This window comes from Bombina bombina, chromosome 4 (assembly GCF_027579735.1).
Source record: "Bombina bombina isolate aBomBom1 chromosome 4, aBomBom1.pri, whole genome shotgun sequence".
Lineage (NCBI taxonomy): Eukaryota > Metazoa > Chordata > Amphibia > Anura > Bombinatoridae > Bombina > Bombina bombina.
In genome coordinates this window covers 1,133,731,372-1,133,803,460 of record NC_069502.1, presented here as the reverse complement: position 1 = coordinate 1,133,803,460, position 72,089 = coordinate 1,133,731,372, and positions in this window count along the sequence as shown.

The window sequence follows — 72,089 nt, the reverse complement described above, 5'->3', positions numbered from 1 at the left end:
TAATCCTCAATTCCAGGACTTAATGAATCGGGGTAATCAGCCTATAATAATAATATGTTCAATACCGGAAGTGAAAGAGTCAGTAGCCACCATCTTTATTAAGGGAATTAGAGGATTGCCATGATACATGTAAAGGCATTTTAACCTGGGAAATTACAGGAAGTAAAAGAGCCAGTGGCCACCATCTTTATTAAGGGCATTAGAGGGTTGTCATGATACATGTAATGGCAATTTAAGGCGACAAATTACACCCATCTTGCTTGGTCCTTATAGGCTATTTAAGCCATACTTTTACTAGCAGTAAACATCTTGAGAAATGCCCAGCTTTGGGGACGAAATGCGTTGATGTACATGTTATAAGTAGTCACTGCTCGAGTTTACATATAGGGTAAGCCTATTTTTAATTAAGTTTATATTCATATTAGCGTTATTGCACTATGTGATTTTTGTTTTTCACAGGTACTGCAATTTTTGGATCCTATTTGATTTCTTATTCACTTTTTTCACTTGACTCACTTTTCTCAAATTTTTGTTTTTATAAATATCATATATTTTTGATAATCAGGGGCACTTACTCTATTGTTTTAAACTAATTTTTTAATTGTTTTCAATCAAATTGTTATATGTACATAGGGTACCCTAGTTTATGTGAATGTAATAAATGTATTTTAATATTTTAATATTATTATGTTATTCTGATACTTAAAGGGACATTAACATAACAACATTAAATACATGCTAGATAGAATGATGCATTCAAAGAAAAGATTAGTCTATGACTACCATGTAGATGTATTTTTTAAAGTTTCATTAGTTGTTTAAAAAGTGACAAAATAAGTGTAAAGTTTTAGTGGCTATAAAACACTGGGAGCTGCCATGTTGTAACTTGTGTTACCTTCTCTGCTGTGGCCAATTAGGGTCAGTTATAAATAGGTTACTAGAGTGTGCAGCCAATGGTTGTGCTGGATTTAACAGTGTTCTGCACTTTCATTTCTAACAGGAACTGAAAAGCTCACAATTTCAGAATGGAATTACAGGCAAAGAGGACAAAATAAATAATGAAAGTATATTGCAGAGTTGTTTTATATATACAATTTATCATTTTATATTACCATCTCAAAGTGTTTAATGTCCCTTTAAGCCTATAGCTGACGCTCCCTCTTTCTATATCGAATTTTTTTTTAATTTCAACTTGTAATATGAGCATAAAAATAGGAGCAGTATTGATTAGGTACTTATCAAATAAACATATTTCTATTTTTACATAGAGACCTATAACTTGATGGCACTACTGGGGTACTTATTGTATTACCACTATTGCCAAAAAAAAATCAGAGTAGCTCAGACATTGCTACATTACATAATGAACTTTTCCCTAACACATGTCACACAGCAGTATATATGTATCTAAGATAGTGCTTTGACCAACAATATACATATTCAAAATATTCTAACCTTTATTTTCAAGACATGTTCTTAAAAATATTTACTAAAACTCTTTAGATATTTGAATGATGAAAGCATCTGAGTTCCAAATCTTGTATTACCCACTAAAGCCTAAACAGGGGCAATGGAAAAAAGTATAATTGTCTGAGTTAAATAACAGGAAAATCAGGGAAAATAAAAATAACAAAAAATAACTAAATTACATATACTGTATTTTATTTTTTACTACACATAATTATACATTTATGAGGAATTACATTTTAAGTTTAATCCCTCGATATATAGGGCTCCATTTAAAAAGTTTTGAATGCAGCTTTGAAATGCCTTCACAACTTCTTTGAAATTGACCCACATGTTATTATACATTGATGTACACACAATGCAGTAGTTATATCTTGTTTCCAATGACCACTTAATTCCTCATAACCTTAGAAAATTCTCATAACAAAGTAATAAGTATAAACATTACAGAATAACTGTAGAAAAGCTATATTACGGTCATTTTAGTTTCTTAGGTGGTTTATATATCCTTTAATGACAGCATATCATGGATAAGATCTACATTGTGTTGAATGTGTAAAATGTTGTACACTAAAAACCTAGGTAACCTGGGGTGTGTCCGGGCCAAGATGGTGCTTAGTTGCATGTTTAGAAGCTCCAGACTAAAGGCTACTATTATGCCGTCTTTCTTCAAAATGTGAACTCCCATTACACAAATAACTACAAGAAGGACACTCACTTCAGTAAAGCAGCTAGAGGTCCACATTGTAAAGCTCTGTTCCCACCCCCCACCCCCCGGGGTACTACAATTTCCTACGGACTGCAATATTCTCCCAACTGTATAACTATGAAGGTGTTCCATAATGCTTTAAGAGCCCAATTGAAGATTTCTAAAAAAAATATGGACCGCTAGTTCACCGACCGGAAAGAGCTATGTGCGTCATTGAAAAAACTGGCAGATACACCACCGAGTGCAAAAAAGACGAGCGGGCTGTGATAACCAACTCGTTGACACTGAAGTCTTTAGATCTGTGGCCTAAAATGATCACACCTGATACGCTGCACAGAACTTACCACATTGTAGAGTGGCCATGCATGTCACTCAAACTCCTGCCCAGTCTCAATCTAGGAACACTATCATCCCCTATTTTGCTGGACTTGTGGCAGAAGCTATGTTGCTGTTCTGGGGTAGGTTAAACCAAGGAATTTTATCATAGCAAGAGATGGGATCGATCACATTGGAAGGAACTTTGTTTGTCATAGTAAACTGAAAGAATGATGTTGCTAAACTTCTGCGCGACTGAGGATTTCATGTGGGATTTTACATCAGTGCCTGGTGTTACCTTTATTTTTTCCACCTTGGATAATAACTCTATGTAGACTGTGTTTGTGCCTGTTGTTCACTTATCTAATGATTATTAAATATATAAGTTAATATGTTTCCCATTGGAATTATGTAATCTGCTAAATTCCAGTCCTCTATCCTAACATATGTTTCCAATAGCATTATCTACACAAGATTAGCAAGTTTTTTTTTTATCTAATCTTAGTAATGACAGATAATAGTATAAGTCATAGGTTCCTGATAAACGAGAATCCTAAATGGGACATTTTCAAACTCAAACCATCTAAAGGCAGGTGTGCAGCAGAATAAGTTACTTTGTTTTTATGTCAATTATTTTCCTATTGTACAACTGCTTTCAATTTATAATACTGTTGTCTGCATGTATTTCTATGCCATATTTTGGAAATTGCACCTATCGTATGTTTAATATTCTTCAGCCGTTATACTAGCACTATTGCTTAACTTGGTACAGAGATGGACCTAGCTTACAGTAACCCCTTTAATAGTTTGACTTCTGGTGGGTGGGTGATCCGACTAGCAGCAAGACAGAGGAGCTCCATTCTTTCTCTCCTCTGGAACCCTTGGCAGTCGGTATTAGACCCCTGGCGCAATACCCTGTCTTGACAGGAGATCATAACATCCTGCCCGGCACCCCCACAGCAAGGAGCCTCCAATATTGGCTCCCCCACCGGCAAGTTAGCAGCCGGAGAAGAGCCGCGATCAGGCAAAGAGCAAGGGACAGTACAGGTTTTCATGCAACCATACACCAGGGGACAAATTAGCCTGCCCAGCACATCAGAAGCCGCATTTGGGGACCGGAACTCACTGCACAAGCAGGGTAGGAACGCAACGCGCGCACTGCTTCTCAGAGTTGTTTCTGTCTTGGATATATAAAAAAACAACTGAAATGTTTTCACTTTCTTTCCCCCCCTGTGCATGCTGAAAGCCACATTAAGCAGGGCACAGTAAAAAGTAAACAGAAGACTGCCTAACACACACACTGAGCCTGTTGGGTGAGAAGTGAAGACACAGAATAGTGCAACTTCACCTGGACTGGTCACCTCATTTCCAGGGTTGCACATGTATGGGGCACAGCACTAGTGTATGGGCATTTCTGGGGTGGCGGGAACAGCAGCACAGCAGGGAATCCTCTTAAAACTGCCAGTACAGAAGTCATTCTTTCAGGACAAAACCCACACACTGAAATTTACCTAATCAGCACTCAGATCCCATAAAGTGCTTCCCTTACATAGTTGCAAAATCTGCTGTTTATTGGCCAAATTACAACACTACTATCACAATATCAGCCACCCCGCTAAAGGTAGCAAGACACAAGCCTGAGATAATTTTGCCTCCCCCATCTTGTCACCAACTTCTAGCTGGTAGCCCTTCATAGAAATATTTCACCAGGAGTGTGGGGGAGCCACAGTTTTACTCGCACACCCTACTAGGTGAATATAGAGCGGCCACCTAGGAATCTCCTCCCCAACCACAGCTACAGTTTATTAACTCACCGCAGAGCACCAACTGCAACTATATACAGGGGGGGCACATCGAACAACAACCCCTATGAAAGTCGACAAAATACTTCAAGGTATCAGCATCCCAGGCTATACCCATCATGGCTGGTAGACAAAAGATGTCAGACAGGAGCAAGAAACATGCTGCAGAAATACACCCAGAGCCTGCTTCCCCTGTCCAGAGAGACATTAGTTCTGAACCCCCTCACGATTTACTTCAGGACCTAAAGGATTTCTTTCTACCTAAAATGGAAACATTGCATGCGGGTATGGACACTCTCACTACCGAGATCTGACAATACTCCACTAGACTGCAACAAGCAGAGCAAAGGATATCCGATGTGGAGGATTCGCAACAAACATCCACCATGGCCATACAATGCCTAGAATGCCACCACTCAATACTACAGGAAAAATTGGACGACCTTGAAAATCGTTCCCGCCGCAACAATCTAAGGATTGTGGGGGACCCAGAGTCGAACAAAAATAAAGATCTTATGGAGTTCACATCTTACACATTACCCAAATTGCTACAGATGAACCAAGAGACAATGCCGCTAGATATTAAGAGGGCACACAGAATAGGCCCAGAAATGCCACCAGCCAAACCCAACCAGAGACCAAGACAAGTCATCTTCAAGCTAGTCAGAAATCAGGAGAAGTTGGCGGTCCTCAAGGCATACAGGTCCAAACCTTATCTACTCTATGAGGGCCACAAACTCCTTATCTTTCAGGACTTCTCTGCGGATGTGGCCAGAAGGCAAAAGGAATTTGCCCCCCTCTGCTCCAAGCTACACTCCATGGGACGACAGGCCTCACTTCTCTATCCTGCTAAACTGAGACTGACGACGCCGGGAGGCCCCAAGTTCTTCCTGAACCCACAACAGCTGCAAGAGTTCATAGACGCTGAAACCCGCAATGGCGAGGGTTGAAGGAAGTACTCGGTACACATCCATTTCCTTATCCCATGCGACTTGCAGAATGGGCAACATACTTCAAAGGCTGCTACTAATGTTCAACTTAAGGACTGAGTATCTGTTTTTATATGTTTCTGTTCATATTGTTGTTGTAATTCTAGAAATATTTGCATTTGAACCCCTTTTGGGTCTACTGTTAAGCTTCTTCTCACCCCACGTGCTCTGCCTCATCTTGTCAGCCTTGGGATCTCACTCCTTACCCTCCCCGCCATATATCATGTTGTTATCTTCTTACACCTGTGCATTTTTATATCACTAGGTCGTAGGAGGAGCATCCGGATCCTGTCCAGATTGCTGACCATGGACAGCTCAGACTGTAAGTTGCTGGCACCTTAGACACACACTCCTAACCCCATTAAACGTAACTGCCAACCACATTGTGAGCCAAACAAAGGACCCACCATTTCTCATTTAATTAACCTGAGACAGTATAGGCTCAAGCTAACTACACTCACCATAAGACAGCCACCAAACTTATCTCTCACCTCTCAACACCATGGCACACCCCCTTAAAATAGTGTCCTGGAATGTGGGGGGTATTACCTCCCAGGCCAAACGTAGCACTATACTACAACAACTAATGCATCTTAATACAGACATTGCCCTCCTGCAGGAGACACACCTTACGGAAGCAGAGCATGAGAAATTAAAAAGCAGATAGGTGGGCCAGGTCTTCTATACCCCTACTTAGGGGCGCAAAAAAGGGGTTGCCATACTGGTCAGAAAGGGACTGTCAGTCCAAATCAACCCCGTCACATTAGACCCAAGGGGCAGATACATCATAGCTAGCCTACACTCAGATAACCAAACATACATCATATGTAACTTCGACGGTTCCAACCAACTAAGGCCACAATTATGGTATTCCTTACAGACCACCCTACCCTTACATGCTGACAAACCACTGTTAATAGGGGGGGGCTTCAACATAGCCCAGGATTTACCGTTAGATCGCAGGGTGGACACAAACACAAAAAGACAAGAGAAAATGTATGCTAAAAAATGAAAAAAAGGAAACAGCAATAGTGGCTGCTTTCAAAACATCCCTAAGCCTCATTGATTTATTGCGTTCATGCCACCCAACCAGGAGGGACTTTACGTGCGCTTCCAAAACACATGGGACACTTTCACGCATCGATTATTTCTTGTGCTCCAAACAGTTACACGCACAGATCATGACCATATGGCTGCAACTTAGCCCTCGGCCCCACACTCCTACCCAAGGGAACTGGAGATTCCCTAACTACCTATATCACAACATTGAGTTCAGAAAACACCTAAAAGCCCAGTGGGAAGAATACCACAACTTTAATGCCCAACATCTTAATAACCCGGGCATCTTCTGGGGTGCATCCAAGGCAGTCACAAGGGGACAAATCACTAGTTTTACCGCCCACTATAACGCTAAACGGAAAAGGGTGGAAACTGCAGAAGTAACAGCCACCTACAACCAATACCTAGTCCACCCCTCCCCCCAAAACAGAAGTAAATACTACCACAAAAAGTAACTAAGGGATGATGCCCTGTGTCAACAGGATCACCTCTTTCAAACACATAGAAAAGGCCGGTTTTACAGATTCGGAAATAAGACAGGGAGACTGTTGGCCAATATGGTAAAATTAGTCACTCCTAAATCTATAATTCCCTCTATTCAAGCACAGGGGGTATTCCATTTAGATACCAGATCAATTACAGCAGAGTTTTTAAACTTTTACTCCACACTCTACTCCGCACAGCCATGCACACAGTATGACAGGGAGTGATTCTGGGACCAGATTGACCCCCCTCCCTCAGTTCAGAAAATTTAGAACACCTTAACGCTCCAATTCATGCGTTGGAAGTCCTGAAAGCTATTAAAGCAGCCAAACTAGGCAAGGCTCCAGGCCCTGATAAGATACCAATTGAGTACTACAAGCTCTTACAAACAGAGCTAAGCCCCTTACTAGCTCAAACATTCATAGCCTACCTAAAGGGCACAGCAACCCCCCCAGCTGACTTCACAGATGCACTTATGTGCTTAATTCTGAAGCCAGATAGAGACCCGATGACCCCTGCCTCTTATAGACCGATAGCACTCTTGAACAATGAATATAAACTCTTCACAGCTATACTGGCAAACAGATTAGCTGCTGTACTAGGAACAATCATTCATAAAGATCAGATGGGATTCATGAGACATCGCTCTTCAGTCACTAACATACATAAGACCCTGGCGGTTATTGACCACTACTGGCTGGGGAAAAATCAAAACAAATCTGAAACACTCCCGGAAGCATGACTTCTCTCTGTCGACGCGGAAAAGGTATTCAATAGAGTAGAATGGGATCATTTACTGACCACCCTGAGGAAATTTGGCCTCACTGGAGATTTCCATAATCTCATACAAAAATTAAATCACAATCCATGCACCTCAATAATAGTAAACGGAGAAGTGTCCCAGCCATTCTCCCTCGAAAGGGGCACCAGACAGGGATGTCCTCTGTCACCCCTTCTGTTCAACCTAGCCATAGAACCCCTAGCCATATACATAAGAAAGACGATAGAAGCAAGAAAAGTAGGGCCCCACTCAATGCAACTATCATTATACGCTGACGACCTACTCCTATATGTAACCAACCCAGATATCGCTATACCCAATCTCGTCTCCATATTTCAACAGTTTGGAGCAATTTCAGGCTACAAAGTGAACTTGGAAAAATCGGAACTGACATACCTCACTAAACCATAACTCTCCACAGCTATACAAACTATGCTTAAGGTTACAGACGGTTGTTTTAAGTATCTGGACATTTGCCTACACGTTAATCCACACCTAATCTACAAACTGAATATCCCTCCCATGATTGCGCAGATTCATTCACTGCTGGCAGGTTGGGCTAGACTACCAAATGGAAGCATAACACAGACCTCGACGTTAGTGAGGACACTATCTCGGACAGCTTTAAGCTGGTAGCTAGTAGCACATTAGCGATGGCCTACAGAGAGATGCACCTTAAATTCATACATCTAAGCTATATTACCCCCCAGTTGAGAGCCAAATGGGTACCAGACGCACTAGACACATGCCTTAAATGCTCCTCACCTAAACCAGATACCACGCACTTGTTCTGGAGCTGCCCCAGAATAGTTCAGTACTGGAGTAAGATCCAGTACTGGTTGAAAAAGATCTGCAGCACACAACTGATCTTAACAATCCAGAATGCTTTCTTTCTTAGGGGACACACACAAAGCACTCCACAGGACCGCTTCTTGAACACCACTATTCTAATAGCTAGAAAACTGATACTGAAACAATGGATTTCTAGCAAGCCACCACACTTAACACAATTCATTAGTCTACTGTACACACAGCTGTTGATAGAGCAGGCGGATGTTAAAGGAGACCTAGAGAGAAGAATCAAAGCATTTTTTCATAAAATGGGAGCCCTATTTATTGACTATGCCTGCCAACATACGTACACAGATATTGTCCCCCTTCACCAGCAGCACGTACATTATGACAGAACGACTGAAAGGCAATTGGTTCATAGGAAATCTCAGTGACCCCTGACAATATCCACTCCCCCCCTACCCTTCCCCTCCCATACTTCCACCTTCACTATCCCATGTACGCAGGGAGACAAACTACACTCCACAAAGGGCGGACCGGGTGCCTCCTCCTCGAACTTCAGGCTTCTCACCTTTCACAGCTTCAAGAGCTAAACAAACCAGTTGTATCAGACTCGTTGCCTCCCCAGGAGACTAGTTACCAGGTTTCTTAATACCTTGTTACTTTGACGTATAATTTTGACTTTTTAAACCTACTAGGAATGTACTGTGACCCCTTTTCCATCACCCCCTCCCCTCTCACCCCTTACTCTACCCCACCCTCCTCCCTGTCCACTTATATGATCCCCCCTTAGCTTTCCCCATCCTCTTCCCCCCTTCCCACCCTGTTCCTCCCCGTCCATTCAGAAAAGTTAAAATTACCCGGGCAGGTATTAACCACATTGGGAATCCTCCCAAATCGCGCATATCACATGATGTAAGTACTACGATACCATCTCTGTGTAAACCGAATTGTTGCCAATTCATATGTATTGTTTTACTCTTCATTGTGGTGCACCCGCTTGGGTTCTCAATAAATAAAGATATTTAAAAAACCCTTTAATAGTTTATGTGCGACCCTTAAAGTAACCAGTTTGACAATATTCCTAAGTGATTCGCAAACCTCCCATAGACTAACAACCCTCTTCCAATCCAGCACAGTGGAGAAGCTTACTTGTATACCATAACATTATATAATACTAATTTGGTTTACTATATTTATGGAGATTCTTCTATCTTAATACTCATATCTGAAGTAGCCATAGACTATATTGAATGCTATAGATCAGGCTATCTATTTGACTATAACGAACCTCCCATACCAGATCCACATTATCTCATATCTCTTAACACCTCACTATTATGCTTGCATTCTTATTGCCATACTCAGATACTTATAGCTCATATACTATTAACTGTGCTTAGAGTACATTGCTTGAGTTCCTCCATAGAGTTATAGTTTTTATACTTACCCCCCCCCCCCAAATGTAGCATAACCATATGCTCATTTGATTGCACCTGTTTCTATATCTGAAGTACCCCTCTCAAATTAGATCATCAATACCATATTATTAATAGATGCCAACCCCAGCTAAACTACACTTATCTGCACTGTGTTTACCCGCTTACAATTACCCTTATGATCAGAGCCCATAAGTGGCCAACAGTGTGGCTATCATATATCTTTTGCTTCTCGCAACTAAAATACAGTCTAGAGGCTGGATAAATAGCCCCCAACATAAGCTATTTCTATTATAAAATGGAGGTTTGTAAAGCCTATATTCTGTAATTCAATGTTTTCTCATTGTATTGCTATCACATTGAATTGTTGCCAATACTATTATATGGCTATTATTGTATGCTATATTTTACAAAAAACCTCAATAAAAGACTATTACAAAAAAAACATAGGTAAACTGTCTTAATATATATATATATATATATATATATATATATATATATATATATATATATATATAGATAGATAGATAGATAGATAGATAGATAGATAGATAGATAGATAGATATAGGCAAAATGAGTCAGTTGCACTCTCACAAACACTTTTCCAAGGGCCAGGGTGCTAGAGTAGGTGAAATGTAGTAGAGTAGAAAACAGCACTCTCTGGACTTAAATTTAAACAAATAGTTTAATAGGTAACGTTTTGGGGAATGCTCCCCTTCATCAGACCCATGGGTCTGATGAAGGGGAGCATTCCCCGAAACGTTACCTATTAAATTATTTGTTTAAATTTAAGTCCAGAGAGTGCTGTTTTCTACTCTACTATATATATATATATATATATATATATATATATATATATATATATATATATATACAGGGAGTGCAGAATTATTAGGCAAATTAGTATTTTGACCACATCATCCTCTTTATGCATGTTGTCTTACTCCAAGCTGTATAGGCTCGAAAGCCTACTACCAATTAAGCATATTAGGTGATGTGCATCTCTGTAATGAGAAGGGGTGTAGTCTAATGACATCAACACCCTATATCAGGTGTGCATAATTATTAGGCAACTTCCTTTCCTTTGGCAAAATGGGTCAAAAGAAGGACTTGACAGGCTCAGAAAAGTAAAAAATAGTGAGATATCTTGCAGAGGGATGCAGCACTCTTAAAATTGCAAAGCTTCTGAAGCGTGATCATCGAACAATCAAGTGTTTCATTCAAAATAGTCAACAGGGTCGCAAGAAGCGTGTGGAAAAACCAAGGCGCAAAATAACTGCCCATGAACTGAGAAAAGTCAAGCGTGCAGCTGCCAAGATGCCACTTGCCACCAGTTTGGCCATATTTCAGAGCTGCAACATCACTGGAGTGCCCAAAAGCACAAGGTGTGCAATACTCAGAGACATGGCCAAGGTAAGAAAGGCTGAAAGACGACCACCACTGAACAAGACACACAAGCTGAAACGTCAAGACTGGGCCAAGAAATATCTCAAGACTGATTTTTCTAAGGTTTTATGGACTGATGAAATGAGAGTGAGTCTTGATGGGCCAGATGGATGGGCCCGTGGCTGGATTGGTAAAGGGCAGAGAGCTCCAGTCCGACTCAGACGCCAGCAAGGTGGAGGTGGAGTACTGGTTTGGGCTGGTATCATCAAAGATGAGCTTGTGGGGCCTTTTCTGGTTGAGGATGGAGTCAAGCTCAACTCCCAGTCCTACTGCCAGTTTCTGGAAGACACCTTCTTCAAGCAGTGGTACAGGAAGAAGTCTGCATCCTTCAAGAAAAACATGATTTTCATGCAGGACAATGCTCCATCACATGCGTCCAAGTACTCCACAGCGTGGCTGGCAAGAAAGGGTATAAAAGAAGAAAATCTAATGGCATGGCCTCCTTGTTCACCTGATCTGAACCCCATTGAGAACCTGTGGTCCATCATCAAATGTGAGATTTACAAGGAGGGAAAACAGTACACCTCTCTGAACAGTGTCTGGGAGGCTGTGGTTGCTGCTGCACGCAATGTTGATGGTGAACAGATCAAAACACTGACAGAATCCATGGATGGCAGGCTTTTGAGTGTCCTTGCAAAGAAAGGTGGCTATTTTGGTCACTGATTTGTTTTTGTTTTGTTTTTGAATGTCAGAAATGTAGATTTGTGAATGTTGAGATGTTATATTGGTTTCACTGGTAAAAAGAAATAATTGAAATGGGTATATTTTTGTTTTTTGTTAAGTTGCCTAATAATTATGCACAGTAATAGTCACCTGCACACACAGATATCCCCCTAAAATAGCCATAACTAAAAACAAACTAAAAACTACTTCCAAAACTATTCAGCTTTGATATTAATGAGTTTTTTGGGTTCATTGAGAACATGGTTGTTGTTCAATAATAAAATTAATCCTCAAAAATACAACTTGCCTAATAATTCTGCACTCCCTGTATATATATATATATATATATATATATATATATATATATATATATATATAGATAGATAGATAGATAGATAGATAGATAGATAGATAGATAGATATAATATACACAAGTGCTGTTACTGTGTTTTTTATTATACACTTGTATAATTATGTAATACTACTGTATTTAATGGTCTTTTAACCTTTCTGCCATCTCAGAGGTGGTAGAATTAAAACATCCAGATCTCTTTTGTTTGGTATGACTGACAAGACAAGCTAATTGGTTGCATGTGTGCAAGGGGACAGTCTGGATAAGTCATTTCTTATACAATAATAACTTCAAGTGGTAAGTGCCACTCATTCATTCCAACACACAGACTGAAAGGTTCTCTAACTTGATTGTCAGCAGTTTCATAAATGGGGGCCATAAACTTTAAAAATAAATTAAAAATCTGTAATTTATTTCTTCTTAATTCAAGCAAGAAACACAATTTTTAGAGTCCACTATTTAATGATGGTTAATAGCTTTAATCAACACTAAATAAATAATCTGAAAATGCTTTTGGGCCAGGCTTGAGGTAAGAACTATACTTTGGTAAGGTTCCCAATTGTTTTTGTGTCCCTATAGTAGTGTATCCCTGAGGAGGAATACAGCGGGCGATAATAATGGATGGAAGAAGAAAACTAAGGAGGCATTGTGTGGCTTGTAGTGTAAAGGTTGGGGAAGTCAGGAGTTATTTGCGGTGGAGATACTGTCATTTCAAGGATACATTTCTTGAATTCTTTTGGTAGATAGTTCCAATAGTTAAATTATTAATTAGATAAGATGGATATTGCAGTGGTTAGAGGATTAAATAACTGTTGATGTAGATACGTGTAAGGGTTTAGTAAAGTTACATTGTTGGCTTTATGGATTCACAAGAGATGAATTAGAAGCCAAGTCAGGAACAAGCCTAGACAGACACCAGGTAACTTCACTCAGTGAGGATACAGAGCAATGGTCCAGGTACAGTTCTGTAGCTCAACAGCAAATTATCAGTCCAAAATTAACAGCTCACAAGGTGGCATGCAAAAGGCAGAGTCCAAGAACAGTCAAAACCAAATAGCACCTATAGGTGCCTTTTATAACTTCATTTCCTATCTTTGGTGCACTTCTGATATCCAGGTCACACATAGTTTTGCCTTTCCTACAGGCCTTACCGTCTAAGCTATATTTAGTGCTACTGCAGCTAGGCTCCATATCACCTTTAGTGCACGCTGAGTATGGAATAGTGTTAAATCCTGTTCTAAGCCTGAAAGGTCTCCCAGGCGTAGCACCTATCTTACTGCACCACACGGTCTGCATGCCTTTTAGCACGGATTGCGGCACAGACCAAAGATCACCTTGGGGCATGACAATATGACACTTTCATGTGAATTCAATCTACATAGTGCTTAGCGTTAGCACAGGGAGGTTAAATACATGTACAATTGTACAAGACTGACAAAGCAAGCAGTTTTTGCTATTACATCTTGATTAAGATCTATAATGTTTCAAAGAATTATTACAAACTAACAAGATAGCTAGCTTATTCAAAGCAACAGACTGAAGGAACAAACATCTAATGGAGTCAAGCAAGACATTCAAAGGGTATTCCATAAAGATATATATAATGACTTTTTCTCTACATTAAACCCCTGTCTGACAATATATTTGTAGACAACTGAGGCTAGATAAAGGAATATGAAACCCAATTTTTTACTTTTATGATTCAGATGCAATTTTAAGCAACTTTCTATTTTACTCCATACTATCAATTTTTCTTTGTTCTCTTGGTATCTTTATTTGAAAAGCAGAAATGTAAGCTTTGAAGCCGGCCCATTTTTGGTTCAGCACCTGGGTAGCGCTTGCTGATTGGTGGTTATAAATTTAGTTTTCATATCCCTTTAATTCACACAATCCATGAACACACCTGTTTTATAGAGGAATTGTGATGTTCGGATAAGACTTCTAGATTTCAAGTTAAAGTTAAAAAAAAAATAGAAATGATTCAGACATTAAAATAATTAAAAAGGTTTAGAGGACTTTTCTCAACAAAAGCCCTCCATATTTACTGTTATAAGGAAAAATCTACCAAAATGTCTAACATTTGCAAATTAAAATTAAACTTTCATGATTCTGATAGAACATGTCCTTTTAAGGCAACTTAAAATTCACTTATTGTTTCTACTGAGCATGCTCAATCTATCACTGTATGTTGTTCTCTTAGTATCCTTTGTAGGAAATCATATGTACATATGCTCAACATCAACAATGATGACTAGGAATTAGCAGGTGATTGGTGGCTACACACATATATATCTTGTCATTGGTTCCACAAATTGTTTAGCTAGCTCACATTAGTGCATTACTGCTCTGGAGCAGGATTTAACTATGGGGTCTATTTATCAAGCCATAACCTGTCCGTCTGCTCTGAGGCGGCAGACAGACATCGGCGGAAATCAACCCGATCCAATACGATCGGGTTGATTGACACCCCTGCTGGCGGCCGCAAATCTGCAGGGGGCAGCATTGCACCAGCAGTTCACAAGAACTGATGGTGCAATGATAAATGCCGAAAGCGTATGCTGTCGGCATTTATCGATGTGCGGCGGACATGGTCTGTACAATGATAAATGGACCCCAATGTGTTTAATCCATTTGCAGGGATATAACTTTTTCACAACTGTAATAATATAAATATAGATAATGAAAACAGTTCTAGATTCAACAGCTTCTGGCATGGACATTGCATTGAATGTAATAATAATTAAATAATAATTATTAAAAAAAAAGTTGGTTTTGTTTTTTTTTTTAAATAAATTGAACATTTCTACCACTGGTGTTAATTGTATATGTTGCCAATTTCCCTGAAAACGCTGGTGTCACAGCTAGGAAAAATAATACTAGTCTCACTGAACTCAATTTAGAGCACAAAACTCTACTCAACATTTTCAATTATTTCAGTACATGGAAAATATTATTAGCGCAGTTTCCCCTTTAACCATTTGCACAATGCCCCCAATTCCTCCAGGAATATGATCAGTTTTCATGCACCCATTTCAGATTCAATACAATGAAGTTGTTAAAGTGCCAAGACTGACAGGTTAATTATCCTTTATAGAAAGGGGACAAATTGAACTGTGTCTTTCCATCATTTTTTGATATATCAAGACGCTCCTGTGGTGCTAAGATGGTACTCTGGTGAATAGAAGAACTAATCCACTCTGCTTTTCTTTTATGACCCTCGTCCCCCCACTGGGGCCTTCCAATATACTGCAGTTGTTCTGTTATTTATTTAATTTTTTTTTTTTTTACATTCAACAGATTAGACTTTATTATAAATTCAGTTGTATTTTTCCCTCCATATGTTGGCTGACAGCTCTCTGAAATAACTGATGGCGAAATTTAAACTCTGATGAAAATTAACCCAAGTGTTAAATGCAAACAGGAGTTGCTTGGAACAGAAGAGAGTTATCATGGCAGATGCCAAACAGTTGAAAATGCGTGTAAATTAATGGAGCCTCACTTGTGACAAGCTGTCAGGCAGTTTGATGGCTCTTGCTAGAGCTTTAGTCCCACTGAAGTTAGCCAGAGGGCAGCACGGACAAGTACTGCTTTTCAAAAGACCGCGGGATACTTGACAGTAACGTTAACTTGATCGTCTAAAGTTCATGGTCAAATAAGAGAAAATTTTGCAGTGCTTTGCACTATAAAGAGCTCAACTACAGCTGTGCTAAGAATTGAATCTTTAATCACTTTTAACCTATTACGTTCTGGAAGGTCTTGAAACTCATTATTCTGCACACTATGTCATAATTAATGTGATTAATAAAATAAATTGGATTTTCACATATAAGCTATAATAATCACATCTCAATAGCTTGTGCAATAGTGTTTATCCCGTTTAAAAAAGACTATTGAAAAGTTTGTATAGAAACAAAAGTGTTTGTCAAAGGCTTTAGTTAAACTCTAAATATGATAAGTGTGTTACAATTATAAACTTGTTTCTAGCTCAAAATAATAAGATACAGAGTGAGATTAAAGGGGCAGTCAACCCCAAAATTTTCTTTCATTATTTGGATAGAACATGCAATTTTTAACAACTTTCCAATTTACTTCTATTATCAAACTTGTTTTATTATTTTGTTATCCGTTGCTGAAGGAACAGCAATGCACTACTGGCAGCTAGCTGAACACATCTAGTTAGCCACAAGAGACAAATATGTGCAGCCACCAATCAGCAGTTAGCTCCCACTAGTGCAGGATATGTGCATATTCTTTAACCAAGAGAATTAAGCACATTTGAAAATAGAAGATAACTAAAAGTGTCAAAATGACATGCTCTATCTGAATCACGTTTAATTTTGACTTTCCTATCCCTTTAAGTGCTTGTGCAACTGTTAGTGATAGGGATACATCTTGTGAAAGACATTAAGCTCCAAAGCTATTATAATATAGTAATTTGTATATATATATATATTGTTAGAGATCCTGCACAATGTATGAAAGATATAGATATGTCAGTCAAATTTTGAACCCTCTCTACAATTTAGATGGCCACTTTTGGACCTTAGATAATTTGAGATCAATTATATCAAGAAAGAGTAGCCTGAAATAAAGGAGACCACTTGTGGGTCTTATAACAAGAACCTAACGGGTAGATTACGAGTTGTGCGTTAGTTGTGCGTTACGCCCGCTGCTATTACGAGTCTTGAAGGTTTAGGGTCACCGCACACTTCTTTCGCCTTACCGCAAAACGACTTACGTAAACTTCGTAAAGTCTTTTTTCTATGGGACTTCCATAGCGCTGGTATTACAAGTCTGTCCTGTGAGGCCAAAAAGTGAGCGGTACACCCTCTACCTCCAAGATCCCTAACGCATTAAAAAGTCAGTAGTTAAGAGTTTTATGGTACAACGCCGTAACATAAAACTCATAAAAAAGTGCTAAAAAGTACACTAACACCAATAAACTACCTATTAACCCCTAAACTGAGGCCCTCCCGCATCGCAAACACTGTAATACAATTTTTAACCCCTAATCTGCCTCTCCGGACATCACCGCAACTATAATAAACATATTAATCCCTAAACCTCCGCACACTCCCGCCTCGCAAACACTAGTTTAATATTCTTAACCCCTAATCTGCCGCCCCTAACATCGCTGCCACCTACATTATACTTATTAACCCCAGACAACGCCACCACCTACATTATACTTATGAACCCCTAATCTGCTGCTCCCAACATCGTCGACACCTACATTACATTTATTAACCCCTAATATGCGGCCCTCAATGTCGCCGCCACTATACTAAATGTATTAACCCCTAAACCTAAGTCTAACCCTAACCCTAACATCCCCTAACTTACCTACACCTTACCTACACTTATTAACCCCTAATCTCCTGCCCCCAATGTCGCCTCCACTATAATAAATATATTAACCCCTAAACCGCCGCACTCCCGCCTCGCAAACATTAGTTAAATATTATTAACCGCTAATCCGCCGTCCCTAACATCGCCGCCACCTACCTACATTTATTAACCCTTAATCTGCTGCCCCAACGTCGCCGCCACTATACTAAATGTATTAACCCCTAAACCTAAGTCTAACCCTAACCCTAACACCCCCTAACTTAAATACAATTACAATAAATCTAACTAAAAATTCCTATCATTACCTAAATAATTTCTATTTAAAACTAAATACTTACCTATAAAATAAACCCTAAGCTAGCTACAATATAACTAATAGTTACATTGTATCTAGCTTAGGGTTTATTTTTATTTTACAGGCAAGTTTGTATTTATTTTAACTAGGTAGAATAGTTACTAAATAGTTATTAACTATTTAATAACTACCTAGCTAAAATAAATACAAATTTACCTATAAAATAAAACCTAACCTAAGTTACACTAACACATAACACTACACTATAATTAAATAAATTAACTAAATTAAATACAATTACCTAAATTAAATTAGCTAAAGTACAAAAAAAAACACTAAATTACAGAAAATAATAAACAAATTACAAGATATTTAAACTAATTACACCTAATCTAATAGCCTTATCAAAATAAAAAAAGCCCCCCCAAAATAAAAAAAAACCCTAACCTAAACTACCAATAGCCCTTAAAAGGGCCTTTTGCGATGCATTGCCTCAGTAATCAGCTCTTTTACCTGTAAAAAAAAATACAAACAACCCCCCCAACAGTAAAACCCACCACCCACACAACCAACCCCCCAAATAAAATACTATCTAAAAAACTAAGCTCCCCATTGCCCTGAAAAGGGCATTTGGTTGGGCATTGCCCTTAAAAGGGCAGTTAGCTCTTTTGCGGCCCAAAGTCCCTAACCTAAAAATAAATTGGAACAGCCAATAGACTTCGGCCCGGTTGGATGAAGACTTCTGCCACTTCCTTGAGAACAGTAAGTTGATCTTCAGGGGGTTAGTGTTAGGTTTTTTTAGGGGTGTATTGGGTGGGTTTTATTTTTAGGTTAGGGACTTTTGGCCGCAAAAGAGATAACTGCCCTTTTAAGGGCAATGCCCATCCAAATGCCCTTTTCAGGGCAATGGGGAGCTTAGGTTTTTTTAGATAGTATTTTATTTGGGGGGTTGGTTGTGCTGGTGGTGGGTTTTACTGTTGGGGGATGTGTGTATTTTTTTTGCAGGTAAAAGAGCTGATTACTTTGGGGCAATGCCCCGCAAAAGGCCAATTTAAGGGCTATTGGTAGTTAAGTTTAGGCTAGGGGTTTTTTATTTTGTGGGGGCTTTTTTTATTTTGATAGGGCTATTAGATTAGGTGCAATTAGTTTAAATATCTGTAATTTGTTTATTATTTTCAGTAATTTAGTGTTTGTTTGTTTTTGTACTTTAGCTAATTTAATTTAATTTAGGTAATTGTATTTAATTTAGTAAATGTATTTAATTATAGTGTAGTGTTAGGTGTTATTGTAACTTAGGTAAGGTTTTATTTTACAGGTACTTTTGTATTTAATTTAGCTAGGTAGTTATTAAATAGTTAATAACTATTTAATAACTTTTCTACCTAGTTAAAATAAATACAAACTTGCCTGTAAAATAAAAATAAACCCTAAGCTAGCTACAATGTAACTATTAGTTATATTGTAGCTAGCTTAGGGTTTATTTTATAGGTAAGTATTTAGTTTTAAATAGGAATAATTTAGCTAATTATAGTACTTTTATTTAGATTTATTTAAATTATATTTAAGTTAGGGTATATTTAAGTTAAGGGATGTTAGGGTTCGACTTAGGTTTGGGGTTAATACATATAGTATAGTGGCGGCGACATTGGGGGTTAATAAATGTAGGTAGGTGGCGGCGATGTTAGGGACGGCAGATTAATAATATTTAACAATTTGTTGCGAGGGGGGAGTGCGGCGGTTTAGGGGTTAATATGTTTATTATAGTGGCGGCGACGTTGGGGCAGAAGATTAGGGGTTAATAAGTGTAGGTAGGTGGCGGCGACTTTGGGGGCGGCAGAGTAGGGGTTAATAAATATAATGTAGGTTTCGGCGATGTTGGGGGCAGCAGATTAGGGGTTCATAAGTATAATGTAGGGGTCAGTGATGTCGGGGGCGGCAGACTAGGGGTTAATAAGTGTAAGATTAAGGGTATTTAGACTCGGGGGTTCATGTTAGGGTGTTAGGTGTAGATATACATTTTATTTCCCCATAGGAATCAATGGGGCTGCGTTACTGAGCTTTACGCTGCTTTTTTGCAGGTGTTAGACTTTTTCTCAGTCGGCTCTCCCCGTTGATTCCTATGGGGAAATCATGCACGAGCACGTATGACCATCTCACCGCTGACTTAAGCAGCGCTGGTATTGAAGTGCGTTAAGAAGCAAAATTTTGCTCAACGCTCACTTCTTGTCTTTTAACGCCGGGTTTGTAAAAACCCGTAATACCAGTGTCTTGAGAAAGTCCGTATGAGTCGGACAAAACGTGTAGACGTGGTGGACATAGGTACAGACACCGGGTAAAGACATTCAAGTTGCAGCCACAGCCAAAGTGCTAAATTTTCAATATACACGGTTAACATCTAGGATGCTCAAGGATCGAATAAGAGAACATTTGCTTTCTCTTGAGGCAGAAATTCCTAAAACCCCTGTAGCTAAGCATTTTGCTTTACATGATGATAAATTAGCTGGTTTTAAATTTCAAGGGATTGAGGCAGTCAAACTAGGACCCAGAGGTGGGAATAGATATGCAGCACTCAGTAAGCGTGAGGTTTACTGGATTCACACTTTAAAAACTGGTGCTCCTCTTGGTATTAACAAAATTAGTGACATCAAATTGTTCATTGACAATGTATAAATCTCAAAACATTAGGGTTATAATGTTTCACATGTGAATGTTTCTTATATACTGAGAATTAGAAATTCAAAATATATCTATATTTTGGTATGGTCAAGATTATACATATTGATATAAATATTTTGTTTATGCTTGGATTCACTGGGAGCAGTCTGTTTGTGCCCCTATCAATATATTTGTACTCTTTAGCATTTAACTTTTATATGATATAATATGTATTGGGACACTTTGCGGTTTCTGCTCTCTGTGTATATCTAAATGAACTAATATATTTTATATGTGGGTTGATCATGACTGACTTAAACATTTAATAACCCCATATATTATATGTATGTTTTGATCATATTTAAGTTAGCGAATAGTCACTGGGATTTATTCTCTGAATATCTAATTTAAGGGTAACAGAATGAGCCCTTGCCCACTAGATTTTGATTGTATTATCGTTTTCAATGTGCAGATTCAGTAGTATAATTTTATAAGAAAACATAGTCTTAGTATCTTTGTATATATATATGTATTCTTTTCTTATGTATATAATTCTTTCAAGTTTATTTAATATGCATAATTTATATTATTATTTTACACATTAGTTTTGGTGTTTACTCACATTATATTTTGTTGTTGTTATATTTAACCCCTTAATGACCACAATGTACCCTGTATGTCACTGGTCGTTAAGGGTTTTTTCAGGACATAATAGCACAAGTCTAGCAAGAAGACGCTATTAATACCCTCCCTCCAGCAGGCTTTTTGGAATAGAGCAGTCTCAACGCTGGTGGCAAGATCGTGTTATAAAACAATCAAGTCCCAAAAAAAGGCCAGTGACATACAGGGTATGTCGCTGGTCCTTAAGGGGTTAATTATGCAACAGGTGTGTAGAGCTCATATCCTGTTCTTAAGGAGTCTTTACACACCTGTCAGGTAGCTCTGATGAAGTGCCCAATAGGGCAGGAAACGCGTCAGCGGTAGTCAGGTCTGTGTACTGTGCCTTTGTCTTTTTACTCACGGAGTCTTAATAAAGGTGAAGTTTTAAAACGTATCTTACCAGCCTTACTGTTCATTCAAGTATTGGGTTCTATTTTGTTTCACTGAAAGGTGTTGAAAAATCTTTGTTCACCAAAGTGCTAAAGAGACTGATTGCCGAAAAACATTACTGCCGAATGGTCAAATCTACACGCTAGCACGGGATTCAGCCGGAAGTCACATCAGCTGGGAAGTTAACGGGCTGCAGAGAGAGTATATTGTTAAAGGCGTTTTTATCACTATGATCTTGTAAGTGCAACTTGTGCTATAAGCGCTAAGGAAAACATTAAACTATTTACCCTGAGTCACGGTTGCACTCTTTTCTTCTATTTCCAGAGCACTATATATATATATATATATATATATATATATATACTGTATATATATGCAAAGAGATTATGAATTAAATCTAATGTGCCCAAGGAATATCTTTACGGGAAAAAGCTGGTGAATTCTCACTGGAACCCAATGCCACCTTAGCAACAATTTAACATAAAGCTCATACAATTTGGTGCAGTGAATAGCAGATTTGTTTCTTTAATCGTCTTTTGCCAATCTGCTTACCTATGAGTAATTCCCATCCCTCTCTTCCAATCTTTCGTAGCTTGTGACTTTACAAAAGCAGGAGAATTTCAAAATATCTGATAGTATATGGATAGCACTTTGTATAAAGGTTTGCCAGTCAACCATTTCAACCATCCCAATGTGTTAAAGCACATAAACCTTGTTTTGGAGAATCCCAAGACATTATCATGGAAACCAACCTAGACCAGGTATAGCGGTGGTAGAAAGTATTAAGTTATCCTCTCTATTAATAGTACATTTTGTATTAATTCTGTTTTTATTAAATCCTAAAACAATTTTAATTATTAATTTGTAAGAAGGCTGTAATATTTCAATAGGCTGTGCCAAAAGTCAAGATTTGCCATTTAATCAAGGCTATTGAAATAGAAAGGGGCAAAAATAATGTAGAATAAATAAATAATAATAAAATTAAGTTATCCTCTCTATTAATAGTACATTTTGTATTAATTCTGTTTTTTATTACATCATAAAACAATTGTAATTATTAATTTGTAAGAAGGCTGTAATATTTTAATAGGCTGTGCTAAAAGTCAACATTTGCCATTTAATCAAGGCTATTGAAAAATAAAGGGCCAAAAATAATGTAGAATAAATAAATACAATTGTTTAACAGTTTTTTTCATTTCTTTTTTTTTTTTAAGAGTAGCAATACTACTTCTAGAAATGCTTCAATGCAAATAATTATTTCAGTTTATTCTACCTAAAAAAACAAAAAATCCTCAATCAAGTAATGAGTCATTGTAATGGCTAAGCCTATCTGCCCAGCAGTGACTATGTGGAGAGGATGGGCATGAAGGGGTTAATAGCATTCAGCCTCTGGTTCCCTTACACATACATCTCTACAAATTGACCCCCAAAGCCTGCCTACACCACCCCAGATTAACATCACTGCCACCACCAAGAGTTTTGAAAAAGGATGTCTTAGAAACCCAATAACTCACATGACTAACAATTAGGTAACATGACTTATCTCTACAGAGTGTACATTCAGATATTAGAACCCAAAGACAGAATTTGATTATTAATATTTTTAATAACAAAAGACAAATACAGGTTACACAGTACCAAATTACAAAAACAAAAGACATACAAAAGAACAAGAATAAATGCAAAAAAACTGTTTTTCAAAATAGAATGGGACATAAACTAAACACAATACCTACACTTTGCACACATCACTAAGCTTCCAGTAGGTTTGTGGGAATTCCCTTCAGATGTTGTTCACAGTGAATTTCTGACATTTTTTTCATTTACATTCCACTACATCTCAGAGTCTCCCGTTTGTTAATTAACGCTACCCAGCCCCTCCTTGCAAGTTCTTAACCCACAGTACTAATAGATGCCAGGCACCAGGAGAAGGGGGCAGGAAGGGCAGGGGGGTCTTTAGATCAATGCATTCTATTGTAACACAGCTGTTACAAAAAGAAAGAACATTTCAGATTAACCCTGGCAATGCTTGGAAACCACATCACCTCTGCTGGGTGGCCAGTCCAGGTATTAACTACTCCTCATGAGTGTATCATGACATCTCCCCCTTTAAGATAGTGGAGAGAGGGGGTCAGCCCATGTTGTGCCCCTATGTCTACCTGAACCCTAGTCATTCCCGTTCATAATATCAGATCTCCCCATTTTGCACACTCTTATAGAATATGCACACTCTTTCCCTTATAGGATATCACACCCTCCTTGCTCTTACACTTACTCGTGAAGGGAACTAGAGCCCCCTCAGGGTGACTTAATAGGTTTACATGTCACTGTAGCTACTGGCTCCACACATTCTCCATCCAGGGCACACACAACTATGGAAGTCCCATCTCCCTCTTCCCTCCCTCTTCCTTTTCTTCCCATGTGCTGTCCCTGCAAGATGGAGGTACAGACACACCTAGGCTCCCATTCTGTCCTACCCTCTGTAACAGGACAGAGGGTACTCTGGCCCCTTCACCATCTGTGCCACTCGCTCCTACTTGCATATGCCATGCTGATTCAGACACAGAATGGCACATGCCTGCCAGCTGTTCTCCTTGTAAACTGCTTAGTTGAGCCTGGCCTCCCTCACTAAGAGTTTTACCTCAGGGCGAACCAGAGAAGAAGCCTCTTCTCCTGCCCCCCGTTAACCACACTCAGCAGGCACACCACACTCAGGCACCAGACATGTTACATTAGCCACCTTACCCTACTCCACACATTCTATCTTTTCCCGGGTATAGCAATCCTAGCTCCCAGTTTCCCTTCATTAGGTCCTGGCACTGAACACCAAATACATCTCTCTCCATCTTGGGCATGCAATACTGGTTAAAGCATAGAGGAGTATACACACTCAGTATGCCCTTCTGCCCAGCCATGCACCAAATGTTCACAGCATCCAAGAAACTCTAGGGCATCCTTCTCTCTCTGCCCTCCCCCCCCTATTCTCTCTCCTGAACAGGGGTAAACCAAGCTCTCCCACTAGTCACTCTACACTAGGGCCTATCGTGTGGCACAGAATGTCATCATCATTAGCCTGTATATCCCTTTTCACTAGAACAAGACATTACTGGTTCAAGTTCAGGTAAATCTTCATTAACCCTAGGCTCTCCCTCCCAGCAACCATGTTCGAGAGAATCAGTATTGCCACAATCATTTACAATACATCCCTTTTTACTGGAACAAGACATTACTGGTTTAAACACAGACAGAGATGCATTAACCCTCGGCTCCACCTCTCAGTAATCATGTTCAAGGGAAGTATTCTCCATCCTTTGGTAGGATAGCTCTGATCCTGGTGCAGCTAGACATTTGTCCATCCCTGCCTCCCCTCCAGGTCCTCCAGAGTTTTACACATTAGTTGGTGCTGGGCCCTCAGGCTTCTTCTTCTCTGGGCAGGTAAAACTTAGATATCCAATCTGATTTTATAATGAAAACACTGGTGGGTATTCCCTTGCTCTATGTGGCCCCTGCCCCCCCCCCCCTGGCTGTAGGGTGTAGAGCAGATGGTATCTCTGCTGACTTTGTTGCTCTTTTCCATTTAGGGGATCCAGATTGTGGAGTTGTGTTGTTGACATGATCATTAGCTAGGTCTGCAGCCTCTGCAACTTTTTAGGGTTTTCTACTCAGAATCCATTCTCTGGCCTCAGGACTCTGTGTATGCAAGAACTGCTCCAGGATCATCAAATCCTCCAAAGCCTCATAATTGGTGACTTTAATGGCCCCCAGTCCAAATTCTGTGCAGCTGTCACCTGTAGTTTGCTGGACACTGAAATGTGTTACTGTAAAATTTCAAAAATTAAAGCTTTTTATTAAGGCTGTTTTTATGGCCTCATAGTGTTTGTCATCCTCCACTGGTAAGGAAGGCAATAAATCTAGGGTGTTACCCTTCAAGTAAGGAGCTAAATAGCAAGCCCATTGCTCTTGGGGCAGCTGATACTGCTTGCATACTTTCTCAAAACCCCTCCATGGCACTTGCAGGGTTAAGAGCATTTGGTATCAGCTCTTGGGTTACCAGTTCCACAGTAACCCTTTCTGTGTCTGTTTCTTGCACTGCTATGATGTGATCTGACAGTTGCAGCTCTTGGATCCACTGCTCCTTTGTTTTGTCAAAAGTTGTTATTTCTTTTTCTTGACAAAGCAACTCCAGGGACTATTTAGGCATTTTCTTATAGGCTTCCATACTGAGAGTAGAGACAGACAAACAAGAGGAAAGGAGAAAAACGTCTTTCTTTGCACCGTATGTCTATAATTAGGCACTGAGTTCTGTCATTGAGAAATTACACAAAAACCTGCACATTGTCACAGATGATAATCTTTGTAGACAACGGCTATCGAAAATAGGTAAGAGGTTTACTGAGAGGGGGTATTCCCCAACTTTGATCACAAAGGAGATATAAAAAAATAAATGACAAGGCTAGGGTGACATATATACTGTACAAATTATAAACATGAAAAAAGAAGAGCCTAAAAGATTGGAATTTGTCTCTAAATATTTCCCGTTTAATGATAATATACAGAAAATGATTAGAAGCATTGATAAATCCTGCGGGATTGCCATCCTGGTGAAGACTGTTTTAAATCTTCTCCTAAGCCTTCTTAGAAAAGGTCAGAAAATGTTAGTGAGCAATTAATAAGGGCAGATATTGGCAGTGAAAAAAGACAAAGTTATGCATGAATTTAGAGATGTGGCTGTTATCCATGTTCAGGATGCAGTAGCTGCAACAGTATAATTAAGGGTTCAACATTCATACACCCTAGAACAGCTAAAAAATACAAAATTGCCAACTTTTATACATGTAATACTATGTTTGCAATCTACCTTTTTAAATGCCCTTGTGGGCTGATTTACATTGGAGAGATGACACAAAAAGTGAAGAATAGGATTGTACAACATAAGTCAAATATTAGGTGCAAGGATTCTGCAGCACCAGTGGCCAATCATTTTTTGGCTGTGGGTCACATGATAGCCCAGTTACAATTTCAAATAATAGACCACATGGGGTGATAGGGAGAAACGTTTAAAAAACATGGGGCCCTATATATTTACAAAAAAGGTTTGAATAGAGAATTGGATTGGCATCTCTTTCTTTTGCAAACAAGTTTACAAGCTTCAAATCTAACATCAGACTTCTAGATTTGCAAACCAGTTTACAAGCTTCAAATCTAACATCAGACTTCCAGATTTGCACACCAGTTTAAAAGGTAATTCATCTGAATGGTCTCTCCAATCAAAATACTTAGTGTAATTATTTCTTCTTTCTGTTGGGTTATTATGGAATTGTTTTTAACTCTCATTGTAATATTCCAATATTTTTCTTCCACTCTGCCGTGTTTTAAACCACTCTTCCCCCTATACTTTATTACCAGGAATGTTTACCTTTCCTTTCTCTTTTCTACAGCTTCAAATCTAACATCAGACTCCCAGATTTGCAAGCACTAGCCCTTCCTCCCTCCCTCCACCACCCACTCTAGTGTTTACCTTAAAATATACACACACCTTCTAACAGTAATTATGTGCAGCTGTCACTAATAATCCAGGATACAGAAACCACTTCAGACTAACAGCCTTTGTACTGTCATTTTACCACATTCTTTTACACTTTTCCAAACCTCATTTGCTCACTTACCACACACATTTTTGTTTCCCTGTGTCATCACTCACTCTTAGTTCACTCTGCCTTATATAAGACTTACTTCTCCCTTACCTTCTGTTTCCATCCATTCCCTCTCCTTTAGATTGTAAGCTTGAGAGCCACTCTACCTGTACAGCCCATTTGTATATAAGTGAACTAATACTGATTGTGCTCAAGGGCAGGTCCTTCCTCCCCTTCTGTATAACTCAATTATTGCACCTGCAACCATTATTTACCCCTACTGTACTTGTTTGTGTATAACTGTAGGCCAGTAATGTTTTTATTCTTTGTATAGTGCTGCATAATCTGCTGGTGCTTTATAAATAACTGATGATAATAATAATAATCATTTCTATAAGGGTAGGGATTAGGTTGGTTTATTTATGCAGTTTCTATTTTAGGTACTCAGAACTATATATTTTAAGTGTTTGCATGTGTAATTTGAAGAGATAACCACTAGGGGTCACTAGGTGACCAAAGGAAGTAAAAATATTTTGGTGTTAAGGGTTAACCTTAACTGGAACACCTGTTTGAATGGTATTTAAGTAATCGTTTTACTCATGAAATGTATGTTCATGACTAAGGGCAATTGGGGCTGAAACGTTGTACTTTTTATGTTTCATCAATAAATTCTTTATAAACTTTACTGGAGCAGTGCTGTTGCATTGGTGTTGTTTAGAAAAGTCAGTCTCCCTACAATAATTTAATAACAGATTAAGCAACTCACAAAATAAATTGTCTTTAAACAAAAATAGGTATAACGTTTTCAAAAGTCCTCCCCTTTCCCATAGATAATCTTCTCCCCCTCATGTCAGTTCATTAATATCCTAGTAATTGCTTGAATAGCATGGAATATAGATGCTGGTAATCAACAAAGACTCTATAAAAGAGTCTGAGCAGATTTCCTTATAGTATTATTACTGAAGAAACAGAGAAAAAGAGAAGGGCAATAATGCACTCTATTAAAGCAAACTCCTCTCAACAGGACTTGATTGATGTCAATAATGTTTACGAATCCACAAAAATATTAAGCCAATAGGTTTTTAATAAAAAATATATAATAAAGGATTAAAACAAAAATATTTGCAATATTAAAATAAGGCTCAAAAAGTGCCTGATGAAATGGCGCATAGATGCTGAGAAGTGAATTTGTGCACTTTTTGAGCCATATTTTAATATTGCAAATATTTTTGTTTTAATCCTATTTTATATATATTTTTTTTTATTAAAACATATTGGCTTAGTATTTTTGTGGAGTAGTGAACATTATTGACATCATTCAAATACTGCCAGTATGCTTGCTAAGCACATTTTCGTGCCAACAATCTTGTGAGTTTTATATTCCCATATTCTCAATTTGGGTGGGTACACCATGGTTGACGACACTAGGAAGCACCCTTTTTTCTGTTTATCTTTTGATATTATTACTAGTAAGGAGACATTTATCAGTGGGTATAAATTTTGTTTTCATTTATTTTCTTAAGATCTGAAATCAATCATCACTAATGGGTTTCTACCTGAGCAACTGATGGGTTTCTACCTTAGCAACTTATGGGTTGCTGCCTGAGAAACTTATGGGTTTCTACCTGAGCAACTGAAGGGTTTCTACCTGAACAACTGATTGGTTTCTACATGAGCAAGTGATGGGTTTATAACTAAGCACTGTTTTTCCTTTGTGGCTCCCAATTAAAGAGTGAGTCTTCCCTGGTGAGTTCGCCTAGGGTCATGATAAAAGTCACCAAAAGCAACAAAGAGCCCAAATTCCAACCCCATTTAACCTCACATCTAACCAATGTCTTTCATTTGAGAAAAAGCTAACTACACAGTACAATTAATGCATATTATACATTGGGCTATGTCTCACCCCCGCCATCAGGGACAGTACACACCAGCAGTCCTGACACAAACAGTTTCAACCTGCAACCAATTAAAATCTTGATGTTAATTAACTCACCATAAACCCCCTTGCTGCAGCTCATACTTAATTGCAACATCTACTATTTCTTATGGAAGCGCTAAGAGATGTAATAGCATCTCAAATTGTGCCACTAAGCTGCCAAAAACCCTTTAATTTTCCAACAGGTTAATTATAGTTCTAAATCGAATTAGCCACTTTTGTACCAGACACTACTTAGCAAAAATGTTTCTTTGTAACCTTAAAAAAGAAACTCATTGAGCTAGCAGGTGAACTTACTATCATAACAGGTTCCTACACTAGGCTAAGCATACTAACCAGCTACTGCAATAGGTACCTAGGCTAATGGTGTGGGTACTTACCCAGGGATCATCGGGGAGTCCCTTACAGATAGAAGTAATTGTTGGCTTCCCCCTTGATAGGCAGAAAATTGTCAGGTCAAGCTCTATGTCTTTATTTATAGATTTAACATTGATTAACCTGATGTTTTCCCATTATTTGGATGTTCGATATATACACAGTATCACTAAATACTTTTTTTTTTTTTTTTTTTTTTATTTAAATTTTTTTATTTGTTTTAACAAGTATAACACTGTCTGGGGATTCACAGATCCCCTACACATTATAGTACAGAGTAAACCATAGAGTACTAGAATGAAATACAAACAAACAAAAGGAAAAATCCATTAGAAAGGATACAGCTGAGTCATTGAAGTATCCGAGGTAGAAGTCAGTACATTACGCGAGAAGTTATCAAGAGAGGGGGGGGGGGGGAGGGGGGGGGGGAGGGGAGGGGTTCATCCTTGTGGGTGGGGAGGGAAGGGGGGATTGAAGGGTACCTATCAGAATTTGTCTAAGGTGGGAAATATGTGCATTACTATACCCTGACCTGGGGGAGCCATGTGGTGTCGTGTATTTCCGTCCAGTCTGCCCAGACCATCTCAAACAGATCGCTTTTGTCTAGATTATAGAATATATCCCTTTCCATGGTCTGCAAATAGGCCATGTTCCTAAGGATATCCGACCAGCCAGGGGGGGAAGCTTTCTTCCAGCATCTAGCAATACAGGTTTTGACTGAAGTTAGAAGGTAGACACAAAGGATCTGTTGGTGTTTGGGGAGGGTTTGTAGGTTTAAATGTAGAAGTGCTGTGGCAGGGCTTTTGGGCAACTGTATCTTGAGAGCAGATAGAGTGCGGAAACACAGATTCCACAAGTGAGACAATCTGGGGCAGTCCCACCAGACGTGGAGCATGGTCCCCTGAGCTCCACATTCCCTCCAGCATTGTGGGGAGGACGTCGGGAACATCTTGGCTAGTCGCACTGGGACCAGGTACCATTGGGAAACGACTTTATAGTGCGTTTCAAACATTGTCACACAATGCAAGGATTTTTTGGTTAGGGTAAGAGATCCTTGCCAGGCACTAGCTGAGATTTTAGTGTGGAGGATAGCGTCCCACTTGTTCAAATGCGGGGCCAGGTCCGGGGGTGCCGTGCCCTCTAGCAGACAGTAATGTCTCGACAGAGGTTTGTAGAGTCTGCGTCCACCCTTCCAAGTAGATTCCCATGGAGTAAGTGGGCGCGAAGCAGAGGGGGAAAAGCCCCAACTAGATAGGAAACTCTTAATCCTGGTAAGCTCGAAGTGGAGGTAAGGAGGGACATCTTTACCAAGGCTGTCCCTAGACAACCTGAGATAGCCGTCTCCACTGGCCGCGGACCAGAGATCCGAAACTTGTGTCACCCCCATTCTAGCCCATGTGTTGGGGTGTGTATCCGGGAGGCCCGTAAATAGGCCAGGGATAGAGGTAATTGGGGAGGGATGCGGCGCGATCAGCTTGCGGTGCCGGATCTTATCCCAAACCGCCAAGCACTCTACAATTACAAGGTTTTGGATGTTCAAGGTTCTGCGACTGTGGACCGGGGTCCAGATTAAATCTTTTAGATAGATATCAAAGGGCAATGAAGCTTGTTCGATATCCCTCCACCTGTCTTGAGATTGCAAAACTCCCCACTGGGAGATATGCGTGAGCATGGCTCCCTCATAATACTTAATTATGGATGGGGAGGCCAAACCCCCCAAGTGAACCGGGAACTGGAGAGTTTTATGGGCTATCCTCGGGGTTTTATTCTGCCAAATGAATTTGGTGCATTCGCTTTGAAATTGCAACAGTAAGTGGAAGGGTACTCTAATTGGTAGGCACCTAAATAGATAGGTGAGCCGTGGGAGGAATGACATCTTGAGAGAGGCTATGCGCCCCATCCAAGAGATGCTCTTGTGATCCCAGGTATTCTTTAACGCTCGCAGATCTGCCAGCAAGGGTGAGTAGTTATCTTTGACCATCTGTTTCAGGTCATTTGATATTTTAACACCAAGGTGTGTTATATTTTTATTAGACCATTTAAAGTCGAATTGCCTCTGGAGGACCGAGATGTATTTTTGGGAGAAACCCCACCAGTAAATTTCTGTTTTGGGGACGTTAAGTTTGTAAAAGGAAAGAGAGCCAAAGGCCTCAAGTATATCCAGAAGTTTAGGGATGGTATGAAGAGGGTCTGCGGAGAACACCGTCACATCGTCCGCAAATAAGGCAATGTTATGCTTAGAGCCCGAGAGTGTAATACCCATCAAATCTTTGTTAGTGCGTATAGTTTCTGCAAGTGGCTCTGCCGCCAGGGCAAACAGAAGTGGGGATAGAGGGCAGCCCTGCCTCGTACCATTACGGATGGGGAATGGAGTTGAATGGAACCCCACTCCCCTAACCGTAGCTGTAGGGTTGGAATATAGGGCTTGGATAGCTAGGCATATATCAGAGGGGAATTTGAGGACGTCTAGAATCTCCCAAAGGTAACTCCATCTAACCCTATCAAAGGCCTTTTCGGCATCTAAAGAGATAACCGAAAAAGGCTTGTTCATTCTTGTTGATTCACAAACTATATTAATGAGGCGTCTGGTGTTATCAGGGCCCTCCCGGTTATGTATGAACCCCACTTGGTCCGGGTTGACCAGGGCAGGAAGAAGTTTGCAAATGCGATTCGCGATAAGCTTGGAATAGATTTTTATGTCCACATTTATAAGCGAAATAGGCCTATAGTTGGGGCAGAGAGAGGGGTCTTTATTTGGCTTCGGGATCATAATGATCTCAGCCTCCAAAAATTCCCTTTTAAAGCTTCCTTCTTGCCTGGCACTGTTAAAAAACCTAAGGAGTAACGGCACTAGTTCTTGGCAGTAGGTTTTGTAGAACTGTGCGGGGAATCCGTCAGGGCCAGGGGCCTTAAGAGGTTTGAGTTGCTGGATGACCCGTTTAACTTCCAACTGAGTGAACGGATTAGTCAAGGACTCTTGTTGTTCCGTCGATAGGGAAGGTAGGTTTAAGGAATCGAGAAATTCTCTGATCTGGTTGGTGGAGGCAGGGGCCTTGATCTCAGTACCCTCAAGATCGTAGAGCTTAGAGTAGTAGTCTGAGAAGCAGTCCCCTATCTGTGAGGGGAGCTTGTGAGTCTGGTTGTTGTAAAAGATTTGGTGTATGCGGGACGAGCTGTTCCTCTGGCGTAGTTTGTTCGCCAACAGTGTGTCTGCCCTGTTACCCTTGTAATAGAACATCTGTTTAAGCCTTGTGAGGTTCTCTTGGGTACGTCGCAATTCTAGATGGTTAATATGTGAGCGCACCGCTGAGATCTGAGAAGACAATGCTTCCGTGACTTTGGTTCTGTTAGCAGATTCCAATAGTCTCAGTCTACAGTGGGCTTGGGCTAGGGAGAGGCCAGCTAATTTCTTAAGGCGGGCTTGCTCACGGATGATATAGCCTCTGGTTACCGCCTTAATGGCACCCCAAAGTGTGTCATCGGTGGTCTGGCCGTTATCGTTGAGTTGGATGAGATCTATAAGATCTCTTCGTAGCTCCTCCCTGAAAGGGATGTCCGCTAGTATCTTACGTGGGAGAGACCATCTGCTTTTGTGGGGACAAGGATCACTGAGTTGTAAGTCCGCAAGTACCGGGTCATGGTCAGACCATGGGCATAGAGGGATATTGGACTGGAGCACTGAATCCAGAGTCCCGGCCGGGCAAAAAATATGATCCAACCTAGAATAGGTTTTGTGGACCTGGGAAAAATGAGTGAAGTCTCTATCCATGGTGTGTACAGAACGCCAGATATCGTAATATCCAAACTCGGACATGATTGCTTTGAATCGTGTAGAGAGGAGGGTCAGTTGGGGAGAGGGCCTATTTGGGTTTAACGTCTTACGGTCAAGGTCAGTGTCCCAAATCATGTTGTAGTCCCCTGCTATTATGACTCTGCCTTGTTTATGTTGGTCAATCAATCTCAGAATTTTCCTGAGACAAGCAGGCTGATGGGAGTTGGGTAAATAGATCGAGACAAGGGTGTGTGTGACGTGGTCTAACTTACATACTACAACTGTGAATCTGGCCTGAGGGTCTCTTAGCACCTGGATTTCCTCATAAGCTATCCCCCTGTGAATCATGATAGCAGTCCCTCTAGCTTTCTTTGTAAATGAGGAGCACTCAATGGTCGTGTACAATCGAGAGTGGAATCTGGTGGGGGAGGTTAACAGCCAGTGTGTCTCTTGCAAAAACACTACGTCAGGATTGTGGTGACGTAGCATACGGGAGAGTAAGCTCCTCTTGTAGGGGGAATTTAAGCCTCTGGAGTTATGTGTGAATAGTCGTAAACGGGACATTTTCTACCTCCTATTCAGGAAAGTAAATGGGCAGGGGAGATATTTAGGAAACCTAGATCCCCTTCTCTGTGGGAGGTGTGGGGGGGCTGGGAATTAGGGGAAGTAGTTAGCACGTAAAAGGAAATGTACTGACAGCACAGGTGGAAATAGTCCACCTAGTTGGAACCCTGGTGTGGGTTAACCAGTGGGGGGGGGGAGCTAGGAGCGAATGTGTAGCGAGGGGGGCTGGAAAGCCAGCCCCACTCCAATATCTATATAAATAAGCAATAAGAAGGTAAACAAAAGTGCAAGTGATTGAGTATCAACCTGTTCGCCCGCTAAGGGCATAACCTAAACAAAAACATCAATTTTAACATGGAAACCTGACAAGGAACAGTAAGTGCAATAGGGTCAGAACACATAACCACAGTATATAGGATAGAATGGAGACAAATATGATTATACAGGTGCATGGTTAAGTCTATGTAGGCCCCACTCAGTATTACATTGGTGTAACCCCCAAGAATTGGGGGGGGAAAGAGGGATCACATTCCACCACACCACGTCCGTGTGACCCCAGGCATAGTAAATACCAATGCCGGGTATATTGCGTTAGCTGCAAAGGTAGTAGAAGGCACCATGGTCTGTAGTGAAGTGGTGGAACGCAGTCCCATACAATTAGTAGTTACAATTGCCAGCACAATACCCACCCTATTCCGTAGCCTCAAAGTATATAGGGTATTAAAGGCAGAGGCAAACATATATAGTCGTATCAGGCCTATGAAGAATGGTGGACCTGTAAATCTGTAAGAATAGAACAATGATCATAATTAAATTTCTAAACACATAACCCTAACATACATGGGTCCATGGGGTATGGCCTAAGGGACCTTAGGAGGGGCGTGTGTGGGGCCAAACCATCTCAGTTTCTCTGACCTACTGCAAACTTAACTGATATGCAAAAGTGGACATTCTGTAGCCTATCAGGTTCCTGAGGTGTGGCAAACAACCATAGCCACTTATCTTGAGGACCGGGTTTCCAGTTGAGTAGGATCTGGAGGCTGGAGTGTTTTAAGTCTCTTTGATCCTTGTTCTTTCACCGACCACTCTGGGGCCGATACTCTCAGTTTAGATTGGGTCGCGGGAGGTCCCCTGGAGTCCACTGCCATAAGGCCCCATTGACCTAGGAGGGCAGTACCCTGAGCCAGAGAGGCCACCGTAAATTACTTATTGTCCCTTGTGATTATTAATTTGGTAGGGTAACCCCATCTGTATTTGATGTTCTCCCTGCGGAGGATCTGTGTGACCGGCTGAAAATATCTACGGTGTTGCAGAGTGTGTGCAGATAGGTCGGGTAGCAGCTGTATGTCTTTGAACTTCTCTGAGATCTGCGGTTTCTTGAAGGCCGCCTGCATGAGCTTGTCTTTGAATGGAAAACTATGAAAACAGACTATGACGTCTCTCGGTTTCTCCTGTGAGACAGTTCTGGGTCGTAAGGCTCTATGAGCTCTTTCCATGGTATCATTGAATCCGTCTGTCGGGCCCAGCAGGTCCCTAAATAGGTCTTTCAGGAAAGTTTGAAGTTCTGCTGGTTGGATGTCTTCCGGGATTCCTCTGAACCTTACATTGTTTCTGCGAGACCTATCCTCCACATCAGCTAGTTTAAATTCCAGTTGGCTGATCTGGTCTGCAAGAGATTCGGAATATGCCAACAGGTTGGTATGGTCAGTAGCAAGGTCGTCCTGCTTTCTTTCCAGGGAGTCCACTCTGTCCCCAATCTCAGAGATGTCCTTGCGGAGTTCAGCATGATTGCGCTGAATTTCCTTAGTTATGGAAATGGTTTGATTTGCTAACATTTTTTTGAGGGTATCTTCTGTAATCAGGTGTTGTGATCGGACCTGAGGTGTAAGGTCGGGTTGAGATCCATCCCCAAGGGATTCAGAGTCACTCTGATCTTCCAGAGGATCTTCATTACGGTGTTTAGTTGGTTGTGTGAAGTGGTCTCGGACCGTCTTCTGCCCCTGGCCTGGTGTTTTCGAGTGTCTCTTAGAGTTGTTAGGCATTTTTAAATCAGGAAAGGATCCTGTTCTGAACAGGTAAGTCTGGGATTTAGAGATTGCTAGGGAGATATGCAGGTCCTACAGGTTGACAAATTGGGAAAAGGAAAATACACTTGCAAATTAGTATTACATGACTGAGTGGGGCCGGGCGTCCACTTATGACCCCTATCCCCACATGGCGGCGTCTAGGAGCAGAATACTACTCCGCAACTCTGAGCAATTAGCTCAAGACACCGACCCACACAGGAACAGGGGCCCAGTGGGGCCTACTGTTATTTACCTTTGCTTGACAAAGAAAAACATTAATTAAGCCTAGACAAGGTATTCCCCCTCGGACCCAGGGAAAAGGGGGTACGACCTATTGGAAGGGAAAAGGGATAGAGGAGGTGACCAGCCTACGTGAGCAGGCCGGAAAGGGAGAGTCCGAAGGGGAAGGTTTAGCAAGAGCAAAAATGGAGAACACTTAAGTGGATTAGCAAGCATACACTACCAGAGTCTGTGTCTCCTGTCGATCCACTCACTGGGCAGGAGGCTGGGTTTGACCCCTCCCCTACCCCGCAAACAACTTATGTGCAGTCAACAGACAGGAGAGGCTAGGGTCTGAGCAGTGTGGGTCCCCTTGTCCTGAAAGGAAAACGTACAGGTTATATTATGGCAAAGCACTTAAATAAATTGAAACACTCCACTCCGTGCAAAGGGCCACAGAGAATCATAAGCTGGCGCAGCAGCACAAACAATCACGGCTCAAGAGCAATACACTTTATATATACAGTCTGTAGTGACCTGTAGCCTGGGCTGCCTTGTGGTAGGAAGGCCACATGAGGCAAAGTAGTATCTTCACTGAGTAAGGTAGAAGGATCCCCAGGCATTCAGGTGTGTGGGAAAGTTAGGTAGCTTTATCAGCAAGGCAGGTAGGTACCTATGGACAGAATGAGCACCTTAGGCAAAAAGGGAATAGTCTCTGCTAGTCTCTTCTTATACTGTGAAATCTGAACCACTGCAGAGCCCTTTGATGGGAGCATGGTGGATCTCTGCTAAGTAGATGTGTGGGTATGCAGGGCTATGCTCACAGAATACAGAGGGGGTCTAATTCCAGATACAGGACAGTGAGGGCCAGACACGTGGGAAAATATAGAATACTTGCTGTACTATGAACGAGTCAGTTAAGGCCTTATATGCAGAGTGATGGCTACACTGGTACACAGGACAAAAGTGGGGAAAGAGGATAGTCTGACGATCCAATGTGCTCTTACCCTGTCAGTGAGCTGGTGATCCGCTGTGTGCCGCTGCGTCAAAGCTGAAGTGGGGACTCAGTAGTAAAAAACTCTCCCTCCTTTTATTTCTAATGCCCGGTTGCAGGGGAGAGGGGCCCTTAGGCCCAAGATGGCGGATGTTCGCGCCCTTTTTATTTTTCCTTTTCTTTCTTTCCTTTAAACCCCCTCTGGTTGATCAGCAGTGGGGCCCAGCAAAGGCAACTATCTCCAGATCGCCCGACAGGCTCCACAGTATTGGTGGCTGTAGAAGGAGAGCACGGGGTGGGTACTCTGCTGCTGCAAGCGGTCTCACCGGGATCTCTGGGGCCTCCCGGCACTTTCGAGCAGGGCGCTCAAGTAGAAGGCAGTCTCCCGTAGTCAGGCGGCACCCTTGTTAGCGCGCTCCGGAGCGGATCCCCGGCCCCCCGGAGCGGCGATGAGCAGTTATAAGTGGCAGCAGGCAGAGGAGGCGACGCACCCCAGCAGACCCTCCGGAGCGGAGCCCCGACCCTCCGGAGTGGTGGATGAAGCTGCAGGCTGAGGTGGGGAAGGAGTCCGGTGTTCGCCGGGAACGGTCCTTACTACCTGGGTAGCGGCGGTCAGAGGCAGGCTGCAGGTGAGAGACAAGTAGTCTTGGGTGGCAGTGAGGGGACCCGGAGTGGATCCCCAACCCTCCGGGAGGGAGTCAAAGTAAGCCTGCTCTCTCCACAAGTGCGGAAGGCCCCGCACAAAGCACAGCAGTTGCTCCGCTCCTGGGAGACGTCTAGGTCGGGTTGAAAGAGATAAAAAGACCCCTTTAGAAGGGTTATAACGTTCACCCCTAAAGGTACACGATGAATTGCCTTTGTATTTTAGCAAAAATTACTTTAGGTAACTGTTTTTAATTATCAAGCTCAGGAGCTCTGAACTAACACGTCTAGTCAGCTCAGTGGCTAGCTCCGCCCCCCTCATCACTAAATACTTTGATCTGGCTAATCAAACCAAAGCAAGTCAATTTAAATTTCCTGCTTAGTGCAGGGGGCACTAGGTGGACAACATACAATATAAAATAACCTGCATGCTAGTGCCCAGATCACAATATTTGTCTATGGTACGGCAAACTTCTTAGTTCCTGCTGCATGATTCATTAGCAGTGTACAGAGAGGTGAATATGGCACATCCATATGGAATATTTCAAACTTCTAAAATAACCAAGATGAATATATCGATATATATGATTTAGGTTGGGATTTAGGCGTTGGCAAGACTGCAGCCGGGAGTTAAGAAGCAGCGTTCATCTTAATCCACTTCACCAACTGAATCGTGGCGGAACTTTCCTGTCCGGGCTGATTGACAGCCCCGGCTTGCACGTGATTGGCAGCGCACAAGCAGGGGGTGGTGTTGCACACTTCGTCTTGTGTGCAATGGTAAATGCTGGTAACATATTGCTGCCTGCGAGCCACGATGCCAGGGGCGGACAGGGGCAGAGAACAGCAAAACAAAGTTAATGCCAAATATGTGTCTTTGTCTATTTAATACAATGTAGATTATTATGCATTAATTAAAAATAAGAAATCCTTATAGAATATCTTGTATACAGCTTGTGGAGTGTGTTATAAATAATATATAGGCTTTAGTATATGATCCTAGATATTAAAGGGACAGTAAATTCAAATAAAATCTTTCATGATTTAAATAGGGCATGCCATTTTAAACCACTTTCCAATTTACTTTTATTACCAATGTTGCTTTGTTCTCTTGGTATTCTTAGTTGAAAGCTAAATCTAGGAGGTTCATGTGCTAATTTCTTAGACCTTGAAGACTGCCTCTAATCTGAAAGCATTTTGACAGTTTTTCACCACTAGAGGGCATTAGTTCATGTGTTTCATATAGATAACATTGAGCTCAGGCACGGGAAGCTCCTGGGAGTCAGCACTGATTGGCTAAAAATGCATGTCTGTCAAAAGAACTAAAATAAGGGGCAGTTTGCAGAGGCATAGATACAAGGTAATCACAGAGATAAAAAGTATATTATTATAACTGTGTTGGTTATGCAAAATTGAGGAATGGGTAATAAAGGAATTATCTACCTTTTAAACAACAAAAATTCTGGTGTTTACTGTCCCTTTAACAATAATGCAATAATGAGTTTCAAGCGGGTTCATAAATCATAATTTTATTTTTAATACCAAGTGACCTATTCTGATGATGTAATACAGATAGAAATGTATGTTTAATCAACACCCAAATATTAATTTTAGGTGTATTTTAAATAAAATAATGATAATGATAATAATAATACAATATTAGTGAATATTTAAATCTTGTGCTAGATTTTTTGAGTGTCTGTTGTGAATATTTAAATGAATCATAAGATTATTTTACATATTACAAAAACATTTCTATTGTTAAAGTAACCACAAAAGCTCAGATTTATGAAAATTATTGGCAATTTTGTGTAGGAGCTCATTTCCTAATGCAAAGATAAAGCAATGTTTTTTATGTTTGAATCATAAGTATTGAAAACTAACCATATTTTGCAAGCCATGAACAACAAAGCATTATTAAATTCAGTTTTGCACTTACACACCTATTAAAAAGTAGCACTTTTTAAAGTTCATGTTTTACCCGAAAAAGTAATTAGTCATTGCAGGTATGAACTCCATAACAGCTCACATGATCACTCCAGGATATATAAAAATTAGATTAGAGATGGAGACCTAATAAGACCTGAATGTTTGCAATATATTTGAAAGTCTGTAAAGCTTCTGACTATACATTGATGGATTATTTATGGAGAACCTTTTTGGATCATCTAATGTCCTTAAGGAATAAAGTATGATACAGCTTTAAAGACAACTGTAACTTGGCAGTGAAAGTGTGTTCATTGAGATTAATCTCAATTATAAATAGTGGTGGAGACTGACCTTCCAGGTCCACCACATGATGATGGCATTGGAAATTGTAAATATGTATAATTTTTTAAGTTCAGTTGTATGTGTGTCTATTAGCATAAATTAATTGTTGCAGATCATGGACTGAATAGATGGTAACAAAAACAAACCTGGACTATAAACTAATAAATTAAGAGATCAATCAAAAATTATAATTTATGTGAATACAATTTTGGAGCTTGTGCACATTAATTTACATTTTTCTTTTTACTTCTTTTCTTCTCATTTGCCTAAGTTAAAGGTTACATATTTAGTCTTGAAATATTTTATCACCCCAAAATTAGTACATGTATTTAACAGGATAAACTGGTAGAACATTTATTTTTAAATAATGTTCAGGTTACTTTTTTGACAGAATTGGGAGTTATATGAGAAAATAAAAACATAAGAAGAACCAAGACTAGTAACATAGAGAAGAAGCACAAATGGTCAGCTAGAGTCTAGCTGACCATTTATGCTTCTCCATGTTGCTAGATAGACAGCTGCTAGACATACAGAATATATACATTTTTTATTGAACTCTTTTTTGCTCTCTCTTTTCTTGAATACATAAAAAAGTGTATTATGGGCAGTATAGGCTAAATGCAAATATATTGCAAAATATTAATGTTTGTCTTTATATCAATTCTGTGATTTATTAAGATATTATAATTTCCTCCTAATAAGAAAATTAGTCATTGGAACTATATCTATTTAAATGAACTTTCTATGGCCTAGATTTAGAGTTTGGCGTTAGCCGTCAAAAGCAGCGTTAAGGGGTCCTAACGCTGCTTTTTACTGCCCGCTGGTATTTAGAGTCAGGCAGGAAAGGGTCTACCGCTCACTTTCTTTCCGCGACTCCAGGCTACCGCAGGTCCGCTTACGTCAATTGCGTATCCTATCTTTTCAATGGGATTTGCCTAACGCTGGTATTTGGAGTCTTGGAAGAAGTGAGCGGTAGAGCCTCTACCAACAAGACTCCTACCGCCAAAAAAAGTCAGTAGTTAAGAGCTTTATAGGCTAACGCCGTAACATAAAGCTCTTACCTACTGTGCTATAAAGTACACTAACACCCATAAACTACCTATGTACCCCTAAATCGAAGCCCCCCAGTTCGCAAACCCTATAATAAAAAAATGTAACCCCTACTCTGCCGACCGGACACCGCCGCCACATACATTATAGCTATGAACCCCTAATCTGCTGCCCCTAACATCACCGACACCTATATTATATTTATTAACCCCTAATCTGCCCCCCCCAACGTCGCCGCTACCTACCTACACTTATTAACCCCTAATCTGCCGACCGGACATCGCCATCACTATAATAAATGTATTAACCCCTAAACCGCCGCACTCCCACCTCGCAAACACTATAATAAATTGTATTAACCCCTAATCTGCGTCCCTAACACCGCCGCCACCTACCTACAATTATTAACCCCTAATCTGCCGCCCCCAACGTCGCCGCTACTATAATAAAGTTATTAACCCCTAAACCTAAGTCTAACCCTAACCCTAACACCCCCCTAACATAAATATAATTTAAATAAAACAAAATAATATTCCTATAATTAAATAAATTAATCCTATTTAAAACTAAATACTTACCTATAAAATAAACCCTAATATAGCTACAATATAACTAATAATTACATTGTAGCTATTTTAGGATTTATATTTATTTTACAGGCAACTTTGTATTTATTTTAACTAGGTACAATAGCTATTAAATAGTTAATAACTTTTTATTTTTATTTTATTTTTTTAAAGTTAATAACTATTTAATAGCTACCCAGTTAAAATAATTACAAAATTACCTGTAAAATAAATCCTAACCTAAGTTACAATTAAACCTAACACTACACTATCATTAAATTCATTAAATAAATTAACTTAAATAACCTACAATTAAATTTAATTAAATAAACTGAACTATAGTACAAAAAACACACTAAATTACAGAAAATAAAAAAAATTACAAGAAGTTTAAACTAATTACACCTAATCTAAGCCCCCTAATAAAATAATAAAGCCCCCCAAAATAACAAAAATGCCCTACCCTATTCTAAATTACAAAGTAATGAGCTCTATTAACAAGCCCTTAAAAGGGCTTTTTGCGGAGCATTGCCCCAAATTAATCAGCTCTTTTACCTGTAAAAAAAATACAACCCCCCCCAACATTACAACCCACCACCCACATACTCCTACTCAAACCCACCCAAACCCCCCCTTAAAAAAACCTAACACTAACCCCCTGAAGATCTCCCTACCTTGAGTCGTCTTCACCCAACCGGGCCGAAATCTTCATCCAAGGTGCGCAGAAGAGGTCCTTCATCCCGTATAAGTCTTCATCCAAGATGACGTCCCTTTAATTCTGATTGGCTGATAGGCTTCTATCAGCCAATCGGAATTAAGGTAGGAAAAATCTGATTGGCTGATTCAATCAGCCAATCAGATTGAAGTTCAATCCGATTGGCTGATCCAATCAGCCAATCGGATTGAGCTTGCATTCTATTGGCTGTTCCAATCAGCCAATAGAATGCGAGCTCAGTCCGATTGGCTGATTGGATCAGCCAATCGGATTAATCTTCAATCAGATTTTTCCTACCTTAATTCCGATTGGCTGATAGAATCCTATCAGCCAATCAGAATTAAAGGGATGTCATCTTGGATGACGTCACTTAAAGGTACCGTCATTGTGTAAGAAGACTCCGGATGAAGAGGATGGCTCCGCGTCGGCTCCTTGGAAGATGGCTCCGCTCCGGATGGATGAAGATTGAAGACGCCGCCTGGATGAAGACTTCTACCAGATGAAGGACCTCTTCTGCGCACCTTGGATGAAGATTTCCGCCCGGTTGGGTGAAGACGACTCAAGGTAGGGAGATCTTCAGGGGGTTAGTGTTAGTTTTTTTTAAGGGGGGTTTGGGTGGGCTAGAGTAGGGGTATGTGGGTGGTGGGTTTTAATGTTGGGGGGGTTGTATTTTTTTTTACAGGTAAAAGAGCTGATTACTTTGGGGCAATGCCCCGCAAAAAGCCCTTTTAAGGGCTGGTAAAAGAGCTGATTACTTTTGTAATTTAGAATAGGGTAGGGCATTTTATTATTTTGGGGGGCTTTTTTATTTTATTAGGGGGCTTAGATTAGGTGTAATTAGTTTAAACTTCTTGTAATATTTTTTTATTTTCTGTAATTTATTGTTTGGTTTTTTTTGTATTATAGATTAGTTTATTTAATTGTATTTTAGTTTAGCTAATTGTAGTTAATTAATTTAATTAATTTATTGATAGTGTAGTGTTAGGTGTATTTGTAGCTTAGGTTAGGATTTATTTTACAGGTAATTTTGTACTTATTTTAACTAGGTAGCTATTAAATAGTTAATAACTATTTAATAGCTATTGTACCTAGTTAAAATAAATACAAAGTTGCCTGTAAAATAAATATAAATCCAAAAATAGCTACAATGTAACTATTAGTTATATTGTAGCTATATTAGGGTTTATTTTATAGGTAAGTATTTAGTTTTAAATAGGATACATTTATTTAATGATAGTAAATTTATTTCGTTTAATTAAAATTATATTTAAGTTAGGGGGTTGTTAGGGTTAGGGTTAGACTTAGGTTTAGGAGTTAATAACTTTATTATAGTAGCGGCGACGTTGCGGGCGTGAGATTAGGGATTAATAATTGTAGGTAGGTGGGGGCGATGTTAGGGACGGCAGATTAGGGGTTAATACAATTTATTATAGTGTTTGCGAGGTGGGAGTGCGGCGGTTTAGGGGTTACTACATTTATTATAGTGGCGGCGAGGTCCGTTCGGCAGATTAGGGGTTAATAAGTGTAGGTAGGTGGCGGCGACATTTGGGGGGGGCATATTATGGGGTAATAAATATAATATAGGTGTCGGCGATGTTAGGGACAGCAGATTAGGGGTTCATAGGGGTAATGTAGGTTGCGGCGGTGTCCGGAGTGGCAGATTAGGGATTAATAGTATAATGTAGGTGTCAGCGATAGCGGGGGCAGCAGATTAGGGGTTAATAAATATAATATAGGTGTCGGCGATGTTATGGACAGCAGATTAGGGGTTCATAGGGGTAATGTAGGTTGCGGCGGTGTCCGGAGTGGCAGATTAGGGATTAATAGTATAATGCAGGTGTCGGCGATAGCAGGGGCAGCAGATTAGGGGTTAATAAGTGTAAGATTAGGGGTGTTTAGACTCGGGGTTCATGTTACGGTGTTAGGTGTAGACTTAGAGAGTGTTTCCCCATAGGAAACAATGGGGCTGCGTTAGGAGCTGAACACTGCTTTTTTGCAGGTGTTAGGTTTTTTTTCAGCCAGTTTAGCCCCATTGTTTACTATGGGGATATCGTGCATGAGCATGTTTTTCCAGCTTACCGCTACCGTAGGCAACGCTGGTATTGAGAGTTGAAGTGGAGCTAAATTATGCTCAACGCTCCCTTTGCTGAGCCTAACGCAGCCATTCAGACAACTCTAAATACCAGCGTTGTCTTAATGGTGCGCTGGGAAAAAAAGCAGCGTTAGCACCGCAGGTCTTTACCGACAAAACTCTAAATCTAGGCGTATAAATCTTAAAGGGACATTCCAGTCAAAATTTAAATGCACATAGATTTATTACATCTTTGAATAGAAACATATTTGCAATATACATGTATTGGCAAAAATGCTTCTAGTAGAAGTTATCACTGTTCTAGTGTTAGTATTTTTCTCTGCACGTGCATGTGAAGCATAGCTAGATATTGTAACTGCACCCACATTTTAAATACTGCAGCTGCTCAGATCATCACTGGAGTTTGTATCATGTCAGCAATTAACAAATTGAGTCATTACCAGATGGTACAAGCACATTAGGCTTTCTGAGCAAGTGCTGTGTTTATAATGCTGGTGCACGGTGCATACTTAAATACTCTTTTGAAACAGCTATAACTTTTATTAGAAGCATTTTTGCTGATGCATGTATATTACAAAATTGCTTCTGTTCAATACCGAAATGCACCCATGTGGTTTTCAATTTTGGCTGGAATATCTCTTTAATGCACCTTGGAAATTACTAGTAGAATATTTTCTGCATCCTTCTGATCAGTTTAAGTGCCTCCATCCTTACCCAGTGCATAACTACAGTAATCAACAGAGCCAGGTGGACTCCTGATTTAGAGAAGTTCCAAAACGTCAGAAATGTGGTTTGTTATGAAACTGTGATGGAACCTGGAGCTGTTCTCTACATCATGCTGACTAACTAATTCATGGAGGAACAATTACTGTTTAACAAAATCTAGCACTGTGTATACATTTTTGATCATTGTATTTTTTTAAACATATTTTATGTATTTTGTTTAAAAATTTTACTAGTATTGAAAACAAGTGTGATTTCCAGCTAAATACTGAACACAAAAATGTTATGAAATAAAGTGTTATCTATTGAAAGAAAAAAGATTAATATTGAATTTTGGAATTCTAAATATAACTTTAGTAAAGAAAAATATGGCAGTCTACATCTATGATAGGGATATTAATAGTCTTGCCCTCTTGCAGCAGGAAATTCTTCTTTATGACCTTTCTCATAGGGGTACCACAAATCATCTCTCTTCTCATTGTCCATCTGCTTCTGCCACACTTGAAACTTGCTGTTGACAAATAAATGTCTCCTGACATTTTCTTCTTTAAGGCCACCATTCTAATCTCTCCTGAGCACAAATATTCTAGGGCAGTTTGGGGATCTTTTTCTTTGGTTGTATTATCCAACATGTATACTTATGGGATAAATCTCTTGATTTGTTGGGTCTATTAAATCTGGATATTGAAGAAGAATATATATTTTGTTTCAAATCTACTTATTGTTATCAGGTTAGTCTTGAAATCTTTTAAAGCAGATATCACAACCAAGATGGATGAGAAGAAACATAACCAGTTAGCTGGATATATAGAATATAAACAGTTTTATATCGCCCTTCGCTTTTTGCTCTCCCTTTTCTTGAATATAGAGAAAAAAATGTATTATGGACAGTATAGGGGAAATGAAAATGTATTGCAAAATATTAATGTTTGTTTTTATATCAATTCTGTTAATGATTTATTAAGATATAATAATTTCCTCTTAACTGAAAATGAATCATTGAATTGTATCTATTTAAAAGAACGTTCTATAAATATTAGTGCACCTTGGAAATCACTAGTTGATGTCTAAATATTTGTAAACAGTTTTATTTTGATCACAAGAAGGGCTAGATTACCAGTGAAGCGCTAACAGTTATGCACAAGCAAAAAGAGGTTTATCACTGGTGTTTGCGCACTTTCGGCTAGATTACGAGTTTTGCGGTATGAGTGAAAAAGCAGTGTTAAGGCTTTTTTTCACTACCGCTGGTATTATGAGTTTTGCAGGTTTAGGGGCACTGCACACTTTTTTGGCCGTAACAAAACGCAATTACCGCATCTTTCAAAAAGTCCTTTTTCAATGGGACTTTCTTTGCGCTGGTATTACGAGTCTGCCTTGGAGGCCAAAAAGTGAGCGGTACAACTTAAAACTTCAAGATCCATAACGTAAACTGAAAGTCAGTAGTTATGAGTGTTACGCTACATAGCTGTAACATAAAACTCATAACTAAAGTGCTAAAAAGTACACTAACACCCATAAACTACCTATTAACCCGCTTTTGCCACTCCGGACATCACCGCCACTAGAATAAACATATTAACCTAAACTGTCGTACTCCCACATCGCAAACACTAGTTAAATTTTATTAACCCATAATCTGCCGCCCCTAACATCGTGCCACCTACCTACATTTATTAACCCCTAATCTGCCGCTCCCAACGTCGCTGCCAATATACTAAATTTATTAACCCCTAAACCTAACCCTAAGTCTATACCTAACCCTAACACCCACTAACTTTAATGTAATTAAAATAAATCTAAATAAAACCTACTATTAATAACTAAATAATACCTATTTAAAACTAAATACTTACCTGTAAAATAAACCCTAAGCTATCTACAATATAACTAATATTTACATTGTATCTAGCATAGGTTTTATTTTTATTTCACAGGTAAGTTTGTATTTATTTTAACTAGGTAGACTAGTTACTAAATAGTTATTAACTATTTACTAACTACCTATCTAAAATAAATACAAATTTACCTGTTAAATAAAACCTAACCTGTCTTACACTAACACCTAACCTTACACTACAATTAAATTAATTACATAAATTAAATACAATTAACTAAATTACAACAAAAAAGATTAAAATTAAACAAAATAAAAAAAGAAATGATCAGATATTTAAACTAATTACGCCTAATCTAATAGCCCTATCAAAATAAAAAAAATCCCCCCCAAAATAAAAAAAAAAACCCTAGCCAATAGCCTTTAAAAGGGCCTTTTGCGGGGCATTGCTCCAAAGAAATCAGCTCTTTTACCTGTAAAATAAAATACAAACACCCCCCAACAGTAAAACTCACCACCCACACAACCAACCCCCAAATAAAATCCTAACTAAAAAACGTAAGCTCCCCATTGCCCTGAAAAGGGCATTTGGATGGGCATTGCCCTTAAAAGGGTATTTAGCTCTTTTTCTGCCCAAACCCTAATCTAAAAATAAAACCCACCCAATAAACCCTTAAAAAAGCCTAACAATAACCCCCGAATATCCACTTACAGTTTTTGAAGACCCGACATCCATTCTCAATGAAGCCGGCAAGAAGTCCTCAACGAAGCGGCAGATGTCTTCATGCAACCGGGCAGAAGTCTTCATCCAAATGGGCAGAAGTCTTCATCCAGACGGCATCTTCTATCTTCATCCATCCGGCACAGAGCGGGTCCATCTTCAAGACATCCGGCGCGGAGCATTCTTCTTGAACAATTAATTCTCCTTTAAATTACATCATCCAAGATGGTGTCCCTTGAATTCCGATTGGCTAATAGAATTCTATCAGCCAATCGGAATTAAAGGTGAAAAAATCCTATTGGCTGATGCAATCAGCCAATAGGATTGAGCTTCAAGCCTATTGGCTGATCCAATCAGCCAGTAGGATTGAGCTTGCATTACATTGGCTGTTCCAATTGGTTGTTTGGGTGGTGGGCTTTTAAGTAAAAGAGCTGAATTCTTTGGGGCAATGCCCCGCAAAATGCCGTTTTAAGGGCTATTGATAGTTTAGTTTAGGCTAGGGGTTTTTTTTATTTTGGGGGGGATTTTTTTTTTATTTTGATAGGGTTGTTAGATTAGATTAAATATCTGATCATTTCTTATTTTATTTTGTGTAATTTAGTGGGGGGGGTTTTGTAATTTAGTTAATTGTATTTAATTGTAGTGTAAGGTTAGGTGTTAATGTAATACAGGTTAGGTTTTATTTTACAGGTAAATTTGTATTTATTTTAGCTAGGTAGTTAGTAAATAGTTATTAATTATTTAGTAACTATTCTACCTAGTTAAAAAAAAAAAAACTTGACTGTGAAATAAAAATAAAACCTAAGCTAGATACAATGTAACTATTAGTTATATTGTAGATAGCTTAGGGTTTATTTTACAGGTAAGTATTTAGTTTTAAATAGGTATTATTTAGTTATTAATAGTAGGTTTTATTTAGATTTATTTTAATTACATTAAAGTTAGTTGGTGTTAGGGTTAGGGATAGACTTAGGGTTAGGTTTAGGGGTTAATAAATTTAGTATAGTGGCGGCGATGTTGGGGGTGGCAGATTAGGGGTTAATAAGTGTAGGTAGGTTGCGGCGAGATTGGGGGTAGGAGATTCGGGGTTAATAACATTATGTAGGTGTCGGCGATGTTGGTTGGCAGCAGATTAGGGGTTAATAAATATAATGTAGGTGTCGGCGATATCAGGGGCGGCAGATTAGGGTTTAATTAATATAATGTAGGTGACGGCAATGTCGGGGGCGGCAGATTAGGGGTGTTTAGACTCGGGTTTATGTTAGGGTGTTAGGTGTAAACATAATTTTTCTTTCCCCATAGGAATCAATGGGGCTGCGTTACGGAGCTTTACACTCCTTTATTGCAGGTGTTAGGCTTTTTTTCAGCCGGCTCTCCCCAATGATGTCTATGGGGAAATCGTGCATTAGCACGTAAAACCAGCTTACCGCAGCTCACTGCAGCGCTGGTATTGGAGTGCGGTATGGAGCTCAATTTGCTCTACGCTCACTTCTTGCCTGCTAACGCCGGGTTTTCGTATACCTGTAATACCAGCACTGTAGGTAAGTGAGCGGTGACAATAATTTGCAAGTTAGTACCGAGCAGCTCTTAATGCAAAACTCGTAATCTAGCCGATAGTTTTTTTCGCTAGTATTACAAGTTGAAAGTAAACGTGATCGATTGAGCGCAATTGAAGTTAACGCACATCGGGTTAGCGAGACCTCAGAGCTCTGGTTAACTGTTTCGCGAAAAACAAAGTAGTGTCACAAAACACATCAAAAATACATTACAGTGTACAGTTATGCTCAAAATAACACCGTCTTATAAAAATTATTAAAAAAAAATATTGTACAAAATAGATATAAAGGATCAAAGATATGAGGTCTCAGTGGTTAGGAAAAAAAGGCAGGCAAAGGGCTTTAACATAGAGATACATACATATACATGTCTAAAGATGTATATGTATGTAAGGATATGTATATATATATATATATATATATCTGCAGTATAGCCTAGTACTCACGGTAACCATATATCACCGGGGTGCACATCAAAGGAGTCCAAAACATTCAAAGACGGGGATAATACCCCGAAACGTTACATATAAGGAATCAAATTATCTCCTTGTTAAATCCTGCAAGTGCCTTCCTCTCTTTGAATATATATATATATATATATATATATATATATATATAAAATATTGTGTGTGCATAAGTATTTGTATGTGTGTATATGTATTTACAGACATATATACACATATAAACACATAAATACATATACACACATATATAGAAGTGCATAGGAGCCCTCTGCAGTTATGTAGATGAAACAATGTAAAAACATATTGGTTTTAACTATGTATTTACTGTAAATATTTCCCATTACATTGTTCTGCATATAGCAGAATATGTTCTAAGTATTTATAAATAGATATTACTATATATATATATATATATATATATATATATATATATATATATATATATATATATATATATATATATATATGCTGTGTGTATATATATATATATATATATATAAAACACGGAAGGGAACTGCACTCCAAGACCGGACCAGGTACACATCCAGTGACTCAGCAACATCTAGCCCTGGGTGCTAAATAGCACTCCAAAAAAGCTGTGATGTCACCAGAGCCACAGGCAGTTAACCCCAGTCCAGAATGGGTGCAAGAAACAAGGGGGATTACAAACAAAAAGTAGTACAACACATAGAAACACCCAGCACTCACCAGCTAGCTCACAGCTAAGATAAAATCACAACTGGAAAGATTAGTCACCCTGCATCTGGCCAAATGGGAAAGCTCAGGCACCACGTCAAGGTCCTGTGGCTGTGTTAGGGACACAGGGGTAGTGGAAAGGACCTTGACGTGGTGCCTGAGCTTTTCCCATTTGGCCAGTTGCGGTGACTAACCTTTCCAGTTGTGATTTTATCTTAGCTGTGAGCTAGCTGGTGAGTGCTGGGTGTTTCTATGTGTTATATATATATATATATATATATATATATATATATATATATATATATATATATATATATATATATATATATATATATATATATATATACATATACCTATATGTAGTACCAAAGTTATATGTAGAAATGTGTATTTAGGGAGAGGTTGAAGTTTCGGTTATTTTTCCTTTTTTTTTTTTTGTTTTGCATTTTGTGTTGTCTTTTTTTTTTTTTTTTCTTTGTGTTGTACTTATTTTACTTCAAACAAAATAGGATTAGATAGATATAGAAGATATAGTTAGTGTTGGCGGCATAAATGGTGCGAATGATGGAGATGTCAATAACATTATTTAGTATATGCTGACCAGATAAGGTGTCAATGTTTGTCATATTTAATTCCATAGACTTACAAGTGCTATCTTTTATTGTATTTTAGAAGAGTTATATATACTGTGAAAATAATGATTGGTCTAGATTTTAAATATTGGTGTATCACAAATTGGTGAATGGTATTTTTTGTCTGGAATTATTTTAGTTAGATATTGTGTATGTAATGGTTGATTATATAAGAAGCTTGTTTATAATGTTTTATTCTCAATAGGTTACATTTTCACAATGATATTTTTGATGGTGCTTTACTGATATAATCTGGAAAAGGGCTGAATGATGTTAATTAATTAGGGAACGTATATGGGGTTATTTCACTTTTTCTTTGATATTTTTAATGGTAGGCATTTATAGCCTATTGTGCACGTGTTTAAGATGGGTTTAAGTTTAATTTTGTTTTTCCTTTTATTGCAAATAGCAACTGTAACAAATTGTGGCTCTTACTGAGCAATTTTAATACTACTTAATAATGTATTGATATTGACTATCTAACGTATCTCTGAATTTCATGCTGTTTTTCTATGTTGTGTGGTCAGAATATATTTCTTCTGTAAATGTATTTTTGCTTCTTTAATAAAAAAATAAAAAATAAATAAATGTGTATTCATGAATAATTAGAACATATTCTTCTATCTGAAGAACATTGGTATGTGAAATATTCATATTTTCATGTCAGGTTAGCACACTTTGAGAATATGCGATATGGTTTTGTGCACAAGTAGGGTGTTTTTCCACTCTTTTACTACATGGACTTCTATGGGGCAATAGGTTATCGCGCATGCAATATTCTAAGTTTGACTTTTTACGCATCGGGATAGCACAAGAGCGAAAACAGTTTACTTTTACTTTTAACATGTAACATGAGAGAAACCAGATGTGCACGAAAGGTGGGAGAGTTAAATAGCGCTCCACTTGTAATCTGACCATAAATTAGTAAAGCTCTCATTTGTTTTTATTAAATAATGTTAACATTTAGTAATTGTCATGATGCTAACTCCTGCACATCAGAGTTCCCTGTTTGATAACTAGCCTCACCAATATTGGTTTATCTTATTACTTATAAAACTAGTGATAAAAGATGGTTGATCTATTTTACAAAGGTAGGAACTGCCTATGGTTGGTTTGTTCTCAGTATGCCATACCATTGTCTCATAACTCTATTTCTCAATTACTTCTAACATAGAAAATGGATTTCCACTAATCAGTACATGCACAGAGATTCCTTAAAGGAAAAGTCTAGTCAAAATTAAAGTTTCATTATTCAGATAGAGAATGCAATTTTAAGCAACTTTCTAGTTTACTCCTATTATCAATATTCCTTCATTCTCTTGGCATCTTTATTTGAAAAATCAAGAATATAAGCATAGGAGCCGACCCATTTTTGGTTCAGCACCTGGGTAGCACTTATTGATTGGTGTCTAAATGTAGCCATCAATCAGCAAGCGGTGCCCAGGTTCTGAACCAAAAATGGGCCAGCTCTTACGATTACATTCAAATAAAGATACTAAGAGAAGGAAGAAAAAATTATAATAGGAGTAAATTAGAAAGTTGCTTAAAGTGAATGTCAACTTTCATGATAAAGTGTTTTTTAAAAAAATATTAAAAACAGGGGCACTTTCATTTATGAAAGTTTACATTGCACCAGATTTTACAAATACTTACCTTATTCTCCTGAAACACCGGATTGCCAATCCCACACCTGCAGCTCCTCTGTACTTTGTCAGCAATGACGAAACTGTCTCTCTCCAATCACGGCTTCCCCCCAAGGAGCATTCATCTGGTGAGGCCACGCCGTGATTGGAGGAAGCTGGTTTCGTCATTGCTGAGTTAGTACAGTAGGAAGAAGCAGGCAGGGCGATCAGCGATCCAGTGTTTCAGGAGAAGGTATTGGAAAATCCGGTGCAATGTAAACTTTCATGAATAAAAGTGCCCCTGTTTTTAATATTTTTTTAAAAAAAATGGGAACTTTATTATGAAAGTTGACATTCACTTGCCTGCTCTATCTGAGTCATGAAAGTTTAATTTTGACTAGACTATCCCTTTAAAGGGACATGAAACCAAAAAAAATGTTTTGTTTAGTTTTTTATTCAGATGGAGCATGACATTTTAAACAACTTTCTAATTTGCTTCTATATCAAATTTTCTTAGTTCTCATGCTATTCATTGTTAAAAAAAAAAAGCAGGAACATAATCTAAGCGATGTGCACGTGTCTGCAGCCCTACATGGCAGCAGTTTTGCAAGAATGTTATACATATGCAGGAACACTAGATGGCAGCACTTTCTGCTATGTACTTCTCCAGACATGTGTATGCTAGCTACATACCTAGGTAGCTCTTCAACAAAGAATACGGTAAGATTGAAGCAAATTTGATAATAGGAGTAAACTGAAAACAGTTTTAAAAATATATGCTCTCTCTGAAATAAGTAAGAAAATATGGGGTTTATATCCCTTTAAAACTGACCATTTCAGGGTACTTAATATCAGATTTGTTTACTTTTCTATTCAAAATAAATTGGCTAGATCCTTATTTATAATGTTTGCATTTATAAAACATTTCTCTCAAGAAGCTCAAACCTCAGCTTTCCACCAATAAGCAGCAAATTATAAACAGCTTATCCCCCAGCATAAAAGTACTTAATTCATCAAACTGCGAAGAATGAAAGACTTAGTAGGATCTGCCAGGGTTTGAACCTGTGACCCAGAGCTTCACTGGTATGAACAGTCACTGCAGGTACTGAAGTCAGTTAAACAATTCAGTCATCTCTAAAAATATAAACAATATCGTTACTGAATTTCTGAAACATATTGGAACCATATTATGTTTATGAAATATCAATGGAAAGCTATTCTGTTTTAAGCTAATATAGCAATCCATTTTTACCTTACAAAGCTAAACACAGCATGGAGTGTCTAATCACTTTGCTTACAGATTGGAATGAATCGCTCTACAAGAAGCAAAGCCGCTATGCTTGTCCCAAAATTCCATCCAATAATAACGGATTTTTACGGAGTAATGAAGCTTTGTGCATAAATACTCATGATCTAAAAGCTGTTAAATAATTTGTTTTCACTATAAAAAGTCAGCAGGAACCTATTACAAAATAATTATCATAATTTTCTCCTCACTAGAAACCTCTTTAATCCTGTGTGATCACTGATTATATTACAAGCTTCCTTATGTTTTTTACTGTGTGTTATAATGCTGCTTTCCAGTAATATTCTAACTGCTTTCTTTACCAGTGAAAAATAATACATTCTCAAAAAAAGTACCATTACTATGTAATGATAAAGATATGCTTTATTAACAGCGTATATTACTTACATAACCCATGTTTAAAGGAATATTATAGTGCAAATTTGTTAGAACATGTCATTTTAGATCTAGCAACCCAGTAATGCAATATGTTTAACCCCTGCAAATGGATTAAATACATAGTTAAAGTACTGCTTGGGAACCGCAGAGCACTGCTAGACCAGAGTGAATACAGTGGTTGAGCTAATCAACAGAGGCAGTAACATGACAAAGTTGTGCAACCATCTCTGCTAATTGGCTCAGTGACTTTATCAACTCTGGACCAGTAGTGCTGTTTGGCTCACAAGAGGTGCTTTAACTATGTTTTTAACCCTGGGATTAAACACATAACATTTCCAGGTCATTAGTGCTAACACAACATGCTTTAATAAATTAGAGCTTGTCATTTTTGTACTAAAATGTCTCTTTAAAAGAACACAGAATTTTCTTTTGTTACCAAATATATTTCTTTCTCTTGATCTTCGTTGTTGAAACTTAGCGCTTTCAATGAGATCATACTGAGGTAGGTTCAATAGTGTGCACATGACGCTAGGTGAGAGCAGTTTTGTAACAATGTCATAACGCTCCTATATGTAATTTATGTGCTAATGATTAATGATTAAATAATTAACTATATTTTTCTGACACATATACCTTAATATTGATTAAGCAATGTTTAAATTACAATTCATTTAATACATAAAAAAGTCTTTAACTCAATAGTATTTTTAAAGGCTTCAGAACAATATGCACGTCACAATAGATGGAAAATGAAGAATCGTTTTTATTCAACCAGATGAGAACTTGCATATAATATTATATATCTAAATATATATATACTGTATGCATACTGTATATATATATATATATATATATATATATATATATATATATTTTATAATTTTAAAATTGATTTTATACATACACTGGTATAAACAGTATAAAAGAGTAAAATATACTGTGAGGGCTTCCCTCTTATATGTTGATGAATCCCTTTATTATTATCTCATTTTATACTCTATAATTATTGTAATTGTAGTTCTATTAATTAAGGGTTAGACATCAAGTGGCAATACCACGACTGCACTAACTTACCTGCGCATTACAAGTTGAAAGTAAACTCATACGCTCATGTCCTAGAGGCTGAATTATCAAACTCCGATTGGCTTGCCGGAAACAGCAGTTATGAAGCAGTGGTCTTAAGACCGCTGCTCCACAACTGGTCTGCTGCCTCTGAGGCTGCGGTCTGCAATCCACCCGATCCTATACGATCGGGCTGATTGACACCCCCTGCTAGCGGCCGATTGACTGCAAATCTGCAGACGGCATTGCACAAGCAGTTCTGGTAAACTGCTTATGCAATGTTACTGTCCGCTGCGTCAGAGGTGGAGGATGGTTAAGACTGCTGCTTCTTAACTCCTGATCCCAGCGAGCCTGAAGGTGAACAGGTGCAAATAGGGCCTTAATAAATCGGCTCCAATGTATTTGAGTAGAAAGGGCTATAATGTTTATATATTTATATATATACTAGTCCTAAAGCCCGTGTACACGGGCCAATTTTTTAAGTACTGCGGTTCCAACCCTTGCTCCCTCTCTCTCCCCCCTCTCTTTTGCGCTCTCTCTCCCCCTCTCTTTTGCGTTCTCTCTCTCCCCCCTCTCTTTTGCGCTCTCTCTCTCCCCCCTCTCTTTTGCGCTCTCTCTCTCCCCCTTCTCTTTTGCGCTCTCTCTCTCCCCCTCTCTTTTGCGCTCTCTCTCTCCCCTCTCTTTTGAGCTCTCTCTCCCCTCTCTTTTGAGCTCTCTCTCTCCCCCCTCTCTTTTGTGCTCTCTCCCCCCTCTTTTGTGCTCTCTCCCCCCTCTTTTGTGCTCTCTCCCCCCCTCTTTTGTGCTCTCTCCCCCCTCTTTTTTGCTCTCTCTCCCCCCTCTTGCTCTCTCTCTCCCCCCCTCTCTTTTGCTCACTCTCTCTCTCCCTCTCTTTTGTGCTCATTCTCCCCCTCTCTTTTGTGCTCACTCTCCCCCCTCTCTTTTGTGCTCACTCTCCTCCCTCTCTTTTGTGCTCACTCTCCCCCCTCTCTTTTGTGCTCACTCTCCACCCACCTCTTTTGTGCTCACTCTTCCCCCACCTCTTTTGTGCTCACTCTTCCCCCACCTCTTTTGTGCTCACTCTTCCCCCACCTCTTTTGTGCTCACTCTCCCCCCACCTCTTTTGTGCTCACTCTCCCCCCCTCCTCCTTCCATCAGTGCTATCGCAAAAGGATCCCTTATGCGCTGCAGGACCCTGTCAGCTGGCTGGCTTCCCTAGTGTTATTCATTTTCAGGATCTGCAGTCTATGTAGCTTCTCACGCGGCAGACCTGACAGCTGTTACTGGCCTCGCTCCAAGCCGACACTGATGCCATGTAGCGCGCGCGCTCCCTATCTCGCGCCACAGGCTTTTTCAATGTGTACCTCGCGCTCGCCAGACCTCACAGCTGTTCAGCTTGTATGCTGTGTACCTCGTGCTCGCCAGCTGTCACTCACCTCACTCCAAGCCGACACTGATGCCATGTAGCGCGCGGCCGCTTCTCACAGCTGTTACTGGCCTCGCTCCAAGCCAACACTGATCAAGGCCAGGTATGTTTGTCTCTACTGCACATGACTGCATCTGACAAACATACCTGGCCTTTTATTATATAGGATATATATTTATATATATATATATACATATGTCTAAATATGTGTATATTTGTTTGTATAAATATATATATATATACATATGTCTAAATATGTGTATATTTGTTTGTATAAATATATATATATATATATAATAAAAGGCCAGGTATGTTTGTCAGATGCATTCATGTGCAGTAGAGACAAACATACCTGGCCTTGATATATATAATATTCTAAATCTAATTTAAATATTGTTTCAAAACATCCTCTGAAATTAGTAAAGTTATAGGTATTAGGCAAAATGTATCAGTACTTCTCATTGCTATATGTTTAAGATTTCACAAAGAGTTAATATTGTACAGGTGCCTGCAATCACTTTAAACACCTTACCTTTAAATAGCACTAGCAGGTGTGAACCCAAACTATGCCAGTGAACAAGGGCTGAAGCTTGGCCCGAAACATGTTTGGCGTTGGGTTCTGAACACCTTGTTGCAGGCCTGCGACTAGCTTACATGGCTTACATGTTTTTACATGTTTTTTTTAAATATTTTTGAAAATAAAATTTACTCTTGTTTTTAAGAAAAAAGATTCTTCACAGCATTTCTCTTTTCTTCTGGAGCTGCGGGATGACAAAATGTCTTTCTACTATTGTGTTTGATCTACCCTACGGAGATCGTCTATCCCTGCACACAGAAGAGAGAAACTCATCAAGCAAAGGAACACTCCTTAAAGGGGACCGCTGAAGAGAGGCTCAAGAAATTAAAACTTTGGGGTATGTATTTCAGCGCCGCTGTTTTTTTGTATTATCTCCTGTCTGGATTTCGTTGGTTACAGCTGGCAGCATAGTTTACATCCCCATTTTTACAATATATGCCTATTTAGTGCGGTCCCGAATACTTACAAACAAATCGTAATATACAGGTATACCCCGCTCATACAGCGGGTTAGGGACCGGAGCCCCGCTGTAAAGTGAAAACCGCCTTAAAGTGAAACAAGGCAGTTTTAGCTTTATTTTTACTTGCCAGTGTATTTAAAAGCTTGAAAACGTGTTTGAACTAACATATATTAGGGGTGCAATAGTGCTACGTTTAGTTTAACACTAGCTCAGCACAGTATTCAATAAATACTGTACCTGTAAAATAGTGACAATTACTGTAGTAAAATCTGCCAGACTATAACAATAAGACACAGATTGCACTGTAATGCTGTAAACAGAGTGAACTAAGCATAACAAAATGGTGCCAGTCACTTTTTTCGCAAACTCCCGAAGATTACAGAACAGTTTCAAAATCCTTGAAGGTTGAACTTAAGCTCCACAAAGCGCTGTATTAGCGAAGCGCTGTAAAGTGAAGCGCTGTAAAGTGAGGTATACCTGTACTTGGATTACTTAGATGTTACTAAACACTTGTCTCTTACCTTACACTTTTTTCCCCTCGGCTTTGACATTTTTTACGGATGTGTCCCGGAGGCAACAAGTCCAGTGACGTTGCGCATAGCGCAGTCGGCTTCTGATTGCGTCACTGTGAAGGGACGGTTGCTGGAGCAAAGGGCTACACGCTGAGGCGGGTGAATTGAATTCACACTCCGGACAGAAGACGCTTACCTAGACACACAGCTGTCAGTACAGAGCTCCATGCTGAAACAGACGGACTGGATTTACATTCCGAGGGGAAGACGCTTCTCCTGATACATAAAGTAAGGTTAAAAAAAATTTCCTTTCTCTCTCCTTTTGCCTTTGTGCATAAAAGACTGTTTAACCATTTATATATACAAACTTGTACTGGGAAACATTTTTACATTTGTGTGCTCTACGGGATATGACTTCACAATAGTGTTAAAATTCCTCATTCTATTTCTGATAAAGAAGTGAGTGTTATACAAAAGTTGGGAACTTTTCTCTACTATACAAGAGTACTTTATTGGGACTTTTATATTACAACAATACAGAGACTCAAATTGAACTTTTCACTTTATGTCAATGGGAAAGTGATTATTATTATAAGCTCTTTTCACTTTCAATAGAAAATAATATCAATTGTCTACACTTTTTGTTTCTTTAAACAAACCTCCTGCTCTTTGATATCTTAAACATGGATGAAATATATGTTTTAAAATACATTACACTAGATCAAGATTCCTCTGATATGGAGGACATCCTGGAGGACATAGAAACTGTATTGGATGATTTATTTCAACAGATGGATAATCTCAGAAAAAGGGATATAAGATTAGAGTTGGACATTAAAACCTTCTAAATATATCAAACAAACTCCAGAATTCCAAGGGGTTTAAGAATATCAAAATTTCCATCTTTTCAAGTTACTTGTCAAGATTTCATAAACAAGTGGAATGAGGTTTTAACTACTTGCTCTAGATCTCTCATAAATCTGTTAATAGAATATAAAAAGAAACAGAGGTTACAATTAATTCAACATATGCAAGAACTGCAAGTGGAACTCAAAAAACATCAACGTCACCAGGAGTTCAAAGACTATGATAGACAATTTCAAGAAAACATGAGGTCTTTCAAAAAAGATCTATGGCTTTTCAAACAACAAAAAATGCATAGAGATAAATTAGACTATGAATTGAACAAGGTTTATAGATGGAGTCACAATAGTGACTATAAAACATTTTTCAAAAATAAAACACAACACACTAACACACACAAGAGATCAGGTCTAAAACAAGACAAAAAAGACACATTTAGTGAGACAGAATACGAATATGACACTTCAGATCAGGAAACATCTTCACATCAAGTTAGTAATTCTTTACCAGTCAAAGAATCTATTTCTGTGTTAGATATTCCTTCCACCTCTAACATCACACAGTCAAAAAACGGGGTGGGCCTTTCCAAACCCAATACAAAATTAAAAACAAAAAGAAAGTACGTAGAGGGCACAGGGGTAGAGGCAGAAGAAGTGGGAAGCAGTCGCTATCCCCAAAGAAAGAAGGTGTCTTACAGGACAAGTCATCATTAAACAATGTAGTCAATTTATCCTCTAGATGCATCACTGAACAAGAAATTTCCCTATTGCAAAGGGGTCTCAACTTTGCACCTAGTTGTAATTTTAACCTTTTCTCCACAGTGTGAGATGTAAATAGATTCGTCAGAAGCCTAACCTTGAAAAAACATTTTGCAAATGATGATGAAATTGTAAATGAAGAAGTAAATGATCAGGCTGTTTGCGTTCAACAAACTCCTAATTTTAATTTCAATGACTATACCGCAATGGTAGATATGCAAGAACTCATTGAGGAGAATGACTCTACGCAAACAGCCAGATTTGGTCCTTCAAAGGAAGATATTAATTTGAAAAGGTTTAAAGAAAAAAGTGTTTTTTACCCCATTCACAGTCGGGGTCAACATTTACAAGTATTTCAGCAAACTCTTGAAACACAATTAATTGCATTAAACAACAAGAACAAAAAGAGAAATACATACAAAGACAGCAATTTGACATCTCAAGAGAGAAAAGCTATCCAGACACTCAAAGACGATCAAAGTATAGTTATCAGGGAATCTGATAAAGGTGGTAATACAGTAATCTTAAATAGGAAAGACTACTTAATTGAAGCTAATAGACAACTTACAAACAAAGATGTATACCAACTACTTCCATCTGACCCTACTAAGCCATACAGTAAGATTCTGTCAGAAATAATACACAAAGCTAGACTAGATGGAGTATTTTCTGAAAAGGTCATGGAGTATTTACTGCCTAAAAATCCTTGTGTTCCTATATTTCATCAGCTTCCAAAGCTACACAAAGATCCTATACACCCCCCAGGCCGCCCAATAGTGGCAGGCATAGGCTCTTTAAATGAAAGGCTATCTGATTTGGTTGATACTTACTTACAACCTATAGTCGTTGACTTATATGGTTACTTAAAAGACACAACATCATTCATTGAAAAAATCAAACATGTTACATGGTGTGACTCTTACAGATTTGTCACTCTAGACGTTACTTCACTGTATACCACTATTCCTCATACCTTAGGTTTGGAAGCACTTCATTTTTTTCTTACTCACCACACTACGTATGATTTTTTCACTAATCAATTCATTCACACAGCTGTTGAATATCTTCTTACACATAATTTTTTTATGTTTGAGGATCATTACTATCTCCAGAGACGTGGCACCGCTATGGGGGCCAAATTTGCCCATTCCTATGCCAACCTCTATATGGGGTTCTGGGAACGGTGCCACGTCTTTGGAGATACTAATCCCTTTCGAGATCACATTGTTTATTTTGGCAGGTACATTGACGATTTGGTGTTGGTGTGGGATGGAGACCAGTTGCCAGGTTTCTTGACTATGTCAACAGCAACAAACTCAACTTATCTTTCACTATGATTGAAAATGCTAACACTATTAACTTTTTGGATGTCACTTTAACATCCAACAATGACACACATTCTATTGATATAGAACTTTTTAGAAAAAGCACAGCAGGCAACACCATTCTGCACTCCTCTTCATGTCACCCTAAACACACAATTGAATCTATTCCATATGGACAACTAATTAGAACAAAACGTAATTGTACAACAGAAACAAAATTTCAAATGCATGCCGAACAGACCAATCAACGACTGGAGGCCAGGGGTTATAAAACAGACCTTCTAACCAAAACAAAGACAAAAGTAGATCTTATTAACAGAGATGATTTGATATATAAAGACACAACAAAAAAACAAAGACAACATAATAAGCCCACTTTTATTACAAATTACACCAGAGATTTTAACAAAATTTGTGATATTGTACGTGGCTGCTTACCCATTTTAGAAAGTGACACTAAATTAAAGAAAATTGTTACTGATGGTTGCTTCTTTTCAGCTCGTAGAGCAAAAACTTTAGGAAGCATTCTTGCTCGGTCAATGTTGCCTAGCAACAATAAACAGACATGGCTTACTCAAAGATTAGGATGTAACAAATGCAATGGCAAAATTTGCAAAACTTGCCTACACATAGAACAAGGAACAAAATTTAAATCAAGTACAACAAACAAAGAATTTGACATACGTTACAGAATTACATGTAACACCACACATGTCATCTATCTCCTGACATGTCAGGAGTGCAAAAAGCAGTACGTAGGGCGCACGAAACGTGCCCTACGTGATAGAGTTTTACAACATTTGAGGGACATAGGAAATTCAGACAGTACAACTCCCATAGCAAAGCACTTCAGACAGGAACACAATTCCAATGAATCCCTATTAACTGTACAAGGCATAGATCACATACCAAGACATAGGAGAGGGGGAGATAGGGAAAGGCGTTTGGACCAGAGAGAAGTGTTTTGGATCTTCAATTTACAGACAAAACACCCCTCTGGTCTAAATTCAATCATGGATGTAGATTTATTTTACTGAATTTATAAAATTTGTTAGAAAGTATACTTTATACAACAAATATAATATTCTAAATCTAATTTAAATATTGTTTCAAAACATCCTCTGAAATTAGTAAAGTTATAGGTATTAGGCAAAATGTATCAGTACTTCTCATTGCTATATGTTTAAGATTTCACAAAGAGTTAATATTGTACAGGTGCCTGCAATCACTTTAAACACCTTACCTTTAAATAGCACTAGCAGGTGTGAACCCAAACTATGCCAGTGAACAAGGGCTGAAGCTTGGCCCGAAACATGTTTGGCGTTGGGTTCTGAACACCTTGTTGCAGGCCTGCGACTAGCTTACATGGCTTACATGTTTTTACATGTTTTTTTAAAATATTTTTTAAATTAAAATTTACTCTTGTTTTTAAGAAAAAAAGATTCTTCATAGCATTTCTCTTTTCTTCTGGAGCTGCGGGATGACAAAATGTCTTTCTCTTATATATATATATATACAAACAGTTATATAAAAATAAATATGCACAAATGAGTATATAATTGCCAAAGTCCACATATGAATCAAGTATGCAGTCACTTGTAAGCAGAGAGACAGTTACCAGGTGAGACTTTAAGGTTGTATGCAATACAATAATGAGTTGTTAGTGTCTCTAAAAGGCAGATATTATGAAGATCTTTCCACTAACTCTGTTACAAGTGATATCAAGTAGAAACCACCAGACGTTCACTAAGGGTTAATGGCAGGATTCAGCGTAAAGGTAAACATCCCAGAGAATAACAAAAAACAATGTCAGTTAGTAGACATGCTATAGCTTCATGAAATACGTGCATCCTGAAGTTACCCACTGCTAGCTCTGTTGTGGGTAGTATAAAGCAAAGAAACACACCCACCGTCCTTTCAGGGCTAATAACAGGATTCAGCGTGAGGGTAAGTCCCAGGTAAATAATAAGAGCAAAGTCCGCTACTGAACAAAACTTCACTCACCCGGTATGAAGATACTGCAGACTCCAAATAGCAATCCGTGTACATGCTTTTAACTCCTGTATCCAGTAGTGAGACGTCCTGTTGTTTTATACTGGAATGAAGCTACAAGTTGTTATTTAAAGGCTTCTCTTTTGGACCGTTTTTATTTGTTGCGGCATTGCACAAGCAGTTCTGGTGAACTGCTTATGCAATGTTAAATGCTAACAGTGTATGCTGTCTGCATTCAGCTATGTCAGACATGATATACTACAGGGTATCATGTCGGACAGACATTGATAAATCTTCCCCTTAGAGTGAAATATAAGGGGTAAATCAACAGCAGGGGGTGTCAATCAACCCGATCGTATCCGATCAGGCAGATTGCTTTCCGCTGCCTCAGAGGTGGCGGACAGTTAAGACCGCTGCTTCTTAACTCCTGTTAAATCGGCCCCAAGGTATTTGAGTAGAAAGGGCTATAATGTTTATATATATATATATATATATATATATATATATATATATATATATATATATATATATATATATATATATATACATACAGTTGTATGCAAAAGTTTAGGTACCCCTGACAATTTCCATGATTTTCATTTATAAATAATTGGGTGTTTGGATCAGCAATTTCATTTTGATCTATCAAATAACTGAAGGACACAGTAATATTTCAGTAGTGAAATGAGGTTTATTGGATTAACAGAAAATGTGCAATATGCATCAAAACAAAATTAGACAGGTGCATAAATTTGGGCACCCCAACAGAAATATCGCATCAATATTTAGTAGAGCCTCCTTTAGCGGAAATAACAGCCGCTAGATGCTTCCCATAGCCTGTAATGAGTGTCTGGATTCTGGATGAAGGTATTTTGGACCATTCCTCCTTGCAAAACATCTCCAGGTTTGATGGTTACCGAGCATGGACAGCCTGCTTCAAATCACCCCACAGATTTTCAATGATATTCAAGTCTGGGGACTGTGATGGCCATTCCAGAACATTGTACTTGTTCCTCTGCATAAATGCCAGAGTAGATTTGGGCAGTGTTTTGGGTCGTTGTCTTGTTGAAATATTGAGCCCCGGCGTAACTTCAACTTTATGACTGATTCCTCAACATTATTCTCAACTATCTGCTGATATTGAGTGGAATCCATGCGACCCTTAACTTTAACAAGATTCCCAGTACCGGCAATGGCCACACAGCCACACAGCATGATGGAACATCCACCAAATTTTACTGTGGTAGCAAGTGTTTGTCTTGGAACTCTGTGTTCTTTTGCTGCCATGCATCCTTATTATGACCAAATAACTCAACCTTGGTTTCATCAGTCCACAGCACCTTCTTCAAAAATGAAGCTGGCTTGTCCAAATGAGTATATAATTGTCAAAGTCCACATATGAATCAAGTATGCAGTCACTTGTAAGCATAGAGTCAGTTACCAGGTGAGACTTTAAGGTTGTATGCAATACAATAATGAGCTGTAAGTGTCTCTGAAAGGAAGATATTATGAAGATCTTTCCACTAACTCTGTTACAAGTGATATCAAGTAGAAACCACCAGACGCACACTAAGGGTTAATGGCAGGATTCAGCGTAAAGGTAAACATCCCAGAGAATAACAAAAAACAATGTCAGTTAGTAGACATGCTATAGCTTCATGAAATACGTGCATCCTGAAGTAACCCACCGCTAGCTCTGTTGTGGGTAGTATAAAGCAAAGAAACACACCCACTGTCCTTTCAGGGCTAATAACAGGATTCAGCGTGAGGGTAAGTCCCAGGTAACTAATAAGAGCAAAGTCCGCTACTGAACAAAACTTCACTCACCCGGTATGAAGATACTGCAGACTCCAAATAGAAATCCGTGTACATGCTTTTAACTCCTGTATCCAGTAGTGAGACGTCCTGTTGTTTTATACTGGAATAAAGCTACAAGTTGTTATTTAAAGGCTTCTCTTTTGGACCTTTTTTATTTGTTGTGGCATTGCACAAGCAGTTCTGGTGAACTGCTTATGCAATGTTAAATGCTGACAGTGTATGCTGTCCGCATTCAGCGATGTCTGTCAGACATGACACACTACAGGGTATCATGTCAGACAGACATTGATAAATCGGCCCCTTAGAGTGAAATATAAGGGGTAAAAAAAAATGTGCACCAAACACAAGAGCATTAAAGTGTTATATTTATTTATACAGTTTCTGATAAAAAAAAACATTCATATAAATATTAATAAAAACATTTTATAAGAGTTAAAAGGGATATGGGGGCTGATTTATCAAGGGCCAAATGGCCCCTGATGCCCCTGTTTCTGCGCAATCCTTCAGGTTTGCCAGAAACAGCAGTTATGAAGCAGCGGTCTTAAGACCGCTGCTCCTTAACTGGTCCGTCGTCTCTGAGGCTGCGGACATCAATCCGCCAGATCTCATGCAATCGGGTTGATTGACTTCTCCTGCTAGTGGCCGATTGGCAGGGGGTGGCTTGTGCAATGTTAAATGCCGACAGCGTTTGAGACAAGAGGGCCGATTTAACAATGTGCGGGCGGACATGATCCGCTGTAGCAGATTATGTCCGCCACACATCAATAAATGCGGACAGCATACGCTGTTGGCATTTATCATTGCACAAGCATTTCTAGTGAAATGCTTGTACAATGCCACCCCCTGTACATTCACGGCCAATCGTCCGCTAGCAGGGGGTGTCAATCAACCCGATCGTATCCGATAGGGCAGATTGCTTTCTGCTGCCTCAGAGGTGGCAGATGGTTAAGACTGCTGCTTCTTAACTCCTGTTAAATCGGACCCAAGGTATTTGAGTAGAAAGGGATATAATGTTTATATATATATATATATATATATATATATATATATATATATACATATATACACATATGTATAAATATGTGTATATTTTTTGGTATAAATATATATATATATACAGACAGTTATACACAAAGAAATATGCACAAATGAGTCGACTATTATTGTCAAAGTCCACATATGAATCAAGTATGCAGTCACTTGTAAGCATAGAGTCAGTTACCAGGTGAGACTTTAAGGTTGTATGCAATACAATAATGAGTTGTAAGTGTCTCTAAAAGGCAGATATTATGAAGAACCTTCCGCTAGCTCTGTTACATGGGATATCAAGGAGAAACCACCAGACGTTCACTAAGGGTTAATGGCACGATTCAGTGTAAAGGTAAATATCCCAGAGAATAACAAAAAACAATGTCCGTTAGTAGACATGCTATAGCTTCATGAAATACGTGCATCCTGAAGTAACCCACCGCTAGCTCTGTTGTGGGTAGTATAAAGCAAAGAAACACACCCACCGCCCTTTCAGGGCTAATAACAGGATTCAGCGTGAGGGTAAGTTCTTGTTAAGTAAAAAGAGCAAAGTCCGCTACTGAACAACACTTCACTCACCCAGTATGAAGATACTGCAGACTCCAAATAGCAATCCGTGTACATGCTAGTCACTCGTGTATCCAGTAGTGAGACGTCCTGTTGTTTTAAACTGGAATAAAGCTACAAGTTGTTATTTAAAGGCTTCTCTTTTGGACCTTTTTTATTTGTTGCATATACAAACAGTTGTAATCAAAACAATTACAAATCAGGTTTATTGTCAAAATGTATAGACTTTCAGCTGTTTGCAATGAACAAATCAAACAAAAGCTATTGAAATAGCTCAACACAACGAATGCTTCAAGTGGTTTCCCAAAATTCTATTGAAAATGCAATTTTTAATCAATTCTGCAGGTTTAAAATTATTCAACCCCCTTCATGGCAAGCATCTTTAGTACTTAGTAGAGCATTCTTTTGCTGTTATGACCTGCTGCAAATGAGATGCATAGCAAGACAACAGCTTCTGGCAGTGTTCCTGAGGAAATCTTAGCCCATGAGCAATAACCTCCAGTTCAGTAATATGCTTGGGTTTGCGTGCTGCAACCTTCTTCATCTATGGTGTTAAATTGAGGTGACTGTGATAGCCACTGTAGAAACTTTCAGGACTTCTTCTGCAACCAAGCCTTGGGGGACTTTAAGGTATGCTTTGGATCATTGTCCTGTTGGAAGGTCCAATGACGCCCAAGCTTCAGTTTCCTCACAGATGGCATGACATTTTCTCCTTAGATTTCCTGATACTTCAATGAATCCATCTTGCCTTTCACACGCTGCAGGTTTTCAGTGCCAGAGGATGCAAAGCAGATCTAGAGCATCACCGACCACCACCATGTTTAACTGTAGGCATAGTGTTCTTTTCAGCGTATGCTTCATTCTTCTTCCTCCAGACATACTGCTGATCGATAGGGCTGAAAAGTTCCAGTTTTGTTTCATTGCTCCACAGAACCAAATACCAAAACTTCTGTGGCTTATTTATATGATCTTGAGAATACTGGAGCCGACTTTACTTGTGCTTTTGGGTCAGTAGTGGTGTACATCTTGAAGTTCCAGCATGAAAACCTTCTGCGTTTATTACGTGCCTTACTGTGCAAACTGAAACCTCAGTGCCTGTTGCCACCAAGTCTTGCTGCAGGTCTTTTGCAGTCCCTCAATTTTTTTTCTCAACCTGCCTTTTCAGAAATCTGGTTGCAGCCGTTGATAGCCTCCTTTTTCGGCCCCGTCCAGGAATATTCAGTGCCTTCGCTATCTGTTTGTATCCTGTCTCTTTGGACCATTCTTTTGACTTAGCCATATTTCTAACATGCAGTCAAACTTGACACTCAACAAACCCCTAGCCAGTTCAGGTATTTCATGTGTTCTAGCTCAAGCCCATAAATAGTTGCATCAGGTGTGCTTGAGACAACACCTGTTTTGCATACTTGTGCTGTTGTGAGGAATTCTATTCAGGGGGTTGTATAATTTTGAGACTGCATAATTTATTAAAAGTTGCATTTTCTGTTGAATTTGTGGAAACAACTTGAGGCATTCATTCTGTTGAGCTATTTCAATTGCTTTTGGTTGATTTGTTCATTGCAAACAGTCTGTACATTTTAGCAATAAACCTGATTTGCAATGGGGGTTGAATAATTTTAATTACAACTGTATTTATGTGCATACTGTATATGTATATACATGGGTATTTATGTATATAAACACATATATATATATATATATATATATATATATATATATATATATATATATATATATATATATATATATATATATATATATATATATATACTTTGGAGCCCTTTCCAGTTAAATACCTCAAAACTTGAAAATCCTTTTTTAAAATGTGTTTTACTATGTATTTACTGTAAATATTTTACATTCCAATGATCTTTACTTAGAAGAAAATGCTCTAAGTATTTGAAATATATATTTCTATATTTCTGTATATCTGACGAAGAAGTAGATATTAACTTCGAAATGTGTAAGGCCTACCCGAGTGGGCTTTCAGAGACTTTACTTATACACCGGCAGCCTGTTTGTTTCCTCTGTGAAACTGCTTTTTATTTTAGATATCTGAATTGTTTTATTAGACATTTTTGATTTAAGAGGCCCATTTAATTTCACAAGTTGTATCCAGTGAGATAGAATGTTGTGAAACTAACCCTCTGTTGATCAGAGGCAATTTGGGGAATTGTATTATATGTTATAAAGCTTACCACATTACGGATTGAGGTAAACGAATGTAAGTGCGTTTGTCTTTGTGTTCCAAATAAATATTTTGTACAGTTTACACAGAGTTACGCTATGTGAATTCTTCTTTTTTCTCCTATGTTTCCACTGCTGGAATATTTTCCCTACCACTCAGGGACACTCAGGCACAAAGATCCAAAGATCCTAACTGGAAAGTTCCCCTAAAAACACTTAGATTCCTTCTACTCACAGTGGGCCCTTCACTGCCAAATGCTGAGGCGAGATCTGGAGCTAAGATCCACGGAGATCCAAGTGATTTCACAAGAGGACAGACGAGGATTTTCCTCACTCTTACGGAGCCTATACCTTACCTCATATGATTGAGGTGTTATCTGGTAAGCAGACATCCACTTACCTGTGCACAACTGCTCACATTGGATATTTGGATTTAGTGAAATATATACATAGATTCACAAGCTACAAATTTTTCCATCAATCACCCTCCTTTTTTATGTAGAGACTGTTTCTGTGCGCTCACCTCCAATTGATTTCCTCTTTATTATTATCATATATATATCTATCTATACCTATATATATTCATATAGCAAAAAGGAAAAAATAGCAGCACCAGGGTCGGCTCTAAGGGGGGGCTTTGGGGGGCAATGCCCCCCCAAATGGAATGCTGTGCCCCCCAGGGCAAAAGAAGTGATTTAAAAAAAATTTGCAGCCACTGGACCATGGAGAGCCCAGGTAATCTCTTTACTCTCCTCCAACTAGATAACAAAAAAAGTTGAATTTCCCTGCTGGTGCTCTCACAGTTAACCTAGGGCTTGCAATGCCCCTCCTCCTGCTAGCCCACTTACTACAGAGCTGAAGTGAGATGATGACATCATCAGACCTCTGCAGGAAGTGCTGGGAGAAGCTAACAGTGAGAGGGAAGGCAGAAGTAATTTTGTGAAAACACAGCCGTATAACCAATGTGTGTGTGAGGTATCCCTTCCCTATTGTGCTTTATATCCTGGCAGCCACAGATAAAGAAGCAAATTGGGAATTCCTTGGTTTCCCGACTGCAGGTCACACAAAACAAGTGTGCATTGTGCCTGTTTTATCTGCAGTGATCAGTGTAAAATGTGTGTCAGATTATAGGTGCTCAAATACACACACTTCAAATGTAGCTGTGGGACAATGAGTGAAATAGACTTATGTTTATTATTTACATGTTTCAAAACATCTCCTATTTGTCGCCAAGGTTGTTGTTTTATTATATATATATATATATATATATATATATATATATATATATATATATATATATATATATATATACAGTCCAGATAGAGGACAGCACAATCTTACGCCAATTCAACTGCCAAGGTGCACTGCAAGCCAATTCGTATCCTCTCCAAAAACACAGGCACTCACTGGTCTTATAAAAGGTAATCTTTTATTCAATCCATTAAAACGATAATAATTTCATGACGTTTCGGCACTCCATATCAAACTTACCCTAATTCACCACCTAAATACTGATGGAGTACATCACATGCCGATTTCACACACGGGGTTCTGGCGGCATGTGATGTACTCCATCAGTATTTAGGTGGTGAATTAGGGTAAGTTTGATATGAAGCTTTTAATATTTTTGACACATTTGATAAAGGCACAATGGAGTGCCGAAACGTCATGAAATTATTATCGTTTTAATGGATTGAATAAAAGATTACCTTTTATAAGACCAGTGAGTGCCTGTGTTTTTGGAGAGGATATATATATATATATATATATATATATATATATATATATATATATATATATATATATATATATATATATACACACACACACAATACACACACTGTGTGTGTATATATATATATATATATATATATACACACACAGTGTGTGTGTGTATATATATATATATATATATATATATATACTGTGTGTGTGTATGTGTGTATATATATATATATATATATATATATATATATATACAGTGGGGCAAAAAAGTATTTAGTCAGCCACCAATTGTGCAAGTTCTCCCACTTAAGAAGATGAGAGAGGCCTGTAATTTTCATCATAGGTATACCTCAACTATGAGACAAAATTTGGAAACAAATCCAGACAATAACATTGTCTGATTTGGAAATAATTTATTTGCAAATTATGGTGGAAAATAAGTATTTGGTCAATATCAAAAGTTCATCTTAATACTTTGCTATATATCCTTTGTTGGCAATGACAGAGGTCAAACGTTTTCTGTAAGTCTTCACAAGGTTGTCACACACTGTTGCTGGTATGTTGGCCCATTCCTGCATGCAGATCTCCTCTAGAGCAGTGATTTTTTTGGGGCTGTTGCTGGGCAACACTGACTTTCAACTCCCTCCAAAGGTTTTTTATGGGGTTGAGATCTGGAGACTGGCTAGGCCACTCCAGGACCTTGAAATCCTTCATTGCCCGGGCGGTGTGTTTGGGATCATTGTCATGCTGAAAGACCCAGCCACATTTCATCTTCAATGCCCTTGCTGTATATACTGTGTGTGTACTGGTAAATATAATTAATAATATCTGTACAAGTAATGTACTGCTTGGCACTCAAACTTATTGTCACGTAAAAGCTTATTTGATCATTAGTAGGGTCATTGGTAGAGCTATACATGCAAACAGTGTCCACTGGCTGTGTCATATGTGGGAGACATTCCTGAGATATGACAAATGTAACCCCTGCACTGCCATAAATCTGGTAAATGTAACTGCTGCGGCACTGCCAGACATCTTATAAATGTAACCCCTATACTCCTTCAGATATGACACATGTAACCGCTGCACTTCCAGAAATATAAACAAATCTAACTCCTGCACAGCCAGAGATCTGATAAATGTAACCCCTGGACTGCCACAGTAGGTCTGCTCTTATTTTGACTCTCATACATGCTTTTTAAATGCGTGCCCCCTCGTGAAAAAAAAATGCCCCCCCCCCCCCATTTCATTCGTTCTGGAGCCGACCCTGAGCAGCACCATCAATGCCCATAGCATCAAGGAATCTTTATTCAGCCAGA